This window comes from Ammodytes marinus (assembly GCF_949987685.1).
Source record: "Ammodytes marinus genome assembly, chromosome: 22".
NCBI classification, from domain to species: domain Eukaryota; kingdom Metazoa; phylum Chordata; class Actinopteri; order Uranoscopiformes; family Ammodytidae; genus Ammodytes; species Ammodytes marinus.
Window position 1 is genome coordinate 19028757 of NC_137226.1, and position 72089 is coordinate 19100845.

Consider the following 72089-nt stretch of genomic DNA (forward strand, 5'->3'; position numbering starts at 1 on the left):
TAATGAATTGTTTTAATCTTTAGCTTACTCCAAATAACCAGATCCAAATGTTGGTGTTAATACACAGCCTATGCTCTGTAAACTGGTATGTAAAGAAAGGGTATATTTGAACAAAGGGGGCCCCCAATAACCGTTTATACAGCCTAGGCTGTGTGTTACCACTGAGTTTACTTTCTACAAAACACACAGTACGGACTGGCAGCATATCGTGAGTAGATATTCACTGATTTTGACAAAAAGCATTGTCCAGAATCGCTCAACCTTTAATAGCAGAATAGGTTTTCATTTTTAATGTTACAAAATAAGATCACTCTGAGACTGAGTGTGGACTGATGAGTTGTTTTGCAAACATTCTGGTAGATGTTTTGCTTCCAAAAATCCAATACAAACCAACAGGAAGCTGCTGCCTTTAGCATGTACTCTGATAGCATCCCAGACTTGCTTCCAGAGAGTGGGTACATTTTCCAGGATGCTATGCTATGCTATGCTAGTCATGAACTGGGCTATGTTTTAACATGAGCTACAACCCATCATACAAATGCTTATTAGTGATGATGTGTTTATTGTTTTTAGAAAGAGTGGTCAGTATGGGAGAGAGAGAGAGGGAGGGAGCGAGAGAGAGGGAGGGGTAGAGAGAGATAGGGAGAAAGGAGAGAGAGAGAGAGAGAGGGGTAGAGAGGGAGGGATAGAGAGGGGGAGAGAGAGAGAGGGATAAATCCTTACTACATAATTAGAGCTCGCCTAATAGCTAGTACGCCAGACTAGAAAGCTAATGCAGGTTCAATGAAGCAGATAAAGACACATTTGATACATTGCTTACACTTGTTTTAAAAGGATAGCAAACCAAAAATAAACGTTCAACTCTTTAAAAGGGCCCGCATCTCCCTTACTACACATCAATGCACACCACATCAACATGTGGAGTAATCCAGAGGTTGACCTGGCCGTGCCTGGTGACAGCTGCTTAGCTATGATTGGACGGTTCCTGTTCATGGGGTGGGGTTTTAGCAAACACTCAATTCCTGTTGTGTAACAAGATAGATTAAACCCCACACGAGTCATGAATAATCCCCTTGTAAAGTCAGCCTCTAAATCTCCGGCTGTAGCCTACCCGTCGGTCACATTCAGGGCCACTCCTTGTGATGGGCCCTGCCTTTCTTCTTCTTCTCATTTTTCTCCTTCTGCAGTCTCTCTAGCTCGGCCTCGTACATCATCTCCTGGATCAGGTATTTCTCTCTGCGCATCCTGTCCCGCAGGTTCTTGGGAAGGTCTGGGATCAGGTACGCGATCAGGGTCTTGATGGCAAAGACCATGTGCTGCAAAAAAGAGTATGTTATCACAAATGTCAGAAAAAAAATATCTCTACAATGAAAAACAAACCAAATACTCGAAGTTCTCTAAGGCGTATCTCCAAAGTGAAACGGTGAGGAACCCAAACGCAGGGAAGGTATGCAGCCTGGGCATATGCGGCAACATGCTCAACGTCAAACGCCGAAAAAAACGTTGCATTTTCAATGATGTGTGAATTTAGATGACAAAGTCATATCCGACCTGTCCTATGAGATCACATAGGACACAAATCAGATTGGGATTTATTTCCACATATGATGAGGCCTCGATGTGCTTTTTTACTTCTTACACAAAGTGCATATAACAAATCCCATCTGTGCCACAGGGAGAACAAAATGAGGCCACTTGAGCCATGTAGTGTAGTGATAGAGTGTGCACACGGCACTGGGCTGAGGCTGCTAAAGAAAACTTGATCGGTGCAATCTGAGGTGTTAGTCGACTATACTCAACTATCTGGTGTAATTCTCCCTAACCCCAAAAAAACAACTGACCTCAAATACAATGATGAATGCGAGACGGGCTGCAAGGACGTGCCAGAACTGTAGAGTGTACTTGTAGGGCTCAGCAGAGTCTGGAGGTTCCCTGTAGTCACGGTACCTGGTGGGTCAAACAGATTGGTTTAAAAGGTAATCACAAATTAGCATTAATGACATCTACACCAACACATTTGAGTAAAAATTCACAGGAGTTGTTACATGTATGTACAGTACGTACTGTATAAAGCATCAAAGCGTCTTGCTATCTAAATCCTTGCCGTGTTTTATTGTATGATACAAAACGTTTATTCATTCTTGTTGAAGCTGACTTCTGTTTGGACTACTTGTTTTGTGATTTATATTTTATGCGATGCTCAGTCTGTGGTTTATAGGGATCATTAATTAAAGTGATGGATGAACACACACTCCACAGGTTATGCAATCCATCCTGGGGTAACACAAATGCTCGCAGCCCAAAGTGAATAATGAGCAACAGATGCTAAGGGAACACCTTATTGGTGACTTGGTACCAAGAAAACCGTATGAGGACATTTTTAAAATGTATTTTAAACACCTTATGTGTGACGAGCGCTGAGGGCTTTTGGTGCACGTACGTACACACACACACACACACACACACACACACACAAACACACACACACACACACACACACACAAAAACACACATGCACTACCTGCAAAAGTTCACAGCTTCTCCAAACAGCTCGGAGCCAGTGGTCCTGGGCTCTGATCTCTTCTCAAAGTCAGACACTCGAAATACTGAAAGGCTGGCGTTCACGTAACCAATCATACAACTGAGGGACATAAGAGAAATCATTATCCATAAATCCTTAAAACAGGAGCAAAATAAACTCTTTCCACACAAAGGTATTGCAGTAAAAAAATAAATCAAAGGTGCAGTGTATAATATCGGAACACTTAAGGTGAATTCATACTAGCCACATACTCGCAAATCGAGAGGGTGCATGACATAAAAACCGTCATCCGCCCAGAAATGTAGACCCATCGGCGATTGCGCACGTGCAGCCCAGAATTTGTAACCGCGCGCCCTGTGTGCCCTGATCTCTATGCAGAACGACACAAGACTTGTTTGAAGTATGAATGCCACTGAGCATATGCAGTCCGCTAGCTTATAAGTCCGTGGACGCCAAGCGGCAAGTATGTACGGCCCTTCAGTCGCATCAAGTGGTGGAAGTTCAAGATTGCAACGCTCCCTTGGTTACCCCTCCCTTCTGAATAATTACAGAAGTTACGTTGGCCTTCAAGGACAAGAAGCTAGTAACTAAAGAAAGCATCATCCACCACTGTCTCAAGTCTTTTTTGAACATATCAAGTGATGAGGAGAAGATGTATTTAGTTATTTATTCTGTAGCACTGCTTCTTTGTCTTCCAAAAGGTGCGTTTCTCTGGGACACTCACTATAAAAATGCATAATGGCCGTTAAGTTTGTCCATACTGTGCTACTGTAGAAACAAGGCGGTGCAACATGGCGGCCACCGTGTAGGGTGAATAATAAGATAATAAAATAATATTTTCAAGCGATTATTCACTGATTGAAAACATACTTATGAATATAATATTACTATCTCTACCAAGTATGTTCTGAAAAATGCCAATACATTCTACACACTTCACCTTAAATAGGGAAAAAATGAACTAAACTAGCACAACAAAATAATCACTCACCCCTCCCCTGCTCGGCCCTGCCCAGCACAAGGCCCGTACTTGTAGGCGTAAACGAGGCGAGGGATGAAGTCTGAGGTAACAGCGATGACAAAGGCATTGGTGATGACGGACAAGATGCCGATGCCCTCCAGAATACCATACCAGATCCCTTAATACAATTAGAATTGAAAACATACAAATTGAAAATAAAAATAAAGACTCTACAAAACATGAAATCAGCATTTGAATAGACTTTTCTTATGCCTGAGAGAGAGAGAGAACAAATACTGTAGTTAAATGTAACCATGTAGAGCTGTACCTATGTCTTTGGCTTGTGAGGGCAGAGGTCGCCGCCACTGTGTGACAAACTTGTAGGCGTCCAAACGAATCTCGATGATGTTGTTGAGCAGCGCCAAGAGCGGCGCCAGAGGGAAGGCCGCCACGAAGATGGTGGTGAAGCCGAACTGTAAGACTGCAACAAACACAAAAGCCTTTTGGGTCCCATAGTGTAGATGCTCATTATGGCCACTTTGTTAGCAAAAAAACCGACATTAGCATAAGAGTCTTCTTTTTTGTCACCTTGATGAATGTAGCTCCTATATACAGTAAATCCCCCTTTGGCTCTGCATGTATCATCTCATTCCTGGGTAAGATATCTTCTAAAGAAACCCATCCGGGGTTTTAGTAAGCAACTAGGATGTCCTTTTTATATGCCAATTGCAGATTTATATGTTAAGACAGTGGAGAGCAACGATAAAGATTTGAGTATGTGGACGGACTCCAAATTCAATTCACAGCAAATCACTGTTACGGTTACATAACATGTGCTGAAGCTGCTGGGTTACCGAGTGAGAAAAACAAAAACAAAAAAGTTTCATTGTATAATAGAAGATTAAAATGTGGGGGCGCATTTGGGATAACCTTAAATCCTATATCTAAGCTTGTGGCACTGGCATACGTAATGTGTATTCCTATTACCAGAGCTCTCTTTGTGCTAAACGTGTAAAAAAAAAAAAAAAAAAAAAAGTTTGGTTGCAACATACTCATTTCTAAGTATTCATCAAAGAGTCCGTAGGCATTCATTGGCTGTAAATTGTAATCTCTCTCCCACTGTGGGAAGCCGGCCTTGGCTGCCTCTCCGTGCTCTTTCCTCAGCCTCCGTCGGGTCCACCAGTTCTGGATCAGACTAGCAACAACAACAACAACAGACAGACAAACAAACGGCACAAACAATTCAGATTCAGCACAGAAAACAAGCGGATCGGATTTCATCTGCTGTTACTCTGCTGGCAGGTTTTTACATTTGACTGTTACTGATATCCGAGGATTTTCCTGAATTGGTTAAATTATTCATACGTTATGGTTTGTAAAAAAAAAAATATATATATATTTGTGGTTCAGGCCAAAAAGGTATTGGTACAGTATACGTCTCGGGCCATTTGAAACCTTATTGGCACTCACGGGTAGCCCAGCTCCATGAAGTTGTTCCAGGTCTGTTTCAGCACCATGATGATCCCCATCTGCAGACAGAGGTCGATGAGGCAGCCACTGGGGTGACACTGCGGCGTCAGGGAGACACACACACACACACACACACACACACACACACACACACACACACACACACACACACACACACACACACACACACACACACACACACACACACACACACACACACACACACACACACAGCCACACACACAGAGGAGGCACATTAAACTGTGTAGAAAGACTAGTCACTCCTCTGTCATGTTGTGTAAGCATCAGTTTTAAAGGTAAAGTCAGCAATTCTGGAGAATGTTTGTCACTTTTTGTCAAAATCAGTGAATATCTCCTCACGATCCAATACACCTGTCTGTACTGTGTGTGTGTGTGTGTGTGCGTGTGTGTGTGTGTGTGTGTGTGTGTGTGTGTGCAGAAAAAACATGGTGGGAATACACAGCCTACACTCTGTGAACTGGTATGTAAACAAAGGGTAGGTAAACAAAGGGGGTCCCACAGTAGCAAGCAACATGCCTGTTTACAGAGCCTTTTTTTTAAAGACATGAGACAGATTCAGTAAGGGTCCTGAACTCCCACACATGGGTTTTTTTTACTCACTCTGGCTGGCTAGAACTCTAATCCGGGTTGAATCTGGGTCAAGCTATGATGTCACATAACTCCATGTGCTAATGAGAATGGTAACATGGTGGGCAATGCTGTAGTCAGACAGCACAATATCAGATCAGATTGATTATAACCTGACCTGGCAGAGGATGGGCCTCGGGCGCGGCAATCGAAAGTTTAAAATCAGTGCAGTGTGTCATAGTGCTCGACAACCAACACTGCATTTGAAAGTATGTACCGTCAAGTGATTTTAATAAGTATTGGCTAGACTGGATATTCATCACTAGTATCAACGGTCATTGTAGCAACATTTCTGTAATCATATATTTTTCCCAACAAAATGAAAACTACTTTTGCCATTCATGTGTATGGGGTTACTCATTACAGATCTCTACAGTTGCAGGTATTAGCAGTATGACTAGCTGTGATTCAAGGTATATTAAAACATATTTATTTCCCGTTCAATCCAAGATATCAACATTGTTCCTTCTAGATATCTTAAAATCAGTTTTAACCAGTAAAAGTAATGTTGTAGATGTCTCGGAATATTCAGGGAATAGTATCTCTAATGTCTGCAGAGCTCAATACAAATTACTTTGTATTAATACCTTCCTCCTTCACACATTATTATATAACCTCATACTTTACAGCACATGGCCACAAACAGCTGACTGATGCTGCCCTTGTACCATACATGTCACATCACAGACAGTTTTTCCATTTCCATTCCAGCGGCCGTGGGAACTAGCGAGAGCCGGTTAGCTCAGCTCCTAAAAGCGCTAGCTCAGGCTTTTCTTCCCTTTAGACCACCTCAGCGTGTGTTATAACCCCAGCATGTTCCCATTTAGTACTGCTAGCAGAAACACTTACTGCTGATGGGGGTTAAATGCCTAGTGGTTCGGCTCACAGTTATAGCCTGATGTCCATTTTAGAAATACTTAGTTCCATAATGCATAGTCGTTATTCCCCCCCTGGGAGAGCAAAGTCATTACTCACTTCTTCCAGTTTCCAGCGATTGATGAGGCGTAGATATTCACCAGGCCGGCCTGTAAATCTGTCAACCAAGAAAGAAAAAAAAAGAAAAAATTTCAATATGAAGCCTGTTTTTCCAACAACAGCGTGAACATCTTTCCTTTTAATTACCTTTATCTTTCATGAGTTTGAGTCATATTAAACTATCAAACCAAAAGCCCAGTTAAAAAAATTGGCAACACAGGAGCACATCACAAAAGAGTATATACTGAAGTCTCCATGTTGGCTGTTTGGAACCAGCAGAATTGGCTTTAATGTGAATCTCACTGTTTTCAAATCCCTTCTGGCTCGTATTGCTCAGAATGACATCACTGTCTTCACAGTTTGTGTCCCAGGCAGACCACAGTGTCCCTTTGACTATGTCATGGTGACATTGCTCAAGGACTTTATGTACTAACTTTTAAAAAGGAAACCTGGTCAACAAGGTAACACATCTTTTTCAAAAGGCTTTTTATGTCAGAACTTCTGACTAATCTTTTTCATTTTTTTAATTAAATCTTGGAATTTAAAGAAAATGTATATTCTTATTAAATGTATTTTATTGTTATGGTCTCTTATTTATTTCTGTTTTTATTTGTTTCTGTTTTATCTATACTCTTTTGCCGAGTAAACTGTTTTACTTTAAGAAACAAGCTATATTATTATTACTTTTAGCCTAGGGTACTATATGTATTGACTGTGTACACATTTCTATGCATATGTGGCTTTCAGAGCACTGAAATACATGTGCACGTACAGTTTGCATCAGTATTCTGCATTTGTGACCTCCTCACCTTCCTAGAAAGAAGGCGATGTAGAAAGTTGAACTGTTGAGGTTGACAAACTGAAAAAGGAACATCTTGAGGGTAAAGCTGTTCTCCCACTCTGACTCAGTCCTCGGCTGCTCTGTGGTGATGCAGACAGACAGGGGGGGGGGGGGGGGGGTGCTTAGACAAACTATTCATTATGTGCACAAATACTATAAGTAAAGTGACTAACCTATGATATGTATTCTTATTTGATGAGTGAACAAGACAAATATACGGTATGTTCAGTGCTGTGAACCCTTTCAACTCCAAGAATAATGAATCTTCTGTTGCAGTCAACTTACCTAAATTAGTGAGAAGAAGAGCAACTTTTTCATAGAGCTGGAAAAAATGTATAATGTTGGAGTGAGGGAGGAAGTTAAATTGATTGTATTATGTATCATTGATTAACAACAGTCCATAAAAAGCACACACATTTGGTCTTCACATAGCCTACATAAAGGGCAAAAAAGGCATCTGCTGTGTCTGGGTAGTGTACTACAACCCAGATACACAGTGGCTGTGTTCGAAAAGCCCTACTAACGTCCTCCCTCCTACATACTCAACATGTATATTACATACTGTCTACTTAATGATCGATTGTGTATGCGAGGTTTGTCGGAGCTTTTACACTGAAGTATACAGAAGCAATAAAGTTTGTTTTTTAAACTTCTGTGTTGTTTGTAAAGACACAATGCATTGTGGGGCGGTTGAGTATGGAAAAGTAACAATCAATCCATACACAAAATCTTCCCGTGCCTTAAGTAAGTACTCATCCGGGCATTTCTCGCCTACACAAACTGCCGTACACAACCACAGACAACATAATCAAATTGACGTCAAAATTAGTATGAGTAGGACGTTAGTAGGGCTTTTTCGAACGCAGCCAGTGCTGTTGGTGGACAGTGGACCCTCACCACGTTGAGGAGCATGATCATACAGAAGTTGATGCAGACTGCCGTCCCCGTGGTGGCCACCTGAGAGTTGTTCCTGATGAGAGCCCAGCCGAAGGCGGCGAAGGTGCTGACTGTGATCACGCGGTAGATGACGATGCCAAACACAGCGGCGATCACAACCAGGATCTGTCACATATACATAAACACCTATGCTAATGATGGCAACACACATCAACTTCTCATTGCACTTATACTGGGTGAATGTGTAGTAAGTGCTATCTATATGCATAGGCCTACATCAAAAATGAGTCTATCTATATAATACAAAGGTTAAAACAGTTGAGCACCACAATCAGTGATGGGTTTGTTTATGACAAATTTTTCAAAAGCTCCAGGGGATGTTATGATATAACAAATAAAGATTGATTATTTATTATTGGTGCTGTGGGGACATATAATAGGGATGACCCCCACCCAAAACTCACCATGAAGAAGATCCCGGATGCTGAGACGATGAGGCGACTGTATTTGTCGGTGAAGTCCTGGTGAGGCTCGGGCTTTCCAGATATGGGGTTCATCCTCTCCTTCTTGGAGTATTTGGCCTCAAACTGCGGCCTTATCTCATCCTGATAGACAGAGGACAAGACGCATGTTAGCAAAATCTAGCCTGAAATGTAAAGGATCAATGAGACAGCCACTGTCAGCCATTTCTATAGGAACGGACGTGTGTAATTCCAGTTTCTAAAGCGTAAAACAGAAACTAGAAAGAGAGAGTAGAGAACCCCAGCACCGGTGACTTTATAAAAGATATATGTTGACTAATGTGTTTTTCTTACACATAGTTTACTTTATGTATTCGTAGGTACATGTTTTTACACATTCAGATAAGCATGCTCAGGCTGACAATGTCTGTAACTGAGCTACAGACGCATTGGTCAGCCACCTTGGGTTTGCCAGCTTTGTCTTTGTCTTATGATCTACACAAAGCAGGTTGAGACTCTGAGTCCCTCAAACACCCACAAACAGCAGTCGCTCAAAGAACACATTTACCAGCTTGAGTGTGTTTGACAGACGAGGGTGGCAGGTTACAGTTTTTACCTAATGCTTAAACACTAGTGGTTGCTATGCCCAAAGCATCACAACCTCTAACTTTGGTGACCATGCCCTAAACACAAGCACCAACCCTACAAACACAATAAGGGCTTTGGACTGTGTTTGAAATTCTCCAACACACTTCTTGCAAAACACTACACACTGTTTTTCACATAAGACACATTGTTCAAAAATGAAATCTCTTGCAATCATTGGGAAAACACATCTATTTAAAATACAAAACACAACTAAAATTGGAAAAGCACACAGACTCACTAAAAAATAAAAAATAAAGCTAATATAATACCAATCAGTGTGAGCCTTAGCATTACAAATAGACCTCAGGTAAGCTCAGCTCCTTTGTGAGACAGTAAGAGTCAGGGGAAGAGGACAAGAGAGAGTGGCAGGAGGACGATGACAAAGGAGACAACAGATGGAAACAGGGTCACTATAGTGGACCATGTTATAGATCATGGCCTAACAATATAGGAGGCTGGTCTGAGATTCCAGCCCAACAACACAATAGCTTCATAATTAGGACATTTAGACTGGATATCAGGAATATTTTTGCTGTTGCTTCTCAAAGGATGACATTGCATGTGATGTCGATGAGGCGATGTGGCCAGACGCAAACGGGAGGCGGTATCCAAAGGATTCATAATCCACTCGCACCATTCCTTACAACACTTATTTTATTTTTATTTTACTGTTATTGTTTCAGAGTTCGTAGTGACACACTGAATTGCTTGTTGAACTGTGATCCACCTATTTGTTGTGTTTTTTTCTTTTGTTGGCCAAAACCATGAAATTGCAATATAAACTTTTTTTCAGAAGCTTTTCTATATTTTTTCATGTGTCTAAATAAAAATATAGTGGATCAATCTTTCCAAAAAAATTCTGCAAGAGGTTGGATATTTCCCCCGTTGCTTGACAAGGGAGGACATTGCCTGTGACGTGGATGAGATGATGTGGCCAGATGCCAACAGGAGACAGGATCCATAGCCTAAATGTCTTCCAATCATTCCCCTACAACACTATGTTTTGTAGAACATTCTAGTTGTACCATTTCTTGTGTGTCTTTGTGTTTTTTTTTCTTTTGCAAAAACCTGAAATGGCAAAATAAAAAATCTGAAGCGTTTACATTTTGTTTTCATGTGCCTAGATCAACTGTAGTGGATCAATCTTTCACAAAAGAATCTGTATGAGACTTTTAAAGTCAAAAACAATCCAAAGTACTGAATACAGCTGTGTTTTGCATAAAGCACATCTGTGTGTTGTTGCTGCTAGGAAAGAGTAATTCAAAAGTGCATGTGTGTATCGTTTTGATGCTAAAAACAGTTTTGAAATGGGATTGTTAGGTTTTGTTTCAAGAGTTTCAAGTTAGAAGTTTATCTCCATGTGCTGTGTCCTATTCGGCCTGTGTGTTAAGTTTTGACACAGTGGGCCAAAGTCTGCAACATGTGTGTAAGCATTCGGCAAAAACAGTAATACATTGTCAACCCACGGCAATTTCCTGAAAAACAACAACTGTGTATGGGTCTGAGTATGTTGGAGCTACCATTGTAAAAGTGTAACAACGGTACATTTCCAATGAGTCATTATACAATTGCACCTTTTCAAAAAATATATCCTAGAAGACTGAAAAGAGTCATGGCAAACTATTCTTATTGCTAGTGCTGTACAAGTAACACGTTGAATCATCGTCAAGCAACAGAGTAAGAAACTTGAAATAGAAATGGTTTTGAGGGCTTCACCTCCTCCTCCTCCCAGTCAATGAGGTCCCAGTCGTATGCCAGGACAGCTCGGCGCCTTTTCCAAAACTCCAGGAAGACCGTGGCTGGAAGACATGAATGAAACAGTAAAGATCACAATGTGTTTTTTTTTAAGGTAGGCCTATTACTTGGCTCCTCATAAGGGCTGATATAATAACCTTCAAATGTCTGGTAAGACTTTCAAGGTAAAACACACTGAGTATAACAGGGTGCCACATATTACATTTGTTCTTGCATCAGTTTATATTAAAAGATGAAGAATATTTTCACATATGCTGTCTTGCTCTTATTGTATTTCATATCTTCTTGAAAGTTGTAAACAAATGATGTTCCACCTATGATGTTATAATAGATGCTAACAGCCATGGAGCAACATTAGTATTATGATGGAGTCGTGTTAGTCATGGGTAGAATGTCATTCCCTCTAGCTCCGTCTTTGATTGCCACCAAACCCTGAGATAAATATATGTGTTTTAAGCTGCTGAAAGCTCCCATACGTTAACCAGCAAGCTAATTAGCTAGTCATTGACTTTGTCTGTCTTCCAATTGGCGGTGGGCCATAAAAGTTCAGCAGGTTTATCAGGGCCTGTCTGTAGAAAATATATTGCTGGACATAAGGTTGATGAGAACAGTGAGACTGAGCTAAAACAGTTAAACTGGAGGCTATAAAATAACAAAACAATGAGCTGAACGACACTAACATGCTCTACAAAACTGAAGGGATCAGTAGAGAGAGAGAGATAATAACTTTGTCTGGTTTCATCATTACGAGTCACTCCTTTCACATTGCATATAGTCATGTGACCCATGAACAATTGCTGTGTGGAATGAAGGTGTAATTTTAGATTGCAACGCTCCTTGTCTACCCCTCCCTTTCAAAGAATGTACAGAAGCTACGGTGGCCTTCAAGGACATGAAGCTAGGTAAAGACGGCATCATCTACCAAGATGCCATCCTTTGTAACTTGTTTCTTGTCCTTTAAGGCCACCGTAGCTTTGGTACATTCTCAGAAATTGAGGGGTTAGCAAGGGAACTTTGAACTCTTGATTTTTTACCACAAGATGACGCCAAAATACACCCTTATTAAAGACTGCACCTTTTAAAAAAAGGGACCACAATTGCTTATATATCCTAAAAGGTGAAGTCACTGGCTGAGTCCTGACTGACCAGTAATACTAGTGAGACCACTGTGTTCAAATTTCAACGAGGCTAAATAACTCTCCCATGATATTTACTATGGTGTTATGATGACATTCGCTCTCAATGCCACAGGCAGATACTCTGGAACAAAGTCCTATGGATAGCTAACTTATTGACCTGTCAACATGTTTACCTGCCCTCTCCAAAGAACAGTGAATCAGTGCCTCCTCACTGTACACAGACACTCCACACCGATTAGGAGGCTTTAACCTGAGAGTGTCCAACAAGTCTACTTTCTCTAATGTGACCACATGCCAATTGAACAACATGTTTTCAATGCGATAGTGCGTGTGGTGTGTGTTAGAAGGGCTCTGCTTCCCGTGTGGAGACAACGGGGGAGCACACTGCTGAGGAACCTTAATGAAGGGATTTGAGCTGACCCTATAGTCTGCAGTTGAACCCACAAGATACAATCATTTGGAAAGTAGCAACAGCAGCGGCAGCAGCAACTTCCAACAGAGAAGCAGCGATTGCAAGGTCAGTACTAACTGTCTAGTACTACTATATGTCTAGTAGACTTTTCTTTAATACTGGATATCAAATTGGAATATTCTTAAGCGTTTGCAGACACAACGCCGGGCTCTGGCATTGTCTGTGCAGCTGTGAAAACAACTTGACTTTCCACAATGCTCTACACACAGAGATGAACCTTTTTCACTTGCTATGAGTCTTTACTCTTAGATTATCTGTGTGCGATGGCTTATTTTTGTGTATAAATATGCGTGTATCTTGATGTATAATTTGCTCTTCTGTATGTGCTTCATTTTCATTCACAAACTCACTTTTACCACTCTTTTTTTTTTACTTTACATTTACACTTGAAAATCTGCTGCATGACTTTTGAGTGTACAGTGTAGAGGTCTGTGACTGATTCAAGGTGGTCAAAGGTAGTTAGTTGAGGAGATAAGGGGGTTAAAGACTGAGATAATGAAAGTTAGCATTTAGGCTTTTTCACTCTAGCAAAAAAACATGTAATATGGTCTTTAATATAACATCTCACTAAAACCTTGTTATACCTGGATTAATATTCCGGCCCTACTTTAGTGATGAATGGCATTCTATTCAAGTACCCTAGGGTGAGCATGTCACCTTTTGTTCGTCATTGGGTCTATTTTTGATCATTTTGTATCCTTCTGTCACCCCTGTGCTGACCAGAGCAGACAGTGTATCCTATTGGATGAGGCTCAGATGGAAAAAAAAAAAGTTACATTCTGATAGTATTGGACATTCCGTTCCGTTTGCTGTGCAGTTGCATGCTGAATCCTGCTCCCAGTTCACAATTCATGCTAAATTAGTGAGACACAAACAAGACATTTTTCCCTTGATATGGAATCAGTACGCTCAGTGCATGTACAGCCTGTAACAGTCACTTATTTTCTAAAGCCAAGTTAACATTAAATATAAAACAGATTTGTTCCTCTATGTGTACGGAAGAAAAGTACATCTTTGCCAGGATGTGAGTAAAAAGAAGCCAATGCCTCTTCTGCCACAGGACACTCTCCTGGAGCGCTGAGGGATCTGACTGATGGGCTTTCTGCAGAAACACAACCTGACTCTGGGCTTCTCTGAGCCAGAGGTCACCCACTGGGAGTCAACACCACACCTAGCATCAGATGGTACTGTAACATTTCCAATAAAAATGTCACATGAGTAAAAGTTGATGATTCTGTAGTTTTAGTATATAAGTGGGTCTGGTCTGTCAAACTCCTATGTCGTAATTTTAAACACTTAAACCTCCTCCTTAGATGATCAGAACTGACCTGTGACAGCAAACGAGACCATAAGCAAAAAAACAACGCTATTTTTTTGCTCAATCAAATGTTGCTCACATGTTTTAATCTTACATAGTCACATATAAATACATTACTCATTGCGGTGCATCCTGCTGTCTCTCTTTCACTTGCTTACTAATCAAATGCACGCGCCGCTGGCACGCGCTCGCAAATATCTTTATATTGGTGTTGTAGAAACACTACCGCTTTTGTCCAAAAGGGGCGCTAGAATCAACCAAAACTGAAAGTTCCTCATAGCCACTTGTCCCACTTCACAGCTGTATCTGAAATTGACTATAAAATATGTATGAGTGTGAAATGGATAGGGTTTCCACTGCGATGAGGACATTGTCTGAATATGCCTTAGTGTTTGAATTATTAAAACACACTAATGCAACAGGCCCTGCACTGCTTTCATTAGTAGGTACACTTGTGGGAGACACAGCACATATTCTCTATAATTTAAACAATTCTGACGTGTCCTCACCTTTGATTTACGTATTTTAGATTTTGAGCTTTTGGCTTCATTACAGCTCCTGTATAGGTCAAACCCTGTTTGATGGTGGTTATTCAGTCTCTTGTGGAGCTTAAGAAGCATATAGCTTATATAAGTACCATACTGAGCAAAGCACCTTTAGTTTAAATGACAAATGTCCTGGAAGTGTCCGTGTCATGTCTCTGCTTGAAACTACAATTCAATCTCATTCCCTTCCTCTCCTCTTTACCCTCAACAGTTAACACCACCATCATCGTGCTGGGCGTGTTGACCTTTGCCCTCCAGCTGTGTTTAGTTCTCTTCTGCATGCTGAGATGTTGGAGATTGGACAACAGAATCCAAAAGGCTCTCAAACACCCAGAGACTGTCAAGAAACTCATTGGTGAGAGTTTAGCTGGCTTTTTAAAGGGTTATTGTTTGAATTCATGAATCACAAAAGTTTCAAGGTTGATTGTTCAATCAAAACAATTTAAATGCCTACCTAGATATACCTCCAGGTCTTATTTAGTAGCATACAACTATAATAATCACAAATATTAAGATGGCATAGACTAAAGTGAAAGAAGATGTTGTCTGAAACTTTATTAATTTTCCTTTTTTTGTATTCTACAGCCCCCTCGCCCTTCCACCTAGATATGTATAAACAGACCAGCTATAAGCTATATGATGACCACGCTGCTGCTGCTACATCATTTGGACAATATGAACCAATTACAAACTCTCTGTTTGCACCTTCCATACCCTGGGACCTGGTTCAGCGATGACGGGCTCCCAATCCTCTTTTACCAAAAGCAAACCAAATCGTGGATATCAAGGTTAATCTCCATGATGAAATTAATAAATGCATCTTTTTTAATATGTACAACCTATGTATAATTCAATAATATGTGTCCTTGTTTTTACCTGTAAGAATAACAGTTTTGTTTTGAGTTCTGTTTTTTCAATAATAAAATAAATGAAATTATATGCACCAATTTATAAATTGATATGGACAATGGAGTCAAAAGATTATTTGTAACAAACCCACAGACAACTAGCACCCAGTTCAGCAATGCCCCTCACTTCTACAGAGCGTTTTAGCGTCTTTCAGCTCAACGTATTTTTTTCAAGGCCTGTAACATTAATGTTTTTGCCTTGTCTCGCCGCTCTTATTAGCGTTTCTTCCAGCAGCTAGCAGCTTTTTTCATTAATAGAGCTATGAGCTACCTGCCTAGCGCCAGACAGCAGTGACCATAGCGTAGCATTTATCAGCAACATAGCCAGAGATGTTCCTCAGCAGTGGGTGTAAACCAAAACATTGGACATAAAGTCACCAGGTGGACCGAAACTTGACATATAACAATGCTATACTGTATTTGCTATGTGTTTGTGGAATTGGCAAATACGCTACTTTTTGATAACATGTTAAACATATGAACCTTTAGTAAATGTAAAGTTCTCTTCTACAATTACAAACACAAAGCTAGACATTCTGAGCTGAAACGTGCACCGCTGGACTTACCCCAAACAGCCATGAACACAGCAAAGAAAACAGTTGCCCCATTGTCGAAGAGATGAGTGACCTGAAAATAGAAACATAACAAAACAATGATTTGATGGAAACATAATTTAGCTGAAGTTCACAGTCAATAGTTACTGTCGATAATTTTTTACTAACAGCAAATGCAGTGTAAGCCTGACCACTTCATTTTCACAAGAGTTGTTAATTGTTAATCTGCACATTTACTCTGGGTGCAGTAACACATTGCACAACGGTGGTGTGCACATGTTGTCCCTTTAATGTGGTGGTAGTAGGCTACCTTGGCGTAGATGCAGCTGTCAGACAGTCTCAGGTAGGGGCAGTACTCGTCGCAGATGGGGCACATGATGATGTCAGTGGCCTGGCAGATTTCTTTACTGAAGAAACAACATTTAGTTTTCAATCTCCGTTAAATGTAGCATTACAATGTCAGCAGGTTAGCAACAGTGAAAAAGCCCACTGTAATAGCCCAAACTGATGCAACTTTGAGCGTTCTGGAAACAGCAATGCATGTTTGTGTGTATGTATGTGTGTGTGTGTGTGTGTGTGTGTGTGTGTGTGTGTGTGTGTGTCTGTTTTACAAAATAAGCTTTTATTTTGGCACCATTGCTATAAGTTACCAGGGACAGTTTCACAATCTTCTGTCTTATCTGCAGTAAGTTAGTTATGCATTAAGAAAAGGGACTTGGGATTTTCTCTAAACAAACTGAGTCTGAGATAAGGCTTGTTCTGCAATCTTTGAATACCATACTGGAGGGACATACACTGTATACTGCAAGGACATATATTTGTATATGATATTTTTACCCGAGAAGGAGAGGAGAGGAGGTGTGTTTACCTGACCTGGCAGTGCTCCAGAGTGAAGAGGCCATACAGGAACACCAAGAGGCCCACCAGAGCCGCGGGAAACAGCATCCCTGTGTACCAGCCCAGCCAGGCAAAGTACAGACCGATCTTCTCCCCAAAATACCTCCTGAAACAGCAGCAGAATGCATGAGGAACAAGGTCCAGGGGTTATTGGAGTGTCCCTTCAACCATTAATGCGAAAAAATATACTACCTGGTCAAACGGCAGATTTATATCCGTATGTGTTGTTTGGAAAGAAGCTACCGACAACTGCAGCCTGAATCAAGACTATGGTATTAATGCTACTATACTACTGTTTCATGATGTTAAATGGACCAAATTTGAACGAGGACTGTGTATTGGAAAGTATATATATGTGGCACCTCGATACATATTCCGATACAGGGGTGACAATATGATATGTTGCGATATATTGGGATACTATCAGTGTTGGGAGTAACGCGTTACAAGAAGTAATGCATTACTGTAATGCATTACGTTTTGCTGTAACGCAGTAATGTAAGGCATTACAGCAAAAAAAATGGTAATATGTAACGCGGTACATAGCTCAGAAACGCGCGTTACAATGCATTTTAAACCCGAAATTGACTGGTTTGTTGTTTATATACAAATTGGCCAACACCGCGAGTTTCGCAGAGGAGAAAAAACCCACGCTAATGTTACTGCTAGAGGAGGAGAAAACTCGATTTGCTGCTACAATTTATTCCAAAGATGCGCTAGCCTACTGGCTTCCATCTCACTGCCCAAGTTATTGAAAACGTTTGTAGTGTTTGGAGACTCTGTGCTCAACGAGCAGCGGGTGCTGCCGCGAGTCCCTCCCCGTCTAAGGGCACTCGGAGGCGGTCAGTCTCGGAGCAGCCCCTCGGAGCGAGTCCCAGCCTGCTGTCAGAGCAGAGAGGTGACACACCTCCGCGTCCAGGCTGCAAATGAATCGCGCTGTTGTTAGGTGCAAAATCGGAGATAGTGTGCTACGAAGCTATTTATGCTGAAGCGGTATTGCTGGATTTAGGAGTTATTTAGAGATATGGCAAGCAAAAAGTTGACGAGTAGGGAGTTGGTGTTCACTCTTTCTACGGCCCCGGTCACGGTGCGTCCATGCGCAGCAGTGGTGCAGCCATGCGACGCAGCATTATATATATATTAATATTATCATATTATAATGATAATAATGATGATAATAATATTAATGAAGAATAGAAGAAAAATGAAATAAAAATGGTGGTGGGTAAAAAAAAATCATAAACGCCTACTGTTTATATGAGTTTTGTGGTGTGTAGTTCTAGTTCTAGTTTACAACTGTTGGCTTACAACAAAGTGGACATCATTACAAATGGATGGAGGGGTGAATCTGATTAAATAAGTTCAACTCTCTTTCAAAATATCAGGTATTTCATGGAAATTACATAATAGCCTACAACATGGCCGCCACCATATGACGTCATAATATGCTAATTAGATGGGAAAATTTAATCCCCAGATAAACTTTAGGTCATTCTCAATATTTGTCTCATTTACACTTTGTCTCTATCTCAAACCACTTTCAATCCAGAGCCTTCTGAAATTTAAGTGTCAAAATCTAGTATTTAAAAAAATAAAACCCGGCGCCTAAAGGGTTTGCTTTGATGCAAATTATGAAATCTTAACATAACGGCGGCAATGATGGTGCGTAAAGGACAGCGCAGTTGGCAAGCTCTCCTCAGCACTAAAAGTGCTGCAGCAAAAAAGTCACAATAAGAGTTGATCGCTTTGTCGATTCATGCCTCTGACACACACGTCGACTCCCAACATAATGAGTGGATGCTTTGAATTAGCAAAGGAGATATAGGCCTATATTTAGGCTACTATTGTTATTATAAAATGTCACGCAAGAGAGACGATAAACAAACATAATGGGCTGTTATCATTTAGATTAGATGGCAAGATGATAAGGCAGATTCTTTGGAACAACTAAAAAAGGCAAAAGTTGATGATGATGTGAACAACTTGTTTGTGCTTTTAAGTCGCCAGAACGCAAGAAACAAATCTTTGAGGCTCAATTTACTTTTTCAATCTACAGTAGTAGGCTCTAGCTCTATTGATATTAATATAGGCTAAACAAATACCTAAAGATACAGTATTTCTATTATAAAATGTATTGCACCATGAGCCATAACTGTGACCATTATATTATATAGCATAGGCCTACTTGTGTTAGCCTTAAGCCTAGCTCAGTCATTATGCCATACCATGTCACCTCCTGCTGTGTAATGAGCTGCATTGAACACAAGAAGATCTATTGAGAACACCAAATCCATATTTCATGTTATTTTGGTGAAAGTAATGCAAAAGTAATGTAAAAGTAGTGTAATGCCTTACAATTCAAAGACAGTAATATTGTAATGTAACTTAACTACTTTGAAATGCCAGTAATAAGTAATAAATACCGCATTACGCTTTTGAAGTAACTTGCCCAACACTGGATACTATACAAGCAAGGTGATATATTGAGTAATTTTTTCCTCCAAAACAGTCTATTATTAGAGAAACTGTCAAAGTATAACTCAGACTCAATGTTAAACAAATACGGTTTATTTTGATCAAAGGGGGAGAGAACAATGGCTAAATGCCTGCTGCCAACTAATGGCCGGAGGCTTAATTACAACACAAAACCACTGCCATCATGTAAACTATTGACAAAACATTGATACAGAGCTTCATGTCATTAAATATTGTGATATTTGAGTGTTTCTATTATTTCTTATACGCCTACTTTCAACCCCTTTAAAGGTCTGAATGGAGTTACCTGATGAGGTCCAGTGGTTGGTACTTGTACCAAACCCCCCACCAGGCCCAACACTCATACAGCAGGTGCCGGTGGTTCTCTGCTCCGTGTGTTCTAATGGAGTTCTTGCTGTGGTAACTCCCCTGTTAAAAGTCCAAGCGCACACACATACACACACGAAGAAACATAGTCCACGTTTGTATCGCTGCAATACATGGAAATTACAACTTCATGCGTGAAACAGGAAATGGTTGTGACTTCAAAACAGGTGAAAGATTGTATTTAATGAATGGCTTAATGGAGTTCAGCCACATTACCTCATGGAGAGGGAAAGATGCCTCATACGAGTTATTGCTCAAGAGACGATTAAGCCCTGGAATCAAAAACAAAGGATGGTAAATGAAGAGCTACAGATGCCCAAAGCTGTCAGTTGAGCAATTTTATTTTTAAAGATGTTGTATTGTCTTGACAGTTGAAGATCAGAGAGATAGAGTGGAAATGGGGAGACAGAGGGGGATGACATGCAGTAAACAGCCACGGGTCTGATTTGAACCCGCGACCACTACTCGCTGTATTCATTATACCGCCGAGCGCCCCACAATTAAGCATTTAATTCAAATTACAAACTATATCCCACAAACGCAATCAGTTCATTTAGATTCAAAATGGAACTAAGACTCAGGGCCAATCAGAGCAGACTGGGATTTTTGGAAGGCAGGGCTGACAGCCACAGGCTATAAAACTGACTTTTTCAGACAGAGGCTGAAAAGCGGATATTCAGCAATGGCCCTGGGATAAATATAAAGGTTTTTTTTTGGACACTACACCATTAAAACATATTCTAGTAGAAACCCAAATTACAATTTTGAACCTGAAAATTAGCATAATATGTAGCCTTTAATGTCACAGTAACGTTAGCTTGTAACTAAAGTGACAACCCTAGCCGGCACCGACTATTAGTAGGCTCTTAATTGACCCCTTCCCTGTTTAGTTTCCATTTTCCTTTCATTTAAAAAAATTTCTAGAATTTGTCATTATGTCCAGGGAAAAACTCACCTATCTTATTTTTTCCCTCCTCGTATTTGACCCGCTGGAGGATGTGGTGAACGATGCGACTTCTGGTGGCATTGCTGAAAAAAGTCTCTCTGTTGTGGATGATGAAACTGCAGTGAAACAAAGCAGTTATTACAGATGTGTCTGCCGTGAATGACTGTATGGGCTTTGGCCTACGTGTTAATGAGTGTGAGTATGTGAAGGGGTTTCAATTTGTATGAGAAAGGCAACACAAATCATTTCAATTGGCACCTGTACACAAATGAGGAAATGGAAACTGTACCAGGCAACAGCGTTAGATAACTAGAAATGCAATTCCTTGAAGAAATTGTGGTGTGAATGCTGACGCTGCTGAAGCTGATGCTGAAGAAGCTGACGCTTCACTGCTGAATGTTGATGAAGAACGAAGGATGAATATATCTGAATGAACAGAATGGTTGAAAAATAGAATGTTTGAGAAATGTGGAATATTTGGAAGTTTGAATGGACTTTCTAGCTGAAATGAGGAATGAATTATGACCTTGAACTATGACCTCCAAAATGTAATCAGTTCATCTTTGAGTCAGAATCAACATTTGTGAAAAATTTGAAGAAAAACCATGGAAGCGTTCATGAGATAATGCAGTCACAAAAGGCAATGTCACAGTGACCTTGAAATTTGACCTTTGACCTCTAAACTATTTTGATGTCATCTCTGAGTCATAATCAACATCTGTGCAAAATTTGAAGAAAAACCGTGGAAGCGTTCATGAGATAATGCAGTCACAAAAGGCAACGTCACAGTGACCTTGAAATTTGACCTTTGACCTCTAAACTCTTGTGATGTCATCTCTGAGTCATACTCAACATCTGTGCAAATTTTTAAGAAAATCCGGTGAAGTCAAAAATGTTGTGTTGGAACAGGGATTCGAACCCCCAACCCTGTGTTCAGCTCAATCAGGATACTACCATGTAATGTCCTGAAGGAGCTGAACATGTAAAATGTGGAATGAAGTTTATCGGATGAAAAATGACTGAGTTAACTCAATTTGAATTTTCTCCATCCGCTTAGAATGGGGCTGTGGCGTCATTTTGGGACCACAAAATTTCAAATAAATATACATATTTTCATATTTTCGGGTCCTAGAGCACATTCCAGAGGAGGTAATTTCAAACTCCTGAAAAAGTTGAACATTTAGAAAGTTATTAGAGGAAAAGCATTCTCAAACTCTCGACTTAGGCAAATTTCACTTGTATTCTGGATGTATCATAAGAGATTGAACTCTTCTCCCATTCTGTGACCTACATTATCCTATGATGTCATAGGCAGGTGCAGAGGTCTCCATAGTGGCTGACAGCTAATCAGTGTCAATTGTAAACAGCTGGTACTGTACACACATACAATCACTTCTCTCCCAAAGAGGATCTCACACACAGGCGATTTCAAATGAACGCATAAGCCCAAACTGCTGCTTTTATCTCGCAAACTGTTTTTCTGACAGAAAAAAATATCACACCGTGAGAACCAGAAGATTCCAATTAATATTCAGTGTCAAATTTGTGTTTGTAATTTGAAAACTTCGGAATTCAGAGTAAGAAGCAAATGGTGTACACTTTAAATTTCCTCGTTGAAAGCAGTCTATTTCAATATTAGTGTCAATGAGGGAGGAGGCATCGTTCGGTTAGACTTTTTTCCGCTTAGAAGCTCACAGCTCCCAATATGTATGTCCATTTGGCTCCAAAGAAACATTTCTGCGACCGCAACAATAATATCTACAGTTAGAGACCAAAATCATCCACGAGGAGTTAGATTTTTGTGAGTTGACGCAATCTTAAAAATGTCTGGTGTTCTTTTTTATTCCCTCTTCTCCACTCTGGCAGTTGATGTGCACACTCTAGAAATCACTCAAATTGATGTTACATGCGTCAAACATGGCTGATTAATTTGAAAACTATGCTTTTTTTTTAAAAGGTTGAATTTTAACAATGAAAGACGAAAGATTGCTGAATATTTGGTCGAAGAAATTAACTTTGTAGGATTTAATTATCTCTGAAGTTATGAATTTTATGAAAAAATTGTGAATTATGGAAATGTGCTCCTGTGCAAGACGAACATGGAAAACTTTGAATGGAGTTTCTACGATGAAGTATGAACGAGTAGGAGGAATCATAATTTTGCAAGAAATATTAATTTAATAAATTATTGAATTTCTTTGAAGTTATGGATTTCCTGAAAATTCCATTCATAGAATGTTAATCTCTGAACTATTCTGAACAGTTATATGTGACAATGAAGTTTGTCGGATAAAGTATGAAGGAGGAGTAGGGATTTGAAATTTTGCATAATTTGCATAAAACTTTGAAGGAGTATGAAATTATGAATTTTTTTGAAAATGTTGAAGGGGAGCAATAAAGTCCTTGAAAAGCTGAACATGTCGATATTTGAATCAGGTTTGAAGGTTGAAGTATGTTGAAGATATGGAACGCGTAGGAAACGGCGGAATAATAATAATAGAGAAATAATTTGAAGGCTGTAGGATATTAAAGCTGTGAATGCTTTCAGCTTTCAGCATTCACACCAAAAACATTTCTCAGGGATACTTTTTTTTAAATGGCAGGTCCGTAAAAAACTAAACTAAAAATACTCACTGGTGTATCCTCGATCGACTGAAGGGGGCGGTAAAACTCTCGTTCTGGTCCAGGTCCGGCAAGGTTTCGTGAAACTTCATGGGCCGTGGCAGCCAGCCGCGAAATCTGTTGATGCGCTTCTCCATCCTACGAGAGGAAGATTCTGTTAAAGGGATTGTCCTGGTCAGCTGCTCTCATGCACTAATGCCTCTCTGACTGACTGACTGACTGAACAACTCACCTGCTCATGAACTTGTGCCGTCGGTTCATGTAAAAGATTTTCCTCCTGGAATATGAACGACATCAAACAATTAACGCCATGCTTTCAGTATAATAACATAAATGAATGGTACAGCTGCTATCACAATTACTATTTAATACATTAATTGCTGCTAGTTCTATTATGTTTTTTCCCCCATGTTTTATCATTACTACTAATCTTTCTAATAATAAATACGACAAAGAAGCTAATAACACATACATTAAAAAGGTAGCCACTTGAGTTGTTCCACCACTAGCTTCTGATTGTTCAGAGAAACAATCAGAAGCTAGTGATTGTCCACTATGGAGTGGACCTTTAAAGTTTTGTTTTGTCCAACATAATTCACTTTGAGGTGTGTGTGTTACCTCACCTAAAAGGCATTCGAATGTTCATGAGCTCTGCATAGCGACAAAGAACATCCCATGGTGCATGAAGCTTCAGAAAAATCACGTCACTGTTTGTTAGAGAAGCCTGTCAAGAAGTCAAACACACACACACACACACACACACACACACGCACACACGCACAAACATCATTTAATTTCAGCAAAAAAAATAGGGAGAACTACAAAATATCATCTTGGTGCAGGTAGCCATGTCTTTTCTGAACCTGCGCTCCCAAAGGAGCTAACTGGAAGGAGACCTTAAAATAACAAAAGGAATTAACAAAGAAACACACATAAATGGACTGTTGGAGGACAGTAACCCCATTTCTTCCTTTGCACAGTATGTTTCTAGACAATGAGGACAATGCATCCACAAACAGTGAAGTAGTTCACACACACACACACACACACACACACACACACACACACACACACACACACACACACACACACACACACACAACACACGCTTAACAGACATATTTTTCACTCTTTCAAGTGACACTTTATATAAGCAGCAGGGGAGAAAATTGCAGACAGCACACTTGTTCAGCCCCTGTGAGTGGAGGCTCACCAAAGTACGCCACGACAGGCCATTGAGATTAGCATTAAATTGCTTCTTCACACAAATGCAGCTGCATTTTTGGCCAAAGTAATCACAGCAAAGCTAATTCTCCAATGTGACAGGAACTCACCGAGCTTATTGTTTGTTTGCAATAATCAGCTTTTCAAATAAATGGTTGTTTTTGCTTGGCATTTGGACTGAGATTAAAATCTCCCTTTTACAGAGCAGTGAGAGTGATTTTTTTTTCTCTCAACACAGATGGAGGCCTGGTGTGATTATTAATAGCATTTTTCAGGTGAAGCCCCCTGTTTACAGCTTCAGCCCCGCTGAGACACTTAATCCCTATTAGCTGAGGGAGGGCTGCTCTGTGTTTGAACCTGACTGCAGGCAGATAAACTCTCATGCAATATTAATCAGTGATGATTCTTATAGTCATTTTTGACTATCAAGTACGTTAATCACATGAAGTCATTGAAGATTTTTTTTAAATTAATATTTTCTTGCTCTCCCATATTTTAGAGCATGATACTTTCAATTTTAATTTCTTTTGGATTTTCATGTTAGCGTCTTGGAAAAAATAACAAAACAATAACAATTGAAAAGCTGCTCCAATCAATAGAATTATCTAAACAATTGGTCTAATAACTAACGTAAAAGATGTTGCTTGCAGCCATCAACCTACAGAGATCTTTAAGGCCAGGACACACCGGTCCGACTACCCGAAAATGGAGTCTGGCGTTTCAGGCAGCTCCAGTCTGCCCGTTGCGGCCAAAAAAGTGCCAAGAACACACCAAGCCGACTACTGACTTTCCGTACGCTCTGCGCTTGCGCGGGGCGTAATGTCTCTATAATAGCAGGCGCTAATCTGTATTGTGGCCCAAAAAAATACGGAAGCCGGAAATGATGGGACAGCTGTCTAGTCCATAATACATATTTATATCTCTGGAACATAAAGAGCACCATTTTTAGCAGAGAGTGTCGAGCATGGTGTCGAGCTGTCAAGAAGGGTTGATGTTGTGAGTACTCGCTGAACAAACACATTAAAACAATGGCTAGCGATGCGATACTGTTGTTAGCCGTTTGTGCTACCCGCCTCACTTCCGGGCTTCACTGATTCGCTAGCCCTCCACCAATCAAATTGCTCCAACTGAAAGACTGCCCGCCGCCGATTGAACATGTTCAAAATAAGCCCGACGACATCTACGACGACCGACGTCACGGCACACACCTGCCCGCCCCCTCCAGACTCTCCGACGGCGATTATCGGGCCGGTGTGTCCTGACCTTTAGGCTTTGTAGGTTTAGTAGTATGGCTCTTATCAACAGTGTTACCAGCTAAGCAGGCAGCTAATTTCAGGAAGAAGAAAAAAGCTTTGATAAACTCACTGTACGCTTCCTTTCCAGCATCAAACGGCAGACAGACAAACTTAGTAGCTAGCTGCTAAAGATATTTCCCTCAGGAGTTGGTGGAGATGAAAACAGTTCTTAAAGCAGAGTGAATATTGGACCTACATTATATTGTCTAGGGGGGCCAGAACCACAACTCCAAATGAATGCTAATGTTGCTCTGTGTCTTCTGGAGGTGTAAATAAGACACTGCTTAACTTAAGAGTGGGATTTTTCTTTTCTTTTAAATTAATAATACATAATTTTCCCCTTTAATCCAAAACTAACTGGAATATTTAAAAAAAAAAAAATTTTATTTTCATCTCGATAGCCTATTTTGCTTCTCAGCAGTTCAAGTAGTCATCTGTATATATTTAATTTAAAAGAAATTCCTTGATTTGCTAAGCAATACAACGCCTGCTCCACTGGCATTTCCTAAAACCACACAATAATGCAATTAAGGCAGTGTAGTAAAACTAATTCTACTGCTTATCATGGAAAACAAATTTAATGTTAGAGTATTGTGTATCATGTCGGATGACACCAAACTGCTGTCATAATCTGGATTCTAAGGCCATGATGATATATCAGCTGAACTCTTATCCACATAAGGAAATAAGCAGCAAATGTAATCTGTGATTACCTCCTTTTCCATCTGTAAGCCCTCTGCACGGATGTTCCTCTCATACACCTCCCTCTTCTCTGACTGCGCGCTGGACTTCCTGTAAACCAGGATGTAGTCAATGCAGCTCTTATTATCACTGAAGCAAAGGCCACTGGATTTACTCCTCCCCTGAGAACAGACAACCAGACAGACAGACAGACAGAAAGACAGACAGACAGAAAACAGAGAGACAATCAGGAAAGATTCATATACTGTATGGCCATAGGGTTAGATTACCACCTTGTTTTGAACAACTTCTCATCCATCATTCATCATGGATCAATGACTAAGGGGGCATACACCTAGCAAATACCATAACACACATCATTCAATAAACTAGCTTATTCCTTGATATTTGGATGAAGGGGGCAATGACTTCAAGTAGTCCATAGATTAAAGCTACTACGAGTAAGTCGACACGTTGGCGACACCTTTGAACAAAAGCGGTAGTATTTTTACGACGCCAGCTGTTTTCTAGCTCGTGCGGGGAGAGCAAGATTCAAATAATCAGGAAGCAATATGGTGCGTGTCCGTGTGTTGAAAGTGTGAGGGCACCGGACTCTTTTCGGCTTCCAGAGAGTGGTTAGTGACACAGCATCAACTAATGCCAGTAAGTGCTAAACACACCTGATTGCAATGAGTTGATGCATTGTCACCTCTCACGTAGCTGAACGAGTCCGTGTCCGTGAGATGGCAGTTAGTTAGTAGTCTATGGATCACGATGAGGTAATGTGTTTATGTTGTTGTAAATAATGACTATTTCAGATGAATAATGGTCATCTGATGATGCTGGTGAGGCAAAGTAAACTGTGTTTTAGTAGGCTACCGCTCATTCATTTAGGAGTAAACACTGCAGTCTAGGTTCGCTCCGTGAAATTGTGTATACGTTGCTTGGCAACGCCCTCCCGCCCGCCTATCACTCTCCCTTTTAGCTTTTCTTCATTGCATTTTCTTTTTTTTCTTTGGTTCAGCCCCGTTATCAGTCATTATGACTACAAACAACTGTCTCAAACAAGGCTCCCGCTCCCCTTCCCTCACCTGGAGCCATAGGCTTCTCAATTCACGTTGCTGCGCCACACTGAAATCTGCGACCAATGCGGATATGTGACCATAGAGCATGCACGCGTGAACCGAAAATCGGACTGGGTGTACGACCAGATCAAATGCAGTAATAAAAACTATATAAAAACGTCTTTCTTTGCACTGATGGTCTCGTTTGCTGTTAAAGGTAATTTATGATTATGAGAGGAAACATGAGGCTGTTTAAAAGATATTTAAATGTTACTCGTTGCCGCTTTAAGTCTCAGCACTAACCTCTGGGATGCTGGAGTCTGACTTTGTGTTGTCGTCGAGCATGCTGCTGTGTGTTGCCGGGTTGAGCAGAGTGGAGTCGTCATTTCTGGACGGGCTGCTGGTTCCCACTGAGCACTTTCTGTGAAGCAACACGTTAACGTCCTTCACAACTGCAGGGGAGATGAGCAGAGTGTGATGAAAAGAAATGTTACCAGTCTGCTGATTGAATATTTACACATCTAAGTAACTAACAGACACAGAGAAATATCAGCTTATATATTCAAGTCATGTTTCTGGCTAGCTGATTAAAGGTGAGGTCGGCGATTCTGGAGAATGCAAAAATCTGTGCACTTTGTGTTATGAAAAAAAAACTGGGTTTAATATACAGACTAGGCTCTGTAAACGGGCTGGCAACAGGGCACCCTTTGTTTACATCCCCTTTGTTTACATGCCAGTTTACAGAGCCTCAGCTGTGTTTTAATACAATATTTCTTTCCAGCTTACACACAGTACAGACAGGAAGCGGATCGTGAGAAGATATTCACTGATTTTGACAAAAAAGTGTTTTTGAAAACAAGCATTATTCAGAATCACTGACTCCACCTTTAATGTAACTTCAAGATTCATCCTTCTTTTTAGCTCTATTTAGTTTTTTTAACAAAACTTCTCTGTAGCCGCTAGATGCTTCTTGTTAGACACCTGCCAGGTCAGCTAGCTACAGACTGTAACAAAAAAGCAAAGTTGCATGCAGTAAAACCTCATAAGTCAATTTCAATCCGTATTGCTGCCTGGTCTCACCGAGGGGAGGCACATCGTCTTGAGAGCTGGAGTCCGGAGCTTCCATGGAGGATTCCTCCATGATGTCTGCCTTCCTGCAGGAGAAGAAGGTGAGAGGCCGGTCCGCCGCCTGGACGCCCGAGGACGAGGGCTGCAGCTGGAATCTACTGCGTCGACGGGGGCTCTGCCACCGGGGCTCAGACCCATGTAGAGATAAACTCACACCTAATGGGACACACAGAACTTTTTTTTAAACACACGGTTTGGTTTCTTTATGTTTCGAAGCCTTTGGTACTACTTGTCTCTTTTGTGTTCTGGCTTGTCATATAGCAAAGACACAAAAAGTACAGAATAGAAATAGCAAACATAATGACTTGAAAGGTTGGGTTCTAAAAAAAAATAAATAAAACACTATTGTCAGGTACTAGCCAAGTATGGACTGAATTGCCAGAATAACATTGCAATCTATTGTCTCAACGACACAACATTTCTTCTTTAAAGCGACAACCTCAATTTTACAAATGTCAAAGTGGGCTAACCCACACAAAAAAATAAAAGTTAAATTTAAAATGACAGCTCAGTAACTTTTACCACATAAATAAGGATCCAACTCGAAACATGGACACTCTCCATGGGAACACAAAAGCTTATTGGGTTTAGACTTTGAGGTGGAGAAATGAATCAAAGCTTATTAAAACAGCTCAATCAACTCCAAATCTAAATAAGCCCGCCTCTCTTTAGTTTCAGTTCTCTGGAGAATGGGAAGACTTCAGTCGAGGTGGGTGCCTGTCTTGGAGGTCTTCCTTGCTGAATTGTTCGTTTGTGACGTGAAAGGTGACTCAGCTAAAAAAAAAAAGTGCTGAGCCGTAGCATCGGGGACAGAGATAATGGTTGGGTTGGCGTCTCAGCTCTTAATCACCCGCTGATGTTTCAGAACATTGGGGCCTATTGATGCAGCTAATAGAACCCTGATAAATTCCATACTCTTGAAAAATGAATGCTCGGCGTCCTCTGCCTCTACTCAAGAGTGGCAGTAAGCAGTTCACTATGCTATTGTTTAGCTATCCAATTTAATTAATGTTACATCACCCCTCCGTATTCAAGACACCACACAGCACCGTTTTTCTCAGCACCCAAGCCGTCCTGATTTAGAAGGAGAGGGAATCGCTTACTATAAATATTGGCTCCCAGGGGACTGAAACGCAACATATTAGCCTACATCGTGCTGCTGTGCCAAGACAGTGGGCAGTCTAACAGTGTATGTATCAAACTTTAACACCGGCTGTAACCCAATCCACAACTCAGGTCGCGTGGCCCTGAAGCTCGGCAAGCGCACAGACTGTTCTCTTCAGAACTCAATTACAGTAAATGTAACAATAAGGCTTTTCATTAGCAATTTGATATGTTATTCTCTTTTTTACTCATTCCCCCTCCTTCTTACAACACTCAGACATAACCAAAAGGACAGCAAGTCCATGGAAATCCAAGAAATAGGTTCACAACAACCACACAATTGCCTATTTCAAACACGAACGATCAATCACTTTGCAGAGTGGAAGGTGGATTCAGCAATTCTGGAGAATGCTTGATGCCACTTTTTGCCAAAATCAGTGAATATGTCCCCACGATCCGCTTCATGTATTTTTTGACAAAAAGTGATTTTGACAACAAACGCTCTCCAGAATCGCTGACTTCACATTTTAAGTTTGAAAATGTTTTGTCCATTCATTCATTCATTCATTCATTCATTCACTGTTTTCTTGAGCGCTGAGCCCTCTCTTGTTAAACGATATAGCTGATCACATTATGTCAGTGTCAGTAGTCCAAAAATATAAACTCGACAACCCAATAGCTATGAATCAGGCCCATCAATATTTGGAGCAAGAGGCTCATGGAAATTAATGCATGTAGCACTAAGTAGGCTGCCCTTTGTTATTTCAATGTGGCAGATACATAATTAATCAGCATTTAATTTCTTCTGTTGCTCTAATCATTTTCAGGTTGTAGCTGCCTTCTCAATCAACGAAAGGTGATGATGACAGAAATTCAGGTACGCGGCTGGTCCAGGCTTTCTTCATCTTTTCTTTTGTTTATCAGTCCTCCAGTTGTTTGCAGTTTGGGGTTTGGTTTAATACATTGTTTTTATGATTTAAAACTAACTATGGTAAGGTGTTCTTTTTCCTTATATGTTACTGGCCAAAGGATTACGAAATTTCAGGGTTGCCGTACCATATTTGGGGGCTCGTCCGGGATTTTATTGGACATACATTTCTCAGGCAGTTAGCATTCAGTACCACATGATAAGCTCCACTATGTCTAAGACTTTCAGTACACATTGGATATTTGCCACATAAAAGTGGGTTTTAATTACTGGATTGTAACTTTATACACACTTTCAACTCATTAGTATCTTCACGCTTTTAGATAGTGAGACTAAGGAACATGTCTCCTAAAACACACTGAATAACAATGTTGTTCTTTGCATAACACAGCCTGCACATGAAAGCTCACATTGAGGGGGAAATAAATGCTTGAATGGGGAAGAAGTATGGTCGTGGGTATGTATGATGTGTTGCCAAGAGGATCGGGTGTCAGTCACTTGTGCGGACCATCTGGCTGCCCTAGGGTGGACGCGGTTGGGAGTTTCATGATCTCTCCGACAGCAAGCTGTGGAGATTTTGCACCTGCAGACCTGCGCCTGGTCGCAGTACACACACACGCACACACACACAGACACACACACGCGCACACACGCACGCACACCACACACACACACCACACACACACACACCACACACACACACACGCACACACACACACACACACACACACACTTATGCATACACACGGCAGGACCCATTTCGGAGTCTTACAACCGATGCATCATGGAGGATGATGAAGTATAGTGTTTTGAGGTGAGGGGGGGTTAGTTCGGACAGGAGATGAGTGTGTGTGAAGGTCAAACGCTTGCATGGACACAACAGGGAACTGCGGGAAAGAGATGGAGCGGTGTAAAAAGAGGCAACACATGAAGAGAGATAGAGAGAGAGAGCACCGCAGCAAAATTTGCTTCAAGACAACCTGACAACACTCACCGTGTGAAGGTAGAGAGTCTGCTTCACCCCCTCGAAAGGGGAAGGAGAGAGAGATTTGGGGGGAGGGAGGGCTTCCCAGCAGCCGCAGCAGATGTCAAAACAGCCAGAGCACTCGTCCCCATACGCACACATGCACACACTCACACTGCGGTCACCCTGTCTCCCCCCACACACACAGCGTGCAAATGACCTCGCTGAGGAAAACAAACAAATGCGATGTCCCACCAGGGAAAGCATCCCCACTTTTTACTGCTTACTCCTCATTACTGCATCTATTTGTCCAACACACACACACACACACACACACACTTACACAGACGGACCTGTCATAGCGTAGGTGCTAAAATCAGGCAGTAGAAAAGCTTGCAAAAGCTGTCAGACATCATCTCTGGTGAAAATAAAAAATAAAAAACACACACACACACACACAAGCATTAGTGGGATGTTTACAGTGAAAGAGAGAGAGGAGAGAAAGGCTGCCTGCTGCTCATCGGCATTCCTAATCAGCCTCCCCTGGCAGCCAACCAGAAGTCAAGCTGCTCTGACTTTGGCCAATAGGAAAAAGAGGGCCGGCTTTGTCAGTGTTGCTGCAGCCCAAACCATTGAGAGTGGGCACTGATGACAGTGTCAGTGTGATCGGCTGGTGTAGACTCAAGGGCACACACACACACACACACACACACACACACACACACACACACACACACACACACACACACACACACACAGGCAAACACATTTAGATATTAAAGAGTTTTATAAAGCTATTCCAGAACGATACTCAAATTCCCATATGTAAGGGGCATTTTAGTACAGATGCTCCCAACGATTTATTGGTCAGTGTCATCATTGCTGCTTTCAGTACTGGCCCTGAAGAGACCGCGCCGTAAATCTGTTGCAGTGTGAGTGATGGGGGACAAAATCCAGCTTCGAATAAACTTCAGCTGAACATTACAATAAATTCTGAGAGAGGAGTTTGAATTGTGTCCAAAGAATGTCTCGCTAAAAATCATTGAAAGGTGGAGTCAGCGATTCTGGAGAAAGCTTGTTGATCAAAATCTGTGAATATTGTATATATTGTGTGCACACTGAAAGATAATCTGGTGTTGATACACAGACTAGGCTCTGTAAACTGGTGTGTAAACTAAAGGGTATGTAAACAAAAGGTGGCCCACCATAGCTAGCAACATGCCAGTTTACAGAGCCTAGGCTGTGTATAAACACTTGATTTTGTTTTCAGCGCACACACAGTGTGGACAGGTAGCGTTTCGTTAGGAGATATACTTTTTTACACAAAAAAAAGATTTTGACAACAGGCATCACTGACTCTTTAACATTCAACATGTAACACTTTACATAAGCATAATTTTTTAAAATAGTTTTTAATTAAGTTCCATATTTGTTTCTGACGGAGAAAACACACACACACACACACACACACACACACACACAAACAGATAGATAGATAGATAGATAGATAGATAGATAGATAGATAGATAGATAGATAGATAGATAGATAGATAGATAGATAGATAGATAGACAGACAGACAGACAGACAGACAGACAGACAGACAGACAGACAGACAGACAGACAGACAGACAGACAGACAGACAGACAGACATGATACAGTGGAGGAAATAAGTATTTGATCCCTCACTGATTTTGTAAGTTTGCCCACTTACAATGAAATGAACGCTCTATCGTTTTAATGCTAGGTTTATTTTAACAGTGATAGACAGAATATCAAAAAGAAAATCCAGAAAATCACATAAAAAATATATAAATTATTTTGCATTTCATTGAGTGAAATAAGTATTTGATCCCCTATCAAAACATTGCTTAGTACTTGGTGGAGAAACCCTTGTTGGCAAGTACAGAAGTCAGACGTGTCTTGTAGTTGATGACCAGGTTTGCACACATCTCAGGAGGATATTTGGACCACTCCTCTTTGCAGATCCTCTCCTAATCTTTAAGGTTTCAAGGCTGTCGCTTGAGCTTCAGCTCCCTCCACAGATCTAATGGATTAAGGTCCGGAGACTGGCTAGGCCACTCCATGACCTTAATGTGCTTCTTCTTGAGCCACTCCTTTGTTGCTTTGCTGTATTTTTAGGGTCATTGACGTGCTGGAAGACCCATCCACGACCCATTTTTACGGACCTGGCTGAGAGAAAGAGGTTGTCACCTAGTATTTCATGGTAGGGCCATGTACCATCCATATTTCCTTTGATGCAGTGAAGTCCACCTGTCCCATTAGCAGAGAAACACCCCCAAAGCATAATGCTTCAACCTCCATGCTTGACTGTGGGGATGGTGTTCTTGGGGTCATAGTCTCAATGGGCATTCTCATGCTCATTGAGATCTCAAGGTGAGATCTTGCATGGAGCCCCAGACCGAGGGAGATTGAGGGTCATTTTGTGTTTCTTTCATTTTTGAAAAATCGCACCAACAGTTGTCTCCTTCTCAACCAGCTTCTCGCCAATGGTCTTGTAGTCTATTCCGGCCTTGTGCAGGTCCACAATCTTGTCCCTGATGTCCTTAGACAGCTCTTTGGTCTTGCCCATGATGGAGATGTTGGAGTTTGATTTATTGTATTTTATACAGGTAACAAATTGAGACAGCTGTGTTTTATACAGGAAAGATTAGGATTACTTTTTTAAAGCACAAGGATTAATCTGTGGGAGCCAGAATTCTTTATGGTTGGTAGGGGATCAAATACTTATTTCACTCAATGATATGCAAAATAATTTACGGTTTTTCACAGTTGCTTTGGTGCCTTTCTCAGATCAGAATGAAAATTCTCACAACTATTAGTTCAACCTCCGCAACATTTAGTCATTTGAGCACATCATAGTAGCAATTTCTCCTTCCTCTGAACAAATTGCAAATGCTTTTAGACATGTATCAGTTGCTTTCATACAATTCTCTGCTGTTTTATAACATTGTCATTTGCTTATGTCATGTCAGTCAAAATTAACTATACTTATGGATGCTGAATAGTCGTTCCCAATAAAACTAATAGTCTTAATTTCATTGCTTGAGTCATTACATACAAAATTGTTGAACTATTTATCAAATTCTGTCAAGCAAATTTTATACGTTTTCTTTATCATAGATACTTTCCTCGCTGCATTGCAAGGGATAATATCCGTTGTAATGTAGATAAAAATATGTGGCCAGACAGACAGGAACGTCTGGATGTGCCAGAATGATTTACCTATATATGTTCAGTTACAATATGTCCTGTTATATTGTTCACATTTGTGCACAGCTCTACCAAAAGGGTGTTTTTCATGTTTGTTTCATAAGTGACTGAAGTGTATTTTTCTTTTGCACAATGCTGTAGAATTGCAAAGAGCATATACAGTAAAAATGTGAAACATACGTATTCATTGTCTTTTACTCACTTACTCCCCTAACTACAGCAATGTGTAACTTTACTGTAGTTTTCAAATGGCTGTACAAGTAGTGTATAGTGCTGTCTTGAGCATGTTCAGGTAGTGTCACCGAGTTCTGACCTTTTTTTTTGCATTGGAAAACACTGAGAGAATAAACTGTCATAATGAAAACATGACAAAGCCATTTGACTATCTTGTTCATAAACGATGGTGTCAAGATTTTGATGACACTGGCAGTTTCATTGACATGAATACTTGCTTTTGAGGAATAGACTATCCATTTTGAGCAAGTGACGTACTTTTGCAGGTTATCCACTAGGTTTTGCTGTTTGCACTAATTGTTTTGAGAAATGCACCAACTGCTGTGCAAATGTTAATAGTGATGTGAGAAAAGCACCAAAGCGACTGAGAAAAACTGTATATCTTTTTTTATGTGATTTTCTGGATTTTCTTTTTGATATTCTGTCTATCACTGTTAAAATAAACCTAGCTTTAGAATTATACACCGCTCATTTCTTTGTAAGTGGGCAAACTTAAAAAATTGGTGAGGGATCAAATACTTATTTCCTCAACTGTAGATAGATAGATAGATAGATAGATAGATAGATAGATAGATAGATAGATAGATAGATAGATAGATAGATAGATAGATAGATAGATAGATAGATAGATAGATAGATAGATAGATAGATAGATAGATAGATAGATAGATAGATAGATAGATAGAGCTGCTGATAGCAACGTAGCCATAGGTTGACACTGTCTTGTTTTCCTTTCCATTGCTTTGTGCTGCATCCAGACCACTACTCATATATTATTCACATGCCGAGGGGGCTCCCCTGACAATGCTAATGTTTGCATTTTTAAATGTCAACCCACTGCTCCAGTAAACTGAGAGCTCGCGGTTCAATACTGCACTCTGATACGTACTGGTGCTGCTGTCACAGAGTGTCTCCTGGCTGGCAGTGAGGCTGGGCAGCGGGGTGATGGAGAGGGATGCTGGGCAGGACACCGGCTCCAGATGCTCACTGGAGGGGGGGACGGCGGAGGTCTCTGAGCGCACACAGTCTGGGCTGGGCAGGTCCCGGCCGCTACCCCTCTTCCAGTGGGAGAACCCAATGGCCATTTGACCCCCGAGGTCAAACCCTGAAGGAGGGACAATCATTAAAGCAAAGACAGATGAGGAGAAATGTGTTTTTGACTTGTTTTGTTCTGTTTAGACTTTTTTATAGGTTCAAGGTTCTTTAGTGTAATTTTTTTTTAAATATTATGTAACTTTATTTGAACAGGGACAATGTACAAAAAAAACATTGACCTTGTTCATTAACCTTGTTCAAGGCCAAGGCAAATAGCTATTTTCCATCTGTAGTAGAATAACAAAATAGTACAATAATAAACAATATACAGTGATATACTGTATAGACATAAGGAGATAGACAAGAAGGTACAATGATATAAATACATAGGATAAAACAAGAGGCACTATAATGCATTTATTTTAAATATCCCCCTACCCACTCATGCTCCAAAATGTTGAGTGTACTTGGATACATAAAAAAAAAAAAATACCGTTTATCCAATCAAACACAGTGCAAATCTGACAAACATTAGACATTCAGTGCAGCATTTAAAAATATAGAACAATTAAGTAGTAAGTATAAAACTTTTTTTTTAAATAAAACTTTGGCATCAGAATAAAACGACAGTGCAATGTTGCCCTCTAGTGGCAGAAGCTGTCAAGTCCATTAAAATATCACACTGTCCTCTGACAATATACTCAGCACTTTACTGGGTCCTGCTGTTGCTAGCAAAATGTGTGAACAGATACAACTTGTGTCACTTGTGTTACAACTTCTACAAACTAATCATAATCATACAAAATATAGACAGTAGATGTGGTGTCTCATTGATGCAAGAGACTGTAAAAAGGACACAATCAAATATACTTCATAATTATTTTATTATATGACCAGTAGCTTATAGAGAAGCACAGGGCAATGGCTTCAAGACACTACGTCATTATTTGTTTGTGATTTGTACAAACATGATTCATGAATAGTGGTCAGTTATCAGGCAGTAGTTGGGTGTTCCTCAGATATTAGATGGCATTCCTCCCATTAGAAGAGGAGCAAAGAGCAGCTCTCCCTCCTGCATTCCATTTTGCCAGGCTTCTCCCTCTTGTGTTTGATGAGGACTCTGAGTCTTGTGTGACCCGGCCATAAATTCAGTTGTTTCTTTTAAACCTTTAAAGTTCACCCGCGCTGTCAGGTCATTGTTAGCTTAAAAGTTGATTTTGAAGGTTCATCATTGACTAATAAAAGGTAAATAACCAAAAATACATTGTATTTATCGGCACCTTATTGTAATCTGCTGCTGAAAGCCACAAGATCTGGTAGAACAACTGGAAGATGTCCAGTTGTGGTCATTTCTGTTGTCAAATTACTTTTTCAAGGTAAATAATAATGAAGATTAAAACGTGCGTAAATTCTGTTACCACCACGAAGAATTCTGAGGAATTACAACAACACTGTCTTCACATCTACACGAGGTAAGCCTTTGGTGATGGCGCATGGATTTTATACCTTCTTCTGTACGTCCAGGTTTTTTCTTGGCAGTAGAATCAACAACTGAAACATTTCTTCTGCGCTGCTTGAGGTCCTGAATAATACAGGTAGATAATTTATGTTTGTTTTTTAAGTTTATAAGCAAAATGAAGAAATCAATTTTGAATAAATAAATAGCAATTTTTCTTCTCCTTACGCACAACATGCGTAACAAAACAGAACTGAAACAGTGACACCATAACCAAGTTACGTATTTAACCGTGGGCTAACTGTACTTTTGCATCCCTACTGGATAGTTATTATCACAAACAGTACAGAGCATACAGTACATAATGATGCTTTCTAGATTTTGCTGATCTGCCCTACATTGCCATTATGTAACACACAGGTGGTAGCAGGTAACACTAAGAAACTCATCCCCCCGCCCCCCTTTTGCTCCTGGTTTCTTGTGAAACACCCAGCCCAGCAGATTTCCAAGGAACATCAGCAATGAACAAACACAGGCCAATCAATGGCAGAGTAGTAGAATGCCTGGCAGTCTAGGAGCCTCACACAGCACATTTGGCCAAAGGATACATTCTGAGGAAGAGGGGGGGGGGGGGGGTACATCTAAGCTCTACATATCATCTCAGCTATTTTACTGCCTCATATTCTCTAATAGAATAAAGGTTTTTATATATGCTGAGTGTTAGGCTGGACTCCCCCAAAATAATGTTAGTGCTAAGGTCAGCGCTGGCAACAACTAGAACACCAAGAAAAATCTGACTGCCGCTTGGAAATTATAGGAAAGAGGATATTATTCTTTAAGTATATTACAAGAGTGTTATCTGTAACCAAACGGTGCAAGGAGCCAAACATGTTAGATTGAGGGGTATCATGGGGTGTGCTTATCACAGGTGGAGGTAGTGCTTAGTCATGCTGGTAGTGTGGGGGCATGGCTTCTCCCTTTATGATGTCATAAGAGGAGGGAAATCTCCTCTGGGGGTTTTTTCAACACAGGTTTTCAAAAAGGTGGCGGTGGAGAAAAAAAGCTGTGAAGGTAAACACACCACCACACATTCTAGTGAGACAGAAGGGATAATTGAGTCGGATTACTTTTGAGTGACTCTAGACTTTGTTTTTTAATGAAAATGTTAAACCTTTAAGTTGATATACCAGCATTTTCATGACTCAATAAGTAACATTTAAATGTCAAAGTCTGGGACAAACACTCGTAATTATTATTCATAACGGTTTAAACAATATAACAAAAATGTGAGCTAATTTGAATGAAAGTGGCCAGGCAATATAAACAAACAACCCCAAAACTGTCACCAAATGTAATGTTGGATCTTGATCAGTGCACAGGAATTTGTTTCTTCACAATTGCTCACTTGACCACTTCAACCATGTGAGAAATGTACAGAAATCGTTCACATGAAACAATCAAAACTGTTTCATCTTAAGTAGGACCCCATTACGAAAAGATGGAGAAAATATGTTTTCAGGACCATTAAACATGAGAAAGCCTGGTGATATTTTCACAGAAACACTTATGGGATGCTTCTTCTCATAAAGTAACAAAATCATATACAGTACATTTAATTATATGTCCTACAGACTAGAAATAGGAAAGATTTCATGAAGGCTACACGAGTGTGCGATTTAGGAATGCAGGTAAGTGACGTTTTGTACGGGAACTTGGTCCACAAAACCACCATTAAACTGACTGTGGCTCTTTCTTTTAAAAAACACTACGAAGTACATTAAGCCAACCAAGCTCAACCGTCATCCTCAACATCCCATGAAAGTCACCTGAATGGCGGGAGGGGCGGAGGTGGTAATCTACACCTGGCATGTATCCGAACGACCTCCAGAACTGGCGGCGCGCGCAGAACCTTTTATTGGGGACATAGTGTGTCCTAAGCAATATCTATGTCGCAGTCATCAGAAAAAAAGTGCTCGCGTGGCTCTCTGAGGAGAGTCCGGCCCAGATATGTAGCACCCTCCACTCACTGACACCCGCAGAAGGTGAGAAAAACAAACACAGGTGCAGGTGTATCTGGGCCACGCGCTGCATTTTGCATTGACTAAGATGGAGCCCACTGTCTTCAGTAATAACCATGGAAAGACGTTGCAGTGGAAGTACTTGGAAGGCTGGTGAGGTGGGAAAAAAATAAATTTAGCGAGTTGAAGGTATTAATATTGAATGTTCCTCAAGTTGCAGCAAAAGAGCAGCAGTTGGGGCTGCTCACTTGCAATAAAATATTATACGGATCCAGGACTATTTTTATGTGCTGGATGAATCATCTTTTATAAAAATGCCATGAATAACAATGTACGGTCAAAATTAAAGGTGGCAGGGGCGCCCTTAGCTCAGTTGGTAGGGCGTCCCCCCCCATGGGCCTCGGCCAGCAGCAGAGCCGGGTTCGATTCCAGCCCGTGGTCGTTCTCTGCATGTCACTCCCCTCTCTGCCCCATTTCAACTCTGTCTCTACACTATCAATAAAGCATAAACATGCCAAAAAAATATCTTAAAAAAATTTATATAATTAAAGGTGGCGTCAGTGATTTTGGAGAATGTGGTTATTATATACAGTATATCATTCTATATCTTCTCACCTGTCCGTACCGTTAAAAGAAAGAAGTGTTAATACACCGCCCAGGCTCTATAAACAGGCATGTTGTTAGCTACTGTGGGCCCCCCTTGTTTACATAATCTTTGTTTACATGCCCGTTTACAGAGCCTAGGCTGTAAACAAACACCAGATATTTTTTGAGCCCACACACAGCACTGACAGGTAGGAGATCCGGAGAAGATATTCACTGGTTTTGACTAAAAGCATTCTCCAAAATCGCTGACTCCACCTTTACAAAACAGTGGGAAATACAGAGATCTGTCATCACTCTACGTGGCTGTCTCCATAAGAGGGTGTTTTCAAACTCACAAATGTTTATACAGTTTATTCAGTGGATACATTTTTTTTTAAATGCAGTGGATTAAATTCCTGACAAATCAAGGTACTTCATCAGGTTAATGCAAAACTGTAAATCCAACTCTGCCATATAAATCACTTTCATTTTTGGACGGTCTTTCCTTAAAGTAAAGGCATTGTGCTAGTTTGTTCACATAGAGTGAAGTTTGTAGTAGTTGTGGGAAGAATGAAAAAGAAAACTTAACAGTTCTACAAAAAGCTGTATTAAAAGTCATATGCATTCAAAGAGATCTGAGCAGGAATATATACAGTGTGTGAAGAGTTCAGTGTCACTGAAGCACACCCTTTAGTCCTTGTCCTATCTTTTCAAAAGGAAATAACCGCCTAAGCTGGTAATAAAAACCATGAGTAAATGTCGATTAAGCTGAATTTCCCCTGATATCCCTTTGAAAGTCACTGAACAAACCTGATAACCAAAAAAAGCCGAGTCAGAACAACCCTCAGAAACACACTCTGCAAGTACAAGTTACTTCGCTCATCATTTTCAGGGATGCAACAGAAAATGTGAGCATGCTCATAGCTCCTGAAAATGTATCTTCTCTGATGCAAATATGCAACAAAAAAAACACACACAAAAAAACATCAAATATATTACAGACATAAAAATGACCTAAATTGAGCTCTCGGCTTGAAGATTGGCTCTTACTAGAAGCCGCACAACTGCAGTAAATTCCTATACAAATTGAGGCGGGTGGAATAAATGGAAGGTTGTAATTGATTATAACCTTTAATGAACCTACACTACAGTGATGCTGACTGGTATTTTCCTCTCAAACAAAGGCCAGGGCTTTCAAATCCCAGGCTGCACACTAACTCTTAACTTTAGGGTGTGCGGGGCAAGACTATAGATCTTTCTCCCTTTGTAAAAACCATGAGGGAGAGTCTCAACGGTCCAGAGCTCTCCCTCAGCACATCGTTAGTTAAGTTTTGTTTGTTGTTTTCAGCACAGAGAAAAGAGAGGAACACCTGCACGCAGCGCAGCCCCATACAGCACAACCCAATGTAAAGCCTCTCCCTCTAACCAGGCTGTAATATTCATTGAAAAAGTGTCAAAGTGTCGAGGTCTGAATATTGCAAATGGCAGGCGCTTGCAGTTTTGTGACGGACGATAAAGTGACTTCCGACAGTTTTGTCAACAATGCATTATTCCCTGCCAATAAGCCCCGACATGCAAACAAGGAGAAAAGTCAGGGGAAATCTTTAAATGTGTTAGAATGCAGTCAGAAAGTGTAGAATTGATACAGCATCATACTGAACATTTGATTGTAATACATTGCTTAACCACACACGTAAAGTTTTTAAGTTTGTATTTACATGCTCATTAACATAGTCATTCTACTGCTATTTGCTACTTCAACGTTTTTCTTGTAATCCCCAGTATGACAAATCCAAAACAGTTTTACTTCGTAGTAGGTGTTTTTTATAACTCGGGCCACGACAAAATACCAGGACAGTGAAGCTAAATCAACTAAATAGAATTTAGCCCTTATTTATTAATCATCATTTTTCACACACGTGCTTCCCTACTCTTGACGTATCAGTATGTTTTCATTGGAAAACAATTTGACTTTCTAATAGGCTTTCAATAACAGATTTTGGTTTGTTCCAAAATAATCTTGCATTTAGGGGGCGTCTTTTCTTTTCAGTTACATGGATAGGATCTGTGATATTATTTCTACACTCAACTGTCTATCAGCAGAATTCTATGAAACCAACAAACCTAATGGGGAGCCATTCATCAACATATTGCTTTATAGCACTTCTTTTAAAGGTCTCCTTTTGTAAAATCCCCTCTGTCATGGTTTTTCAACATCAATATGGGTCCCCGGTGTGAATAGAGACTCCCAAAGTATGAAAAACCACACTCTCTCTTCATCTCCACCACCAACTTTCATGACATCATAAGGGGAGAAACCACGCCCCCTCATTACCAACCTACTTTAGCACTACCCCCACCTGTGATAAGCACATACCCCTGAAACTAACTGTCACTTAGATTTAAACCGGCAGTTAGATTTAGCGGCAAATCAGATCGGACTGGGCTTTTTGGAAGGTGGGGCTTAAGGCCAGGACACACCGGCCCGATAATCGGCCATCGAACATGGTCGAAGTCTGGAGGGGGCGGGGACACAAATCTGTTTGGTATGTTCTGTGACGTCGGCCGTCATAGATGTCGTCGGGCTTCTTTTCAGCCGATTCAACATGTTCAATCGGCGTCGGGCAGTCTTTCAGTCGGACCAATTTGATTGGTGGAGGGCTAGCGAATCAGTGAAGCCCGGAAGTGAGGCGGGTAGCACAAACAGCTGACAACAGTATCGCATCGCTAGCCATTGTTTTAATTTGTTTGTTTGTTTCGTTCAGCGAGTACTCACATGCATCAACCCTTCTTGACTGCTCGACACTCTCTGCTAAACATGGTGCTCTTTATGGTCCATAGATATAAATACGTATTTATATCTATGTTTATGGTCTAGAGAGCTGTCCCATCATTTCCGGCTTCCGTATTTTTTTGGGCCACAATACAGATTAGCGGCGCCTGCTGTTATGGAGACATTACGTCCCGCGCAAGCGCAGAGCGTAAGGAGAGTCAGTAGTCGGCTCGTGTGTTCTTGGCAATTTTTTGGCCGCGACGGGCAGAATGGAGCTGCCTGAATCGGCAGACTCTATTTTCGGGCGACGGTCGGTAGTCGGACCGGTGTGTCCTGGCCTTTAAACAGTCTCTAAAATGGAGCGTTTCAGACAGAAGTTTAAAAGAGGAGATTCAGCAATGGTACTCTGTGAAATGAAAAGATTTTTTGGGACACTACACCATGAAAACAGTTTCTAGTAGAAGTATGTTCCCTTTAATAATACTTGCTTCACGTATTTAATTAGGCAAGATAAGACTGGTGCAAAGTCAAATAGTGTCTGCTGGATCACCGAATGCTTGCAGTACCTTTCCAGATATTCTGCTTTCACACAAAAAGGCATTGTGTATAACACAATTACAATGGTATGAATAGCAAATGACTCTCTACAATTGTTCTAAAACTGACATAAATGCACGATATGACAAAAGTAAAAAATTCTAATTGTATCATCATACAAGGCTTTAATTAAAAAGCAATAGTTTCAAAATGATACAGTCGACATACAAGACAATAGCAAACTGCTCAGTCTGAAATCAGGTGCACTTACCGATGGTGATCTGACTGACACAGCTGTAGAAGGTTCCTGAAGAGGCATTGTAGCTGCCACTGCTGGGCTCCCGGTCTATGACAGGTGGGGACATCACACATGAGGTACAGGGTGGTGCACAGTATGACTTAAGACACTTTTTATCCAAACACAACTTACATAGCAAGAACGGAAACAAAGTTGTAGCTTTTGATACTTTTGCAGCCATTGCCTTTTTTTTTTAAAGGATGTGTATGGCAAAACAAATAAAAAATGTTTGTCAGGGAATCCCAGATTATCATGTACACTCCAGTTTCAAATCTGTCAACTAAGGAACTGAACTTCACATTGTTTCTGGGGGAATGAGAAAAGCCATGACCCTGCAGCGTAACAAGAATGAAAGCCTGCACTCTTGCAACATTAGCGCCCTGCTCCACACACCCAGCTACACCAGGGAGAAACCCCCTTGACCTTGGCCGAGACAAGGGAATTAAATCCATGAGTCTGGCAGACTTTAGTGCCTATAGTCCATCCCACTGGAATGAAACCCATCCACTGTGCTAGAACACTGTGAATACAACTCATAAAACTATCAGTGTGGTGAGAAACAGCCCATCACTTTGGAGGACTTAGAGGAAGAAAACTAACCTGGATAGTGTGAAGGGACCCGGCAAAGAGAAAGTTTGTCAGTGGCCAATATGGGCGTGTGCTATAGACTGCAGATCTTAAGACAGACATATAACAATCCCTCAGCCTTTAATTAAAGGGCTATGACGTAACAACTGCTTATCACACTAACAGTATTTCTCTGATGACTGCAGGCTGAATTAGTGAGATGCATGTGGCCAGTAGTTCAGCTTTAGAGACACAAAAACATGCAAATGTAAGGGCAAGACAATAACTCCTGATAATTACTTTTTGGCTGGATCGCAGAGCGAGACCAGCCTTACAAACGTGAATGTCTCTGAGTGAGTGAGTGAGTGAGTGAGTGAGTGAGTGAGTGAGTGAGTGAGTGAGTGAGTGAGTGACTGACTGACTGACTGACTGACTGACTGACTGACTGACTGATTGGGTGGGTGACCAAATTCAGGGATTGGTTGGCCATAAGTCATTATGAGCTAACTTTGTTCACCAACCGTCTTTTTTACATAAAATGCATAAAACAACGTGCATTGCCTTCACTACTTATATTAACATTTACACTACTTAATCTACACCAACTCCTTAGAGGGCATATCTGTTTCTTAAGCAGCTAAACACCATCCAGCTGTTAACCGGGCTGTTCGTGTCAGCCAGCACTAATGTACAATTCTGAATGATTTGAATGTCTTAATGAGAAACACTGCTTTGCTATCACAGAGGTCCCGTTGTCAAATTAATGAAATAACCTTGACACTGGAAAATATAGGCCTACTTTGGAACTCCAAGTTGTCGAGGGAGATAGAGGTTAAGTCATTAATCTGTCTCGGCAAAAGGAAAAGTCTTGCAGTCAGGCACTGCAGTCTCTACTCCAAGCCAACTAACTTCTTTTTTTTCCCCCTTTTGCATCGGACTGAGGAAAGGATGCAAATGCTTGTTGTGCTCGTTTGGCAATTCAGATATCGTTTGTGGAAAACTCTCATCTATTTATTCTCTAATCTAATACCCACAGCCACATTTAAAAGGGAGCAGACCTAGCACAGTGTGGACATTTATCACTGACTGGGACTCTTTAACAGCGGAGGGCACTCGCACTTGCTTCCATATTGGGGAGATAAAGCTGCAGGCATTGTATATTATTTAAGTTATGGGAAGTCGGTAAGTGGACAAACCATATCAGCCTCCGAGTACGCTTCCAGTGACGTGCATGATTTATGATCTGATGGTGCATTAAAAGGGTTACATATCAGTGAGGCTGTTAGCGCAAAGTGACTCTGTTCACACAATGAGGTCAAAAGCTGCTTACATCTAAAATGAATGTAACTGATGGTCATATTACTGTTTTAGCAGCAGATAAGAAACCATATACTCTGATGCAGCAATGATGTGTGTGTGTGTGTGTGTGTGTGTGTGTGTGTGTGTGTGTGTGTGTGTGTGTGTGTGTGTGTGTGTGTGTGTGTATGTATGTGTGTGTGTGTGTGTGTTAAAGTCTGAAGGCTGAATGTTGAGGAAGCAGTGGAATATTAATTAAGGCTGACTTAACCTCAGCGATCCCGGATAAGGCCATTCTGGACGTCACAGCGACAAATACTGTAATCCAAGTTTTGCACACACTGATGTAATGCAGCCTTCCACCCAGTCTGTCTATTCCAAAAGACTCCATCAAAACACTATCATAACGTCTCCCAGGGCCTGTCACTCTGTGTAGGCTAACAGTGAGTTAAATATTACTTAGGCTAATTGAACTATTTTGCATAGGACCCTTGTATCATGGTCCCACTACACCAATTTGAAAATGTCTGCAATAAACTTGAATACTAGTTTATTTGATCTTATATAACTGACTGAACTTCTATAGCATTCTATTATCTTTTGCAGCTCTTATTTTTTCTTCTGTGGTGTTAAGGGCTTGGGTAAAGATATTTCATTGTTTGTGTTTATATGCAACTACACAAGAACATGACTTTTAAACTAATCTTGTATATTAAAATGCTCCCTACATTCTTTGTTTGTGCCAGTCCTGATCAGTCATTTAGAACATCACAACGTCACTCAACAAGGACATCAAGGGTTGGTGATACAAACTGAGGACACAGTATGAAGCGATGACTAAGCATATTGAAAGTCATGTTTATCTATGTGTTCCTGACCACCTTTGTCTAGCCCCACACATGCTGCATATGATCCCTTTATATTATGAGCCTTTACCTGCTGATCCGGAGGAAAGGCGCGTGGCGATGGAGCGACGGGGACTGCGCGGACTGCCCGCACAGACCCGCACCAGCTCGTCGTCTTGACATTGCACACAGATGACCTGGCTCTCCAGCTCCGGACTCTCTCCTCCTCCTCCTCCTCCGACCTTGCTGCAGCCCATGCTGTGCTCGGCCCCGGCCTGGATCTTCATAGCTGCCGCTGCTGTGTTGATCTGTCGGACCAGTCGCTTCTCTGCTGCCGCTGCCTCATGCTCCAGCATCCTCCTCATTACGCATGGCTTCGGCGTGTCAAGGAGGCGACAACTTCTCCCGGTCCGGTACCCAAAGCGCTCTTCTTCTTAACTCCACCCACCACTACTTCCACCGGCGCACTTCAGCTCAGCGCCAGCCCCACTGCTGCTTGTTGAAACCATAGAGACTGTATGGCACACTGGTTGCAACCCGCTCCCCGCACCAGCTGGCCCCGCTCCGCTCCATCACAGCATCTCTCTCGGCGTGTGTTTCAGGATGGGGTTGTTGCGGTCTTTGATGGAGACTGCAGGCGTGGCTGACGCACGTGGTTCGTGAGGTCGCAGTGTCAATTTACTAAGGGGGAAAACCGTACGGAGATTAAGAAGTCATAACTTTCTGTTAAGCACCACAAAGGAATCTCCAAAGGATTATAACTGTAGGCCTAATACCAATTTAATGAGATTGCCACAAAATTGTTTTTTTTACGATTATTTATTTTTATTTTTTATAATTGGATTACAGATATAGGCTAGATCAAATAACAGTCTAGTACAGTCACACACTTTGGTATACACTGTAACATAGGGTCCCATAGGCCTACGTTACAGAGTTAATATGAAGTCATGCCATGAAAAGTTAATGATAAACAATAGGCTCATATAACATGTCGAGGTCATTATTGGATATGGTGAAGATTAGTACGCTACTATTAGGCTATTGTATCTGGCATATGTCAGAATAAATCAATCAAAAAGAGATTGCACTACCCTAATTACTATAAATTACAGATTTAATTTGTAATGTATGAATTCATTTGTAATGTCGGGGTTCAAAATCAACACCATCTGGCAAGTAGGCTACAACCAGGTTCACGGTGGCACCATGGCAGGGGTGTCCGAGTGGAGAGGAAAGGGGGTCAGAGGCCACGCCACCCCCAACCTGTGATAAGAACACCCCCAGATGCCCCTCCGTCTAATTGCCAGTTTAAATTGGCAGTTAGATTCAGATTCCAACAGTTAATAAACTATCACTGATTTGTGATTTCATACATTCACTGTATTGTTTTGTCAGGAGTATCAGCTTGCGTGATCATAGCCTGTTTATGTAAACAAATGTGTTTGTAACTGTGTGGGAAATGCCTGTAAGGGTCATGTGTTTCCCCTTGACATGATCATGAGGAATAATAGATGGGTCTCTGTGGGTTTAAGTTGTTAGGGGAGAAAAAATCAAGTACACTTATTGTGTAAGAGTTTTGCCTAGAGGGGAGTGTACTTTTTTTAGAGGTCTAAAGAAGAATGTATGTGTGGAAAATATTAAGGCATAAAGTGCAGGCAGGATGCGAGAGTCCTATATCCATGACTTTGCAAAAAGGGGACGAATAACACCTTGTGTGAGATAGTGTACATCCTCTTTTTTTGGGGACCCCTTCTCCTCACTCATATGTAGCGCTGATGATGGGTCTGTCTAGCAAGCAATAAAGATATACTGAGAATACAGATAGTGTTTCATCAGTCTGCACAAGCCAACATTTATATTTCACGAGGTATAGGAGTGTATTTACAGTTTTTGCCGATTGCTTACACACATGTTGCAGACTTTGGCCCACTGTGTCAAAACTTAACACACAGGCCGAATGAGACAAAGCACATGGAGATAAACTTCTAACTTATACGGCGAATTGAAACTCTTGAAACAAAACCTAACAATCCCATCTCAAAACTGTTTTTAGCATCAAAACAATACACACATGCACTTTTGAATGACTCTTTCCTAGCAGCAACAACACACAGATGTGCTTTATGCAAAACACAGCTGTATTCAGTACTGTGGATGTTGTTTGACTTTAAAAGTCTCATACTGATTTTTTTTTTGTGAAAGATTGATTCACTACAGTTCATCTAATAATAATAATAATAATAATAATAATAATAATAATGGATTGGATTTATATAGCGCTTTTCAAGGCACTCAAATACGCTTTACAGGGTTCCAGGTTCCATTCATTCACACACAGTCATACTGGTGGTGGTAAACTACCATAGTAGCCACAGCTACCCTGGGGCAGACTGACGGAAGCGTGGCTGCCATTCAGCGCCTACGGCCCCTCCGACCACCACCTCAAACATACAGCAGTCATACACATTCACACGAGGCAAGGTGGGTGAAGTGTCTTGCCCAAGGACACAACAACCATGACACAGGTCTAGACATATGAAAATAAAAATAAAAAAGCTTCTGAAAAAAAAATGTATTTTGCAATGTCATGGTTTTGGCAAACAAAAAAAACAATAGGTAGGATGCAGTTCAAAAAGCAATTCAGTGTATCACTATACTGTACTGAAACAGTTATGAGAAAATTAAAAAAACAGTGTTGTACGGAATGGGGCGGGTGGATTATGAACCCTTTGGATACCGCCTCACGCTTGCGTCTGGTCACATCGCCTCATTGACATCACATGCAATGTCATCCTTTGAGAACCAACAGCGAAAATATTCCTGATATCCAGTCTAAATGACCTAATTATGGAGCTATTGTGTAGTTGGGCTGGACTTTCTGCCCAGGCTCCTATATTGGTAGGTCATGATCTATAACATGGTCCACTATAGTGACCCTGTCTCCGTCTGTTGCCTTCTTTGTCCTCGTCCTCCTACCGCTCTCTCTTGTCCTTTTCCCCAGACTGTTACTGTCTCACAAAAAAATTGTAGTGCTAAGGCTCACACTGATTGGTATTCAATTAGTTTTATTTTGTATATTTCATGTGTGTGATTTTCCAAGTTTGGTTGTGTTTTGTGTTTTAAATAGATGTGTTTTCCCAATGATTGCAGGAGAATTTCATTTTTGAACAATGTGTCTTATGTAAAAAACTGTGTGTAGTGTTTTGCAAGAAGTGTTTTGGAGAATTTCAAACACAGTGCAAAGCACATTTTGTGTTTGTGGGATTGGTGCTTGTGTTTAGGGCATGGTTACCAAAGTCAGAGGTTGTGATGCTTTGGGCCTAGCAACCACTATTAGTGTTTAAGCAATAGGTAAAAACTTTATTATTCTTTCCACTGATTATTTGCTGAAATGTCTAGCCCAAGAGTCACAACAACATTCTAAATTTGAGCCAAGTAAAGTCTAAAGTTCTGATTCCAGAAACAGTGTATAATCCCTATATCTAGTGAGTACTCCCAAGAGTCTAGGGAAAATGAAACATTTAATTTGAGGAAGGCCCTCAAGCTCAAGGGATGCAGCCCACATCTGTCAGTGATAACTCCACTGTACTGCAGCAGGGATCCTTTATACTGTTCCACATGCTACGAGCCGGCTGCAGACGGGACACGGCTGAGCAAAGTCTGCTGCCTGGTAGTCAAACACCATGTTATCTTTGGTGTATTTGTGTTTAGCTTCGAAATCTCAGACTTCAGACTACATCTAGTAGCAGGGAAGTTGTTGCTTCTGTAGGGGTAGAGTGTGTGTGTGTGTGTGTGTGCGCGCGCGTGTGTGTGTGTGTGTGTGTGTCTGTGTGACTTGCCTTCCATTTGGGGACAAAATGGAAGGTAAATAATAACATTTTAGGGTGCAGGCTTGCTTTGAGGTTGGGTTATGTTTAGGTTAAGATTAGGGTTATGGTAAGGGTTAGGCGAGCTTTGGTTAGGGCAAGTATCCAGGAAATGGAGGCTGTTTATGTATGTGTGTGTGTGTGTGTGTGTGTGTGTGTGTGTGTGTGTGTGTGTGTGTGTGCTGTTGGGTCATTTTGACCCCAGAGGACAACAGGTGTTATTAAATTAAATAAAACACCCATAATGTGATCAAAACACTTCAAATTTATATGAATCATCGAAAGCATAGTATTGAACAACCCCTATCATTTAAAAAATATTTTCCCTCCTATTGTACCCCAGTACAATAGGAGGGATAAGTGGTGTACAGTGGGTTGTAGTAAGAGAAAAAGCAGTTTGTTGTAACATAATATGCCATTTTCAGCATGACACTTATATTAACATAAATAAACCGCTTACTTCACCTTTAAGTTTGGTATTGCATTTTATTGGGAAAAAGGAAGTAGCCCATGTGTTTCACTAATGAGACGTCAGCAGCGCCACATGGTGTTCCAGCATCCGTTGCAATTCTTCTATTTGCCCCATCGTAAGCATTGCCAGTGAGTAGTTTTTTATTGTTTAAGATGTGGTTATTTAATTTGGAGGATTATTTATCATCGATGGGCTTTGTTTATGGTTTAATTAGTTATAATACTTCCAATAGGTTTTCATCAGTAGCATATAGCTAACGCTGTTGTATCGCATTATATTTTAGTACATTTCTCATGTAATTCTGTGTACTTATACAGGACATTTATGTTTACATTATTTTGCGTATTGAAACTTGATATGTTTTTAATTTACCTCCTTATGTGGATCAACATCTTCACAAGAGTCTTCATTAAACTTGAAGCTTGAAGGCTACATCTGATGTTATTCATCGAGGGGGTTTGGCTGACTGTATACTTTTATTTAGACAACACCATTAGGAGGAAAACATAATCAATGTGAAGCTTGCAAAATCAGGCTTGTCTCGCCAGACTATCTGTTATCATTACAAACTGCACATGTGCTATGCAAGTAAATAGGCGTAGGTGCAGTACCTAAGGGGTGCAGGGCTTAAATGCATGGATTGAAGTTGAACGCTTGCAGTACAATAACATGTAACATGATGTTTTTTTTTATCATCACCTCGACCTGTGCACTTCCTTCCCATAGTAAAGGGAACACCGCGGAGTAGGAGCCATTGAGATGATCGACTACTTGCCCCGCCACGCCCGCCTCAAGCGATGGGTTATACAAACGGGCGAGTAAGAAGTCTCCCCCGTACTTCTTGCGGAGGCCCTGGCAATCGTACAGTTGGATGGTAACCTTCAGCTGATCCCCTGTGTGCCACTGCCTCCATCCCTTCTGTGGTAGAATGGTAAAGGTGCTGTGAGCCGGATCGCTGGTCTGCTCCAGGGAGGGAGGATGTGGCGACGAGCGGGGACTTTCAGGCCAAGCAATGGACTCTAGTAGGAGGAGTTCCTCTGCAGCGTCCATAGAAGACAGTGGCTGGAAAGTGCAGGATCCTGGTGGCATTTCAGGGTGAGAGGGAGCCATTTTGAACTTCACATCATGCTGAAACAGACAGAGGGGATCGAGAGGGAAATGGCCATGAGGATGCATCAAAAAAGTGTTCCGAAAGAAAATTCAACAAATGCAACAAAAACGCAAAGGAGGAAGGATTGACGGACAGAAGATGATTTTCTCTTCTGAAAAATTAACTGAATTTTTAAGCATACACACTGGAATGAACTCCACTAACTGTATGCTATTTAAATCATCAGGGACTCTTAAGGTCTTATTGCGAAGGCCACTGATGAGGTTAATCCAAGTTAAGGCCATTATACCTCATTGATTTCCCCAAAGGAATGTTAGATAACCCAGTACAGAGAGATGGCGCTAAAGGAAAGTAGATGTTTTAGAAAGAGTTTTAAAGGTGCAGTCAGTGATTTTGGAGAATGCTTGTTGTCAAAATCAGCTTTTGTCCAAATCAGTAAATATCTCCTCAAGATCAGCTGGCGTGTGTGTGTGTGTGTGTGTGTGTGTGTGTGTGTCTAAAAAAAATACTGTTGATACACAGCCTATATCTCTGTACATGGGTATGTCAACAAAAGAGCAACCCACTGTAGCAACAATGCTACCCATAAGCTACTGGTTGGCTTATACTTTGGATTTGATAAGTATTTGGCTTCAACACCTATTTCCATTTTGGCCAGCTTGTTGTCACACTTGCTACAGTAGAACATGACATTTTTGGTTGCTTGTCATTTTTGACGTACTGTCTAGCTCACTCGCTTTTTTTTTGTCCTTTTTAAAAAAAAAACTGCTAGATAAGAGTGTCTGTTCATTATTTAATTTTTATTTTTATTGCCATTTGGACAGCTTGTCTAATTCACACTTTATTTTTTTTATTTTTATTTTTTTTACTTTACTTTACTTACTTTACCTTGCTCTTTTTCATATCCCCAGCCAAACTCTCTAACCCAGGGGTTCTCAACCTTCTGCAAGCTGGGCCCCCCCAAAGCTGGGTCATTGCAGTTGGGCCCCCCCACCGACCCTGACAACCCCCCCCCCCCCCCCCCACACACACACACACCACCCAACACAGATAGATAGATAAATAGATAGATAGATAGATAGATAGATAGATAGATAGATAGATAGATAGATAGATAGATAGATAGATAGATAGATAGATAGATAGATAGATAGATAGATAATCTATTATTGTTATTATCACAAGGGCTAGGCCAGTGTCGCACCTTTGAGTTGAACATTGGGTTTAGGGTTGGGGTCCGGAAATTTCTTATATTTTAACGTTAAATTCTGGTGCACTTTAAAAGCTAATTATGAGATTGTATCAATGAGACACTGAGGAAATGTTTTTTTTAAAAATCTCCTTAGAAGAGAAGAAAATAGTAGCCTAAATAGAACATACACAGAATAAATTTTACAATAGGTATACCTGTTATGAAAAAGCTTCACAAAACAAAGTCTATGATCAATGGGAAACACTGCTGTCTGACAACCCAGTTCAGAGAATGTTTCAACTATTGAGTCTTGGATTTGGAAAGTGGCCAGATTTAGCTCAAAATGCTACCTGTGATTAATGTGCTGTGCAGCCTGAACGCGGAGTTGTGTGTGTCTCAGTGGCGATTCCAGGAAATTTTGACTGGGGGTGGCCAAGGTGGGCCACAGAGTGGGGTGGCCATCCCACCCCTGAATGAATAGCATGTGATATGCTGTACAACCAATTCAAAGATGATTTATAATCCCAAATGCCCAAATCATGTTAGTATCCATTGTAATGTTTGTCAGAAAACTAAACCCCTGAAGGGGGGTCTGGGGCCATCCCCCCCAGAAGATTTTTTTGTGTTTTTAACATGTAATCTAAGCATTCTGGTGCATTCTGGCGAAGATAATAAAGGAAAAAGTCAATATTCATTTCAGTTCAGATGAATAGTAAAATTAGCAAGACAACATAACTTGCTAGCAGCCAGATGCCTAACAACTGGACAGAGGGACGGATGACAACTAGCTTTTGACCAAATATCTTGCTAAAAAAATAAATATTTATTTATGAAATTCTGCCCTAAGAACATGTTACACTTGCTAACTACAAACTTAAATTTTTTTATTCAGATTTCAAAAATCTGCCGGGACACGTGCCCATACACGTGTATGGGTGGCACGCATGTCACAAGCACACTTATGCTGTTTTCAAGACCTTTGCTGACCAGAGACCAGTTCTAGTGGCCACAGTCCTACCATTAATTCAGTACTTGAAAATTGCAAACTGATCTCATATCAGTGGATTGGAGTGTTTGTGTGATGAACTTGGCAACTACCTATCAAAAAAAGTTAAGAAAGAAAAAAATACATATCATCTCTGAACTAGGCTACATATCAGGAAAAAAATTGAAATTACAAAAAAAAAAAAAAAAAAAAAATTAAGATATATATTTTTTTTTCATCCCCCTCGCGCCCCCCCGGTAGAGTGTCCGCGCCCCCCCGGGGGGGCGCGCCCCACCGGTTGTGAACCACTGCTCTAACCGATGGTACCACATGCATTTTTGGCTGGAGGAACGTGATATTTTTGTTGCTTGTCATTTTTGACGTATTGTCTGGCTCACTTGTTTTTTTTTTCCCCTTTCTTATTTTGTATCTTTATTTAAAAACGGCTAGATAAGCTTGTCTGTTCTTTATTTTTTTTTTCTTATTTGTTTTTTTTTTTTTTGTATTTCGAATCTGTTGGGTGAGCACGGTTTGTTTGTTTAGTGTGTTGTCATATTGACAGTTTGCAGAATGGTTCATAGTGTTACTAGCTGCTATGGGGTGAACTGCACAAGACGTATGTGGGAAGCTAGCACAAGTCTGTAAGTCAAGGCTTGGAATGTCTGTTGTGAGACTAGTAAAGGTCTCCAGGGGTTTGCTGTTTAGAGCAAAATATGGGGTGGGTTCTGGGTGGGATGGGGTGGTGTTAACCGGGGGTTTAGCTGATAAGTTATCACCTGCTGTGTTTTCAGTAATTTGTGTTTTTTTTTTTTTTTTTCTCCCTCTGTATTTTGCTACTCTTTTTCTTATCGGAGTAACTCTTTCTATTCTCATTATAACTGAGCTAGATGAAGGGCAATCTTAATTTAATTAGTTGGAATGTCAAAGGTCTAAATCAACAGGTAAAAAGGGGCAAGGTCTTAACCCACCTAAAACGGCTCAGGGCTGGAATAGTTTTTCTTCAAGAAACCCACTTACATGACTCTGACCATGGGCGATTAAGTAAATGCTGGCGTGGACAATTTTTTCATTCTAATTTCAGGGCTAAGGCTAGGGGCACAGCTATCCTTATTGATAGTAATATTCCTTTTGAATCCTCAAACGTTATATCAGATAAAAATGGACGTTTTATTATTGTTTCAGGCAAACTTTACAATAAGTCTGTCATCTTGGCTAACGTCTACGCGCCTAACGCCAATGATGTAGAATTCTTTGAGAGATTTTTTTCTCAACTCCCCGATCTTAATTCTCATTCTCTTATTCTTGGTGGGGATTTTGATTGTTATCTAGATCCAGTCTTAGATCGCTCTTCCCCCAAACCTGTCACTCTTAGCAGATCTGCAGGTTATATCAAATCATTTCTTGCTGATTACAGCCTCTCTGATCCATACAGGTTTTTATACCCCACAGGAAGAGAATATTCATTCTTTTCACATGTCCACCACACTTACACCCGAATTGATTATTTTTTTGTTGATAATTCATTGATGTCAGACCTAAAGTCATGTAGTTACGAAAGTATTGTGATCTCTGATCACGCTCCTCTGCTCCTTCAACTGGCTTTCTCTGACGTTGAGTATATAAGAAGGCAGTGGAGACTGGATCCATTGTTGCTCACAGATGAGAGTTTTCTTTCACACATCTCTACACATATTAAAACTTTTTTGAGTATAAATAAAACACCAGATGTGTCCAATGCAACAATTTGGGAAGCTCTGAAAGCCTATTTGAGAGGTGAAATTATATCATTCGCAGCATACAAAAATAAGTGTACAAAACAGAAACAAACTGAAATTGCTGATCAGATTCTGAACATAGACAGACAATATGCTAATTCACCTTCATCTGAACTTTACAAAGAACGTTTAAAACTTCAGACAGAATTCAACCTTCTTTCCTCTCGTCAAGTTGCTGACTAGTTGCTTAGGAGCAGAAGTACTTTTTACGAGCATGGTGACAAGATTGGTAAACTCCTGGCCAATCAACTGCGCGGATTTAGAGCGAAGCAACTCATCCCTGGAATAAGGACAGACAGTGGGTGTACAACATCAGATCAGAAATTGATAAACGAAAAGTTCAAAACATTCTATTCAAATGTGTATAGTTCAGATTGTCCAGTAGACATAACGGTGATGGAAACCTTTTTCAGTAACCTAAACATGCCTTCCCTTTCTCAAGACCTGAGACATAGCCTTGAGGCACCTATTACTCAGAGGGAAATTAATGCAGCAATAACATCTATGCAATCAGGCAAATCTCCTGGTCCAGACGGACTTCCATCTGACTTTTTTAAGAAATGTTCAGCCGAATTGTCGCCTTTTTTATGTTCAGTATTCTCAGACTCATTTGACTCAGGTAAACTCCCGCCTTCGTTCTATCAGGCCTGTATTTCCCTGTTGTTAAAAAAGGATAAAGATCCTCTAGATTGTGCATCACACCGACCAATTTCACTATTAAATACAGATGTGAAGATACTTGCTAAAATTCTCGCCCACAGATTGGAGGATGTTCTCCCCTCTATCATATCCCCCGAACAAACTGGGTTTATAAAGGGACGCCAATCATTTTATAATATCCGCCGGCTAATGAACATTTTATATTCCCCCAGAAATATTGAATCAGAATGCCTCGCTTCTATGGATGCTGAAAAAGCATTTGATAGAGTAGAATGGAATTATTTGTTTTTCACCCTTGAAAAATTCGGTTTGCGTCCTGTTTTCACTTCTTGGGTTAAATTATTATATGCATGCCCTTCTGCCTCAGTATTAACTTGCCATGTGAGACAGCCCACCTTCGATGAGGTTGTGGTATCCCACTTTAATGTGCTATCAGTAGTTTACAATAAAAAAGCAAATAGGGCTTGCTATTTGACATGCCACTGTATTTGTGGTTAATGCACAATGGGTAAGGTACACTTCAGAACAATTATACTGATATTTACAGTGAATAAACAACAGAGCTGGTAACAGGATGGGAAAAACTAGTTACACAATTTAACCACATGCAGCTTTTTCAGAGCCATAGTTTTCTAATTTCTTATGTTTTGACCCTCCAGCAATTTAGCTTTCTGTAAAATTGGACAGTAGTCAAAGTGTATTCTACTTGAAATACAGCAAAACCTCAAATCATAGTGTGTTTACCTTTGCAATGTTGAGTGTAAACTTAGCGCCCCCTATAATATGTTATCAGCACACACCCCCACAGCCAGGTGGGCATGTTTTTAGTGCTGCTTCTGTAATAAAAATTGAGAGCTGCTGTGTCAGAATGAAATGCCAAACATGCAGTACTATCCACAATTCTTTTTATTTTGAATGGGACTGTTAATCATTTTCATTAATCAGTAACAACTGATCAAATATAAGATTTTTAAATTGATGACCCAATGAAAACCTAATACTGTAACCATGTCAAATTGCAATAGAATATTACATATGGGTAAGAGACAAAGTCCTTTGGGACCCAAAAGTCATGCAGATATTTGTATTGACCGTTGATGTGTAGAATTAAGTATAAAAATGGTCCCTTGATTTCAAAGCAAACTGGGAAGAATTATTGTTAGACTTTGTTTAGGTTCAGCAGTTGGCCTGTTGGCAAGACCTTTTAGAACCTCAGTCTTCCGAACCACATCTCCAATTCTCGATGCAGGGCCAATCCATGGCACAAAATGGGAATGGGACAACTCCTCCGAGTATGGGTTGTGGGTTTTCAACTCTAGAACAGAGGCAAATAAATGTTTTGTTTGTTGTCAGTTTACATTTAAACAATCATTTCACAGGCCTTAATTCACAACGTTGTACAATAACAAACCTTCGCAGATTCCACTTGCTATAATTTCTTTCTCAAGGCGGTCCCATTTTGCCTTGATGTTGATGGATAGATCCTCATCCTTTACGTCGTTGGTATTAGGTCTCTTCATCAGACTCACTAGTGGTAAAATAGTCAATAGTAGGGCCGTCAGAGGGATGGAGAAAACATGGTGTAAGGTGGGAGGAAAAGGGGGAAGATTTTAGTAAATGTGTCCTGTAGTTAAGTAGAAAAATTGTTATAGTATTGAGTGTTTCACAGTGCAATTTACTAGAAACAAATCTTCCATAGTTGAAAATTATTTGAACAGAAACTAAATTGCGCTGTTAAAAAACCCCAAATGAAACTAGTTTGTAACCCTTTACTAAAAAAAAAAATCAATATTTTTTAAAGCCACTACAATTCTAATTCTCTTTTTCAAACCACAAATACAAATTTCATCAAATGTATATTAAGTATTCACATACCAGGCACGTCGAAAGACAACTTCCAGTTAGCATCCGATATTGCTATTGGAGGGTTGTGGCCACATCTGTAGCAGAAGAAGTCATACGTGTAAGCTGTCAATGCAGAATAGTGGAAAAAAGCCCTCCGTATGGTGTTGTGGTGGATAGTGACGTTGAGCTGATGTTCCATAGCACTGATGAACCGTCCAATCGCAGTGTGGCTCTGTTAAAGGATTATTCCCCCGGTAGAAACATGAAGGTATATTGAACTTTATACTCGTATATAGTATAAATGTGCAACAATTTTAGAAATCGGTTCATCCTAGCCTGAGAAAAGGCAAAAAGAGTGTTTTTATGGTCTCTCTGGCTGTCTCTAGCTCTAAAGTCAGAAATCCTCCTACTACCACAATGCACTGCGCTTGCAGTCCTCCTAGGCCCCACCCACATTTCCCTTGTAGTCTCGTCCATTGGGTCTCGTCTAGTCTCGCAAAGCCAGACCAAACTACAGCAAGTAGTATGGTCTGGAAGCACTCCCTTTAGAGCCGTCTATTCGGGGGGAAACTGGGCTGGCCTGTTTTTATTTCTTTGAACCAATCACAATCATCTACGGCGGGGCTAACCCCGGGAAGCAGCCAATGGAGGCGTAGCGTTGTTTGACGACGCCAGCGCTTAATAGACGCTGGCGGAAGTGGTCAAGCCAGACTAGTTTCCGGTTTCACTGTAAAATGGAGGGAAGGAAACGCGCACTCGGCTAAGTTTGCTACAGTTTCAAGATAGTTTTTCAAATGCCTGCTGCTAGGCCCACATGCTGCGCGCTATCAACAAAACTAGCCTAGCTTCAAACCGGAGGTCTCTGAAACTGGGGCTGTGTCTTGATTCAGGGGTTGCGGTCTTGGAACCGGCCTCGTAGGCTGCATTTGAAGACCGATTGCGTCATAGCGGCGCGCAAAGGCTGTCCCATTTGCAAGGCTCCTCGCAAGGCTCCTCATATGCGGTCGTGAAATGCAGCCTTCGTTTCACGGTTTTGAAGCAGTTTTGAAGGCTGCATCAGATGTATCCTTCGTGGCCCAACATATCCCATGATTCATTGCGTTTTTTTCAGAGATGGCATACAATAAAATAAAAATTAACAAAACAGCAACGTGTTGCTCCATCTTCTTAACTTTTATCTTCCTTTCTTTTTTCTTGTACTTTTTTTTCTTTTCGTCTGGTAGGCAACTTCTTTTTCTTTTTTCCTCCATTGACAGGGCTGTCTCCGTTGGCAGCAATCAGGGTTGCTAGGCAGCACAGGAGCGGCGAGTCGTCACGCAAGGTAACGGCTTGTTACGTAAACCGGAAATGCTCGTAAACCGAGACCTGCGGAGACCGTCTCGTTTAACAAGGCTCGTTGGCCTTAAAACCGGCCTTAAAATCGGCCTTCATAGGCTATAGCCTTCATAGACCGCGAGACTGCGTCCTACCAAGTGCGTGGTCTCTGAATCAAGACACAGCCTAAATATGCTGGGCAAGAAGAGGAAACTCTGGACGGGAGGACGTATGCGGACCGGGACCCTGTCCTACAGAGATACTAATGCACCACCTCCTGCAGAACGCACTCGCGTACAGGTAAGACTTTCAACCTATTATTAATACATTGCTGTTCACACAGTATGCAATTATAGCTGCTGTCAGGGGGGGGGATTGCTAAACTGTTTCAGAAAAACTAATGTAACAACCGTTTGTGTGTTTGTAAAGCAATAAAGAAAAAAGTTTTCATCTGCTATCATTTTCAGTGAGTGCTCAAAGCTAACGTTTCACTTATGGTCCTAAATGTTGTATTTTATGGTGAACTTTCAGAATCCGATGTCTACACCCTACATGTCAGCTTTGATAGTGGGGTATAAAGTTGATCAATGGCTGTTGTTATTAGAATTATTAAAAACCAAGTGTTTGTAATAAAAGAATTTGAGTCAAGGCAGGCTTCAGAGCAGGTGAAATTTACTTGCGGACAGCAGCAAGGGAATCAACAATGTATCTGGTTTGGTACATGGTTGAATACAAAGAAATGAACAGTGTACATGGGATTATATGCAAGAGAAGGTGGTGTGTGCGCAAACACACACTAAGTTTGGTGTGTCCAGCCCTTGTTTTGCTGGCGAAAGCAGAAATGTTTTTAATTAGGCAGATATTCCCAGAAATTCATCTCAGCTGGTGTTATCCTTCATACAATGTCTGATAACAGAATAAAGGGAGTCATTTCTCCTCAACTACTGTGCACATGAATGCGTCATACCTCTGTATGTGCCAAAATCTTATTAGGCAGTTTCTTCTTCAAGGCTAAACAGCAACTTTTGTCTTAGCAAAACACTTTGGGGCTGTTAGTTTACTGGGACAAAGTTCAACAGCCAGAAAGCATGTATTGTGCATTAAAATATTATACAATTATAAGGCAAATTAAATTTCGTTAACAGCTGTCTCCCACTGAACTGCAACCAGTGCCCACATCAAAGCCTCTTTCAGTGAGCTTCACAGAGAGGATAACAGCCCCCTACATCAAATTCAGCAGCAATACTAATACTAATGCTAATACTATGTCCTCACACCTCTAGACCTATTGTAAAATGTTTTGTTCATAGCTCATCCTTTATATCTTATCTTTATCATGTTCGTATATTGGACGTTTGACTTTTAAGAATTGTCTCATTGTGTGTTACCTGGTTTCTATAGCATTGATTTGCCACAAGATTTTGCTTTGTAAACAATAAAATATCGTATGTTGTTGTACCTTACCTTGGGCTCCTGCCTACACCATGGACCTATAAGGTCTACACCCATGTTCACCACTACAGACTTGTTGGTTGGAGGCTGAACAATAGTAACTGCTTTTGATGCACAGATTACTGTGTCATATTGTTTTTAATCTACAATCTATGAGGTAAATGTTATAAAATCACAATGATGCAAGGTAGGTTCATCATACTGACAGGATCACAGGAAAAAACAGATAAACCAGAAAAATAACTAAGCTATCAGTCAGTGCGGTTACATGGCACAACTAGATTGGATTATCACATATATCGAACAAGACACTCGAACGGACCGTGTCACTTGTCTGAGTATACATGGCCTTTCAGAAATCGGATAAATGTCCGATGCATGGCTGTCTCCACTATGCTAGGTGGCGCTGTAGCCCTTTCGACCATGCTTTCAACAAGTGGTTTTAGAGCCACGTCCGCTTTTCTTCCGTCAACAACCCATGGTGTAGCCTATCACGCGCAGGCACACAAGCACAGAACGAGAAGTCCGATATGAGATGTCCGATCCCTGTTTACATGCAGAGAGAAAGCCGACAATGAACAAATTATCTAGGTGATCTAATCCGACTTCTCTTGTCCGTTATTGTGCCGATTTGTGTCCGAAGTAGATCGGATAAAGGTGTTTACATGCAGGTTAAAAGTCCTGTTGAGGTCTTATTCGTTTAGTTATCCGATTATGAGTCTGCATGTAAATGCACTGAGTGTTGCTTCCAAAGCTAGCCAGAATATATTAAAATGAAGTACTTCAGGTCACATTTCTATATTGATAGCATAAAAAAACATTTGCTTATTTATTGAATACAGTAGCTCAGCATCTGAAGATTGTCCTCAACCTTTTTCCGCAGTTGAAATTTGTATTTCTCTAATAGTACTCCAGTTGAACAGCACTCTGGTTAGTAGACAAACCACATCAACCAACTTGAGTTCAAAGTTTTAATTGCAAAAATATGAACAACTATTTATAAAAGTAAAATGTGTAGTGTGTTGGTTCAGGTCATTCTGGTCACAGCTGCTCGATCTTGTTTCTTGAAAGCCACGGTACTGCTCCTCAGGTGCATAGTCAGGTGCTGGGTCTCTCTCTTTGCAGGATTCACGCCAGGAAACTGCATGAATCGGCGATATTATCTATAAAACACTGAGCAAAACATTAGTAAGACAAGCTCATTTTAGCCTGCAGTAGCTCGCATACATGAAAAAGAACTGCAAGGTTACTTCACGTTGGCTTTGCTGCCCATGTTACCAACCACAGGAAAACGTAGTGCCAATAAGACATTTTAGAACATGATTCAAAACTTTAATAATAAGATATAACACTTGTGCCGTGTTTACGCCCGGGTCACATCCTACGTACATGTGCAGTGTATCTAGCTCCTCCCCCCCCACACACACACACAGCCATTGTCTCACTGCTGCAGCGCTGCTTTTACCTGCCTGTTACATGAGTTTTTCTTTGATAATTCACATTAATAAAGCGCTGTGTGGCTGCTCTGATCTGCTAACACAAGCGCCAGGTGAAAAAAGAAAGTCAGGCTCAAACGCAAGATGTGTGGCGGAGAATGAGTAAAAATAAAAACTTACTGTGTTGTGGTTGACGTCCGTCTCTCCCCGCGGCCTGTGGCTGGCGCCTCCAGTTCACCGTGTCAATACTGAAATATGTCTCCAGGGTCCCTCTGTCCATAATTGCTGCAAAGCTACAGTGAAGTTTCTAACAGTGAACGCCGGGAACACACCAGGCACAGCGGCTGGAGCTCCTCTTCCTCCTTACGACTATCACCTCTCTTCCTCGCTGTAATCCGGTTTATACAGGTAGACACGAATGTCCGTTCACTGCAGTTAACATTAAAAATCCCCTTCAGGCGTTACAAATGGAAAATGTCCTTGTGCCATCATGGTCGGAGTTTCTCGGGAGTCGGCTTCTCTCTAAGCGGGGGAGAAACATGGCGGACGTTATTGGTGGGCATAAAAATGTGCGGAACTAAAGGCCTGTAGTCCTCGGGCCCTCTGGCACGCAAACCAAGTTTCCAATGGTCATCCATTGTAAATGTGGGGTGTGGAATATCAGGACAGCTGGGCCAAGGGAAGACTGAGTCAAGACAAACCTCTTTCCTTATATTATAATAGCCATTTTATAATGATGGAAAGCAGGTTCTGTATCGGTGAAGTATTCCTTTAAGGACACAAATAAGTTCTTATATTATTCACAGAACATTACATCTTTGTGTCTTGTCATAAAAAGTCAGAAAGTTGATATTACCTTAAGTAAATTGGTCATGAATGAACATATCTGAAGTGTAAGAAACACTCTGTTGTTGTAATTGTGAAATCCTGTCAAGTAATTCTGACATCTGACAGGTGATCTGCAGACGGGACAAGTTTTGATGTAGACATGGATATCTAAATGGAAAGAAAAGTACGTATTTAAAAAAGTATATATCTTAAATTGTTAGGGTAGTGGCAGGCAGGCAGGCAAGTAGGACCCAAATGCAGACTTTTAAAGTTTTAAAATATTCAGATGGTCACAGTATAGCATAAGACATAGCCTGGCCAATATCCACAAATGTATACTGGACAGATATACAATATTATACTTTGGTCAAGCTACTTTTGTTATTTTCCTCGTGACATCGTAGTAATCCAAATAATGTGTAATAGAAAAAGAAAATAGAACAAAATATATTTAAAACAACAATTTAAGCAGGCAAACCTTTGTGAACTGCAAGTATCCCATATATTGTTCCCTTTTTGGTTACAAGTTTCTCCCCCGATAGATCAGGTGGCGTAGGACCTGGGCAGTAGGGACACTTGGTTTCCTCTGGAGTGAACCTTTCATGGACAATTGGTGCAGTGTTCTTTAGCTCCTCTGGGAGTGTGGGAGGAATTATTTTTGTACGCCACATGTACTCGACCATCTTTTGGATTTGGACTGAACTGATATGTTCTTGCCTTTTGCGCCCCTTGGATGGCTCCATGTCTTCCCCGTACAAATCGTCATCCGTGTCACTGCTGCTGCAACCCATATCTTTCTCACTCTTGTAATAGATGCCATCTTTCCTGATAGGTCCAGCACATTGACAAAAGGATGTGAATACAACTCCTTTTGTTTGTACATCTGCAGCGACGAGTCCATTTTCCGGTTCTGGTGTCCAATGTGACTCTTGTCCTACCAAAAGTACACCAGCCGTCTATTTTTCCTGTGTATACTGAGAAATGAACTCTTAGACCTGAGTAGCCGTGTTCATCATAAAATACTGGAAATACACTAACAGTTCCCTCTTGTTTGGCCTTGTCATTCAACCTTGTGCATTCATCTCTGGTTGATCCAAAAATCAAACCTTTGTCGAACATCTCCCGAATGGAAGGAGTCTTAAGCAGTGGACGTGGTTCATGGGGCTTGAAGTGTTTCACCCTTTCAAGGTGGAAACATTCCCTGCCTGTAGCCACGGTCATAAATTCTCTGCAGCCCGCTGCTTCACAATCTATGACCTGATTGCTAAAGGACTTGCAGATATGTACAATTGAACGTGGTCCTGATTTGTCCTTTGCAGTAATAAAAATTCCTTTTGCGTTGTCTACCTGCTCTGCTGTGTTACGTGGCCTGATGTATGGATTTATGTGTAGGGCATCTGAGTCTGAAAATAAATTAATTGCAGTTTTGGCCAACCCTCTATGCAGTTCGGTCAGATTTTCTTCCAGACTGTGGAACCATTGGCGATCATGTCTGTATGCTTGGCACTGAATATTGTGAAAGGCTGTGTATTTTTTACTCTGTGTTTGTGTATTTGTTTATGTTGTTTGTGTTGATATGGATCCCCCTGGGTCTGAAATAAAGAATTATATATACCATGAAGATTGGTTCTGAGAATTTAGCATGTTTTTCTTGTTCGTGCTTTCTTAAAGTAGCCGATGTGGAAAAGCACACTTTACATGAGGGACACGGAAAGGATTTTTTCTTCTGTTTAACAGAATCCACAGCTTTCTCCTTTGTACTTATTTCTGGAGAAAAGGGGGACAAATAAATTACAGTATACTGTATATGGTGCATCATTTCTTTTCATAATATGTCATGTTATGGCTGTAGGCTTGTAAAAATATCTAAAGTGTGAACACTTTGTAAAGCACATCTAATATTCAGTTAAATATTTGTCTGAACCAAAAATATTCCAAACCTCACCATTTTCTCTTTGCAATGCAAATACATACGTTTAGCGCTTAAGTCAACTGCATGGATTATAAAGTTTCCCTTTCAGGAACACTTAAATATTATCTAATGTTAAAAGTAAACATACCTTCAAGGAATTTGTTTTCCTGCAGAGTCAACCCTGTCCATTGAGAAAAAGAATAAACATACTTTATCTGCAAAACACTTCAGTAGTTTAACTAGACACTTTTTAAAGAGTAAACAGGGGACCTAAACAGAGGAGACACATAAAGCAATGCCATTGACTACGTTTACATGCACAGCAATACTGTTATGGTGAGGCAGACAGGCAGGCAAGCAGGACCCAAATGCAGAACGTAAAAAGTAAAGGGTAGTTTATTTAGGCTAAAAATATTACAAAAACTCCCAAGGCCAAAAGGCAAAAAAAACACAGAGAGCGCAGTAGTGATGGCAGTCTGACACTGAAGCTTCGATACGTGCTTCAAACCCTGATCTACAATTCCCAAGAAGCACTGCTTCGAAGCTTGCTTCAGTACGAAAAGAAATCACGTGACATATGACGTCCGAAGCAGCAACTGCTTCGTTGCCTGAATCACTTGACTGGTCCGCGGCTCGGTGGAGAAGCTTTGAGCTATAAAAGAAACCGGCTCAATCCATAAGCCGTTGAAAAACTAAGGCAGCCTACCTCAATACAAATCTCTGAGTGTTCCCCATCCCACATAATTAAGAGTTAGGCTACTCAAGCACACCCAACCAACCTTGCCCAAAGCCAGCCGGTCACCGCGGCACAGCCTAATTATTTAATGGAAAAAAGTATCACACAATCGGCGCTACAACCGTTTTCGGGAGTTGTGTCCAATATGTAATAAAACTGTTAGAAATGTCAATTAGATTAGGCTAGGGGATAACACACCGACTGAGGTGTGGAGGTCTAGGGTTCGAATCCCGGTCGGTGGCAGAGGCCATTATATTGTAGGTTTTTATAAAATGCTGTTTCAATTATATCCTAGCCTAAATCAGTTAGCCTATTTGGACATGGGCTAGACATCTGTATTTTGATCAATCTTTATTCGTGAATAGATCATGATATTGAGTATTTGGGTTTGTGGGGTGTGTGTGTGCGTCAAATAATTTTAAAAGCAGGGATACTTTGAATCCACTGCAGCCTCGAACTTCGCCAGCAGAGGTCACTGTCACTGAAGCTTCGAGTAATGAACCTATTTTCGAAACATTGGCTCAACTGGTTCAATGCTTCATACAAGCTTCATTTGCCCATCACTAGAGCGCAGTACACAAGAAACACGGGACGAGACTCACCAACAACAACAGGACAAACCATAATGCACAGACAAGGAACAAAGGAACTCAAGGAGTATATATACAAGACATAACGAGACACAGGTGTAACACATTAGGGGAGGGAGCAGTAATCAAACACGAGGGAAGCTTGACAGGACATGGGGAGGAACAAGACAGGACAACCAAAATAAAACAGGAAACCACCAAAACAAGACAGGACAAAGACAGACCATGACAAATACTCCGTTATTAACCCGGTTAAGTTCATATTCAAAATAAGACATCACCATGTAAACAGCAGTTCTTGCTCACCTTAATCAGAATAAGCTCATATTCAGAATAAGCCCTAAACAGGTTAAGATCTCAAGCACAATATTGTGGCATGTATACACCTTAATCAGAATAAATATTCGAATTGCTGTTTTTGCTGCAGTTTGCAACCCATGCCCTGGTTTATGGCTGTTAAACTAGAGTGTGTAAACTAGCAACACGGCCCCTTGAAAGAAGAGGTGTAATTTTTGGGAATATGAAACAATGCCAGACACAAGTTCATTTTCCATGGGTGGGACAGGAATTATAACCGGAAAAAAATACGCTGACATGTAAATGGAAATATCCCGAAGCTGCTGCACATGTAAACACCTTATTTGATTATTGTCTTAACCGGAATATGGACTTTACCATGGCTTTTCAGGTGATTTTCGAAACTATGTTTCCTCTGAATTGTTGATTTGCACCTGGGACAGTGCCAGTGACGTCTCCCTGCCGGTTTGACTTGACAGTGACATGGTATGCAAAAATGATCTATGGAAAAAACAAATTAAGAATTGTAAATTAAAAAACATGGCCAAGAATAAGAACTTAACTTCATAACGACGGGGTATTAGGGCAACTTAAAAGAAAAAGAAAAAAAAGAGACTGAGAAATAAACTGGGTCTATTGAGAAGAAAATAACACTAAGTATTTTTTTATTTTCTTATTTTTTTCTCCACAGTGACCCTAATACGTCGTCGTACTTGACAGTATTTGCCGACATTTGCTTGCATTTTGATAGAATGCTCAGTTGTACTTACCATCGTTGTCCTCCCTGAAGCACAGGGAATACTTAAGGTGCACTGTATTCAGATGGTGTTTGGTTGCCACTGTCTGTGGTTGACTGTACTGGCAAGCACTGTCCTCTTTCTTATAAAACTCCTCCAAGGTGGAGAAAGCCGTATTGACCTCTAAATAGTACAAAAAATTATTATTATTTTGATACTAACACAACCTTAAATACAAAACCGAATAGCTCAAACCGTAAAAAATATTGACAGTGAGTAACGCATACAATAGGCTACGTGCTATAGGCCTTACATACCCTGCAGCCATTGCCATCCGTTCAATTGTCCACTTTCAGCTATAAAAGCAAAATCATCTGGCCTATCATTTTGATAAGCATAACATTGTTCTTATTTTGAAAGCTTAACTTTTCAGTCAAAAATGTATATGCAAATATTTTTGGGGGATCAATTACTTTGATAAGTCGTCGAGCTTTTGTTTTTGGGCAATGAAACTTCTTCATTGACCCAAGCCTAAACGTTGGTCGTTAAACTCGGTACTGCGCATGCGCAAACGCAACTGTATGATGTAAATTTCAATAGCGGGAATATTTTTCTAATTAGGCCTATGTACCAATATATGATGACTGTGTGTGTGTGTGTGTGTGCGTGTGTGATTGTTTGTGTGTGTTTGAGTGTAAGTCAGTAAGCTACCTATAAGCAGGTAGGTTTTTGCTTAATTCCGGAGACAAAAGTTTAAAAAATAGGCTACAATAAATATGCAGATCAGGCTACATGTTCAATATAGGTGTATTATTTATTTTGATGCAGTCTTTTATTTGATTGCTTTAATATAATACAGTAAATTCCAGTGTAATATGCTTAAGTTACTTTGGAGCAACAGCTCCAGACAAGCCAATGACCACTGTCTGGTCCGTGCCAGTAGCTTGGAGCGCATGACCAGTTGTATGTGGTCTTGGAGCCTCAAATCTATCGCACCAAATTCCCTTACAATAAATATTAAGATTGTGCCAAACTGATTTTGATTATTATTGCTACACAACCATCAATCATACATAGAAATACACTCTCTATTCACCCATAGTTTATCTCGTGCTCACGCTCACACAGACTCTATCTCACTCTCTCTCACACACATACACACACACACAATTCTAATTCCACTCACAATGAGTGATGTCTTATTTGTATGAATTATTAAGTGATATGACAACTGTTTTGTATGTTCTGAGGTATATAACAGGGTTTTTCGTGGCTCAGAATGGGCCTTTGGGGGGACAGTACAAGGACAAACTTTTTTTGGGTTCGCGACTATGTGCAACAGTAAAGGTAAAACATTGTTGTATTTTAAGAAGGGTGTGGGGTTGGGAGAGGGCAGTTTCTGTCCAGCTACAGAGCATTTAGGTTAGCCTGTCAATCGCTGTGTTACCATGGAGCTCACTGACTGATAACATCACAATATGAAGTCAAAGTAGGCCTACTAATAATGACTAGGCCTACCTATTTAATACTTTAATTGTTTGTAATTGATCTAAACCATGGACATTGCAAGAAGGTAGGGCTGCTCGATTATGAAAAAATCATAACCATGATTATTTTGATTGACATTGTGTAATCATGATTATCAAAGACAGTTAATCATTGATTTAAGAACATCATGCATTTATTTAAACCAGGTTGTTTCTATTTACACCATGACTTTGGACTTTAAACAAAGGCCTAATTGAACTGAAAACAAAGAAAATAGAAATAGGCTAAATAAGTGAAACATATTTTTAATAATTGAATAAAACAAATATGTCAAATTAAAAATAACTCGTTGCAAATGGTGTTGATAGGGCATGTATTTTGCTAACAGGGATGTGAGGGTATCATTTATTTATGTCTAAAGGAGCTGGCTGGATATTGTACAGTGTTAACTGACACACAGATACACACACACTTGTGTACTGTTTTTACCATGCCAGCTGTTGTTCCTGGGTGAGTGTACCCGTGACAAAGGCGTTAAGAAAAACTATATTAAAATAGCATTCTTTGCACTGATGGTCTCGTTTGCTGTTACATGTAATTTATGATCATCAGAAATATAAAAAAGTTCCTTGCAGCAACTTCAAGTAATTTGGATTATTAATACAATACAGCGTAAAAAATGAAATTGAGAATAACATGCTGTCTCTGACAGGGGATCAAACTCTTGATCTACCGTCAGTAAGTCAGAAGTGCTGCCCACTTAGCCTTTAGCTATGCAGCCATAGGGATTTTTGGAGTTTTGTGTGTGTTCCCTCTCCCTCTTCCCTCTTCCACTGATTGGTTGAGCAGGTGTGTGAGTCACTCAATCAAACTCAGGTGTTCACAATCAGGGAACTGGATAAAAGCAGGTTTAACCTTCTCCTGCTTTTACTGTGGTAGAAAAAATACTTTGGGATGTCCTGATTCTTGTGTACAGATTTAGCATGTTTAAAGGTGCAGTGTGTTATATGACATCATCAAGAAAGTTCTAGAATGCAATGCTCCCCAGGTAACCCCACCCCTTTTTAAATAATAACAGAAGCTACAGTGGCCTTCAAGGACAAGAACAATTCTAAATTCTAAACAATGCACCTGATGACATTACAACCATGACGCTTCCAATATGGATTCCTCCATAAAACCTACCTGCTCAATGTACAAAATGTAATATTAATATTTGTAATTCTCCGCTCAGGAGGATGATTCAGATTATTGGCAGAGGTGATTTTACACATTTATGAATGAGGACATATTTATGAATGAGGATATTGATTTTAGCTAATAAATTATTTCAAATGTTACACAGTGTCCCTTTAACTTCATAAGTTTTCGGGCCCGGAGATGGCAGAATGGATCATGTCGCTAATGGAAATGACATGTTTATTATACTATAACGTAGCCTATAATTTGTCTGCAAGTCCTGTCTGGAGGGGGTGTAGGTATGTCTCATGTCTACACTGTTGTTGCCTGTATGTTCTGTATGTTATAAATTAATACAAATTTGATTAAAAATAAATAAATTAAAAGTACACAGTGAAAATACAGTAGGCAGGCACACAATTGGGACATACTTTAATTTAATTTATTTTTTCATGAACTTGTCTCATATATATCATTCTGGTTTTTACTTAGAGGCTCAGTCGATGTAACATAACTTCAGGTAGATAATAGGTCAGAATTGCCTTAAAAGAAAACTGCTGATTTCCACATTAAAAATCACGACCCAGATGTAAGTAGGGCATTTCTCAGCATGCTGCATCTGTCCACATGTATTGTGACATCCTGAATCTTTTTCTGCCATAGAGACAGTGCATGAAATAGGCCACGCCCATCGTGGGGAAAACCGTTGAACACCGTTCCATTCACTTTGTATTGAAGGAGACCTGTCTTCTCCAAACAAACTTAATTAAAACTTAATCAAACATCCATTTAACAAAAAAACTTTACTTTCTTTAAAGCCACAACTCTTGTCTGTCTATACGAGCTGTTTTTGTGAAAAATTATTGAGTAATTTTCAATATTGAGGTGCTTTTTCCCGTCCGACCTGGCGAGGATGGAGTATACGTGAGGGTTAGCCTACAGCAGAAGGCTAACATTAGCCTAGCATACAGCATACATTAGTTAAGAGTTTTGTCTCGATATTGAAAATTACTAAATGTTTCACAAAAACAGCTCGTATAGACAGACTAGAGTCGTGGCTTTAAAGAAAGTAACGTTTATTTGTGAAAGGCATGTCATATTAAGTTTGTTTGAAGAATACTGTGTCGTTCAATATAAAGTGAATGGAGCGCTGTGCATTGTTTTCCCCCACGATGGGCGTGGCCTCCGATTATGATGCGTTCCGCTCTGTCTCTATGGGCTGTTTTGCTACGTGTCTGTGTGTGGTTGAACGAACTGTTATATAAGTATGAGTGTATGGAAGGAGCCATTTTTTTTTTTAAATCCTACCAAGCAATTATGAAAGACAGGTGGATCTTTGGCGTTTTACATTCTTATACAGATGAAAGGGTAATTACTCTGAGGCGATGACAGTTTGAGTGTTTAAGTTACACCTGTGCTATTTGTACAATTCCAGGAACCCAATGAGACACAATGTGCAAAT

The 72089-nt window shown here is 40.5% G+C and overlaps 1 protein-coding gene across 1 annotated transcript; it reads right to left on the reverse strand.

Annotated features, from left to right (window-relative positions):
* Window positions 1-1124: 1124 nt before the first annotated feature.
* Window positions 1125-47105, reverse strand: LOC307268686 (anoctamin-4-like; the record flags this gene model as incomplete). The annotated part of the gene is made up of 28 exons (XM_080051420.1): window positions 1125-1316; window positions 1842-1947; window positions 2522-2641; window positions 3534-3681; window positions 3832-3984; window positions 4556-4698; window positions 4974-5071; window positions 6618-6675; window positions 7427-7538; window positions 7744-7780; window positions 8356-8520; window positions 8820-8960; window positions 11181-11263; window positions 16168-16228; window positions 16466-16562; window positions 17024-17158; window positions 19835-19956; window positions 20131-20186; window positions 20870-20976; window positions 23495-23620; window positions 23715-23759; window positions 24106-24206; window positions 26715-26864; window positions 28050-28198; window positions 28827-29030; window positions 36229-36444; window positions 44015-44089; window positions 46841-47105. 28 exons carry the CDS (start codon window positions 47103-47105, stop codon window positions 1125-1127), a joined length of 3465 nt encoding a protein of 1154 aa, XP_079907546.1.
* Window positions 47106-72089: the final 24984 nt, after the last annotated feature.